At 45.9% G+C, this 70481-nt stretch overlaps 3 protein-coding genes across 8 annotated transcripts; all 3 read right to left on the bottom strand.

Moving 5' to 3' along the window:
* Positions 1 to 6509: 6509 nt before the first annotated feature.
* On the bottom strand, positions 6510 to 25821 carry LOC112545270 (C->U-editing enzyme APOBEC-1-like). Of its 5 annotated transcripts, XM_025183025.2 has the most exons (5): positions 25666 to 25818; positions 24384 to 24411; positions 20407 to 20807; positions 18523 to 18638; positions 7425 to 8056 (listed from the first exon to the last, which is right to left on the bottom strand). In XM_025183025.2, exons 1-5 carry the CDS (start codon positions 25685 to 25687, stop codon positions 7958 to 7960), a joined length of 666 nt encoding a protein of 221 aa, XP_025038810.2. In that variant the 5' UTR covers positions 25688 to 25818; the 3' UTR covers positions 7425 to 7957. The 5 variants fall into 5 exon arrangements, with proteins under 5 accessions (XP_075758052.1, XP_075758066.1, XP_025038810.2 ...); XM_075901937.1 differs by lacking the exons at positions 24384 to 24411; positions 25666 to 25818 and adding an exon at positions 22750 to 24376 and having other exon boundaries at positions 6510 to 8056; XM_075901966.1 differs by lacking the exons at positions 24384 to 24411; positions 25666 to 25818 and adding an exon at positions 21932 to 22887 and having other exon boundaries at positions 7427 to 8056.
* Positions 25822 to 40966: 15145 nt separating this feature from the next.
* LOC102452472 (C->U-editing enzyme APOBEC-1-like) lies at positions 40967 to 50870 on the bottom strand. The gene is made up of 4 exons (XM_075901924.1): positions 49822 to 50870; positions 45703 to 46122; positions 43997 to 44112; positions 40967 to 43287 (listed from the first exon to the last, which is right to left on the bottom strand). The coding sequence occupies exons 1-4, from the start codon at positions 49841 to 49843 to the stop codon at positions 42874 to 42876; spliced, it is 972 nt and encodes a 323-aa protein (XP_075758039.1). The 5' UTR covers positions 49844 to 50870; the 3' UTR covers positions 40967 to 42873.
* Positions 50871 to 52625: 1755 nt separating this feature from the next.
* Positions 52626 to 69679, bottom strand: LOC102450155 (C->U-editing enzyme APOBEC-1-like). 2 transcript variants are annotated; one of them, XM_006119932.4, is made up of 5 exons: positions 69622 to 69679; positions 64360 to 64387; positions 63674 to 64074; positions 62571 to 62689; positions 52626 to 53233 (listed from the first exon to the last, which is right to left on the bottom strand). In XM_006119932.4, exons 1-5 carry the CDS (start codon positions 69662 to 69664, stop codon positions 53123 to 53125), a joined length of 702 nt encoding a protein of 233 aa, XP_006119994.2. In that variant the 5' UTR covers positions 69665 to 69679; the 3' UTR covers positions 52626 to 53122. The 2 variants fall into 2 exon arrangements, with proteins under 2 accessions (XP_006119994.2, XP_014427439.2); XM_014571953.3 differs by lacking the exon at positions 69622 to 69679 and adding an exon at positions 67527 to 67615 and having other exon boundaries at positions 52627 to 53233.
* Between the last annotated feature and the right edge of the window lie 802 nt (positions 69680 to 70481).

Genomic DNA, 70481 nt, shown 5'->3' with positions numbered 1-70481 from the left:
ACTTCCAAATAATGGGTTCACTATTAAAATAATGGGTCCACTATTCCAACGTCGCTGTAACCCTCATCCCTTGTTTCAGAATAGCGGTTTATTTCAAAATTAATTTCAAAATAAGAAACTGTGTATCTTACCCCGAGCTAAGGGTGCTGTGTAGATACACCCTAGGGGTGCACTTCCCAGAACCAGCAGTGGGGTAGGTGGCTCAGCTGGGGGAGCTCTTTTCTCTCTGAGAAAGTACTGGGCCTAGTGTAGCACTGGAGAGCACTGTGCTTCAGGGGTAGGGTAGTTGGCTCAGGACAGGATGCTCTCGCCTCTTAGTCACCACTGACCCCAGTGTTGTACCAGATAGGTCTTTAGATGAGTTGCAACACCATGGATGGGGTGGTTAACCCCCCTGGACACTCTGTAGGAGGGTTGTCCCTGGTGTTTTGGGTAAATCCCCTTTTGTGTGGTCATGATTTTTCTCTCAATAATTCTCTCTCTAGTTTCAGCTGGCTACCAAATTTTTCTTCTCTAGGGCTGTGTCCAGACTCAGGGGTTTTTTCGGGAAAAGTAGCCTTTTTCCGAAAAAACTTCACCTGCGTCTAGACTGCAGCTGCGTTCTTTCGAAATTAAATCGAAAGAACGCGGCTTTTCTTTCGACGGCGTTCTTGAATGTAAATAGGGCTTCTTCGAAAGAGAGCATCCAGACTCACTGGGTGCTTTCTTTCGAAAAAGCGGCTTGCTCTTTCGAAAGTTCCACGTGCAGTCTAGACGCTGTCTTTCGAAAGAGGCTCTTTCGAAAGAGGCTTGCAGTCTAGACATAGCCTAGCAGTCAGCTGTGTAGGGTTACTGTGCCCTGCTAAACAGTTGTCAGGCTCCACCCCAGAGGTTTTCCTCTGACATTACACACCAGTGCAATTCCATTTGTGTCAGTGGAGTCACTCATTTATACTGCAATAAGAGAATAAGGCCCTATGCATCAGCAAAACATTTTGAAAGGGGTCAGCTTGGGAGATGCAATGGAAATGTTTGTTCTTTGTGATGGCTGATCCTGTCAGACTGCCCCGTGTTACTGACAGGGCTTCACCTTCCTGAGCTTGCAGTCTCTCCCCGATGTCCGTGATTTTTCTTTGGGGCCCCTTCTCCAGAGCATCTCATGCATCCCCGAGCTCCCAGGATGGAACTGCCACCCTGATCTGGTGTAACTAGTATGGTTCATAGGAACCTTGCAGGAGGTAACTGAAAGAATGAAAATATAGACCTAGTGACCTTGGTTCCCAGGCCTGGGACAAAAAATCCTGGTACCTCTGCAGGGGATTAGAAAAAGTTCAAAGGGAATTTAGGAAACCTCTTGGTGTGTCAGATTTGACCTGTTTCGTCCCTGCCTGACAGGGGGATATTTAATAGCAGTGCTTCCAATAATGTGGGTTCATACTGCTAGGAGCTATGTTCACTCTCTTACAGAAATACAAACATTTGCTAGAATTTCATTTATTTTGACACTGGCTGCCACATAGCCATGAAATAGTTGTAACCAACCCAGAGCTGCTTCAGAAGCCGTGCCCTAGGGATGAAAGGCCACATATCCCAGCCCCCGAGCCCCAGGCGAGCCAATCTTCCTGACCTGGTGTTGGCTCAGGGCCAGTGCTCCAGAAGGACCTCCTATCCCATTCCTTGACCTTTGTAGGCCACCTGGTAACTCTGCCACTCCCTGCTATCTTCTGGGGCTGGCTTCCATTTCACCCCCAAGAGATGATCTCAGCTCTATTTCAATCGTCAGCGCCCCTGAGTCAGCCATGCTGCCACCTTCCCTAGAGACTTGTGTTTTAAATAATTTGCATTCTTTGGACCACACATTTTATACCTAGGCATGCAAGCATAGATACATGTGTGCCTGCACCCAGAAACACATACACAGAGACACGCATATGCATTATACAGAGAACCCCACCTCCACTCCTACACATCCCTGCACGATCACAGGTGTTCACGAACATATGCAAACATACAACATGCACACACATACACAATCACTCAGATAAAACAGTCACACAACACAGGTATACATAGATAGACTCTCTTTCTCTCTCTCTCTCTCTCTCTCTCTCTCTCTCTCACACACACACACACACACACACACACACACACAGCTACACACATACCTGTCTCTGGGGAAGCAGTCATGGCTTCCTTTCCCTTCTAGCTTCATCTGTGGGATGCTCAGGTTCTCTCTTAACAGAGACAATTTAGGTGTTTCAGTTTCTGTTCATGAGAGCTGGCATTACCCAGAACAAAGGGCTGGGATGGTACAAAGTAACCTCCCAGCTCCCTGAAGATTGGACTGCAGGAACAATCTTGCCCTAGCAGCAGAGGAGCTGGGGGCTAGTGGGAGAAGCATGGGTGTGGGGAAAGGGAACAGATTGGTGACCTGAGAAGTTGTCTCAATTTCTGTCCTCTTTGGCTGTCCTGCAGGGAGGGGAGTTTTCCCAAAAGCTGAATGGCAGGGAAGGGTCTTGGAAGCCTTTATTTACACAGACAGAGAGCTATACAGCCTTCTCTCTTTCTTTGCCTCCTTTTCAGTGAGGGCATCCAGGAACCAGATCCGTTCGCAAGCTCCCACCTTCCCTCCTGTGCACAGAGCACAGCTACTTGCCTTCCAGACTTGGTGCCTTCATGACTTGTGCATTGGGGAGCAATCCTCCAGAAACCCTGTAGGGAGGCTTAATTCCCTGAGAGAGGAGAGCAGTGATTTATTTCACTAGGAGGGGAGTCTTGCCCACCTATTCTACATCAGTCGTTAGCTGGCTCTAGATAGTCCAGAGGCCTGGGTGCTGTTTGCCCTCCCTTCCTGCCTGGGGGTTTGCTGGTGTTCAGGGTCATTTGGTCAAAGTTTGTTATGTTATCAACCTTGGTCTACAGTATGGAAACCTTATTACACGCACAAATTCTCTGTCACTCCCCCACACTCCTTACTTTCTATTTATTAACAATGACCAGGCAAGCAGAATACACATGCTAAGCACACAGTGCCATGCTCAACAATCATGAGCAAGGCAGGTGAATTTCCCTTGCTGGCTAGGCAAGGTCAATCTCATCTGGGTTCTGGTTGCTACACATCATGGGCCAGCAGTGAATTCTTGGCAGCTCTGATCTTAGGCTGTGTCTTGGAGGTGAGTTAGAATCATAGAATCATAGAACCATAGAGCTGGAAGAGACCTCAGGAAGTCATCAAGTCCAGCCCCCTGCTCTAGGCAGGACCAATCCCAACTAAATCAACTCGGCCATGGCTTTGTCAAGCCGAGACTCTAGGGATGGAGACTCCACTACTTCCCTAGGTAACCCATTCCAGTGCTTCACCCCTCTCCTAGTAAAATAGTTTTTCCTAATATCCAACCTAGACCTTCCCCACTGCAACTTGAGACCATTGCTCCTTGTTCTGCCATCGGCCACCACTGAGAACAGCTTCTGTCCATCCTCTTTAGAATCCCCCCCCCCCCCACCCCCTTCAGGGAGTTAAAGGCTGCTATCAAACTCCCCTCGCTCTTCTCTTCTGCAGACTAAATAAGCCCAAATCCCTCAGCTTCTCCTCGTAGGTCATGTGCTCCAGCCCCCTAAACATTTTGGTTGCCCTCTGCTGGCCCCTCTCCAATGTGTCCATATCCTTTCTATAGTGGGGGGCCCAGAACTGGATGCCATACTCCAGATGTGGCCTCACCAGAGCCAAATAAGGGGGAATAATCACTTCTCTGGATCTGCTGGCAATACTCTTCCTAATGCACTCTAAGATGCCATTAGCCTTCTTGGCTACAAGGACACACTGTTGACTCATATTCAGCTTCTCACGCACTGTAATCCGCAGGTCCTTTTCTGCAGAACTGCTGCTTAGTCAGTAGGTCCCCAGCCTGTAACAATGCTTGGAACACTGCACTTGTCCTTGTTGAACCTCATCAGATTTCTTGTGGTCCAGTCCTCCAATTTGTCTAAGTCACTCTGGACCCTATCTCTGCCCTCAAGCGTATCTACCTCTCCCCCTTGCTTAGTGTCATCCGCAAACTTGCTGAGGGTGCAATCCATCCCCTCATCCAGATCATTAATAAAGATAATGAACAAAACCTGTTCTAGAACCGAACCTTGGGGCACTCAGCTAGAAACCAACCACCATCCTGACATCGATCCATTGATCACTACCCGCTGGGACCGGCCTTCTAGCCAGCTTTCTATCCGTCTTCCTGTCCATTTATCCAATCCACATTCCCTTAACTTGCTGGCAAGAATATTGTGGGAGACCGTATCAAAAGCCTTGCTAAAGTCAAGGTATATCACATCCACTGACTTTCCCACGTCCACAGAGCCAGTTACCTCATCATAGAAGCTAATCAGATTGGTCAGGCACGATTTTCCTTTTGTGAATCCATGCTGACTATTCCTAATCACTTTCCTGTCTTCCAAGTGCCTCAAAATGGATTCCTTAAGGATCCCTTCCATGATTTTTCCAGGAACTGAGGTAAGATTGACCGGCCTATAGTTCCCTGAATTGTCCTTCTTCCCTTTTTTGAAGATGGGCACTACATTTGCCTTTTTCCAGTCATCCGGGATTTCTCCCGATCTCCACGACTTTTCAAAGATAATGGCCAAAGGCTCCTCAATGACATTTGCCAACTCCCTCAGTACCCTCGGATGCATTAAGTCCAGACCCATGGATTTGTGTACGTTTAGCTTTTCTAAATAGTTCCTAACCTGTTCTTTACCCACCAAGGGCTGTCCATCTTCATCCCCCCACTTAGCGCATTAGTCCAGGAGCCCACCTTGTCCGTGAATACAGAGGCAAAGGAAGCATTGAATACTTCAGCTTTCCCCACATCATCTGTCACTAGGTTACCTCCTTCATCCACTAGGGGCCGCATACCCTCTCTGATCACCTTCTTCTTGTTAACATGCCTGTAGAAACCTTTCTTGTTATCCTTCACATCCTTAGCCAGTCGCAATTCCATTTGCACTTTCACCTTCCTGATAACCCCCTAGCATTCTTGGTCTATACATTTAAACCTCTCCCTGGTCATTTGTCCAAGTTTCCACTTTTTGTAAGCTTCCTTTTTGTGCTTAAATTCACCAAGGATTTCCCCCATAAGCCAATCCAGTCTCCTACCATGTTTGCCTCTCTTCTTTATTCTTTCCTTCTTATTCTTTCTGTTCCTTCTTTCTCCTTTCTTCCTTTCCTGCTGGTCTCCTTCTTGGACCCCAGTTTATATAGTGAAACTTGAGTTCTGCTTAGCTATACCTTAACCAATTATTTTAGTGTAATTTTACTAACTAATCATAACATACTGTCACAGAATTACCTAACCAATCATACCCCACCACCTTAGTTGACTTTCAGCTACCAAAATTACAGCAGACAGAAACGGTTAGAAACCAGACAGAGATATCACAGACAAAAAGGAAAGCAAGGACCATAATCATAGGCTGAGGATTCCACAACCCCAACTATTGGTAAGGAGTTTCTTGCCAGAAGAGATGCTTTCAAAGTAAGTTTTCTTTTCCTATCTTGAGATCTGTTCATGTATCTGGTGACAGTAGGTGCCATTAGGACAGAGTCTTCTGAACAGCCTGGTGTGACACTATTGTAATGCAATTTAGATGGAATGTGAGTATGTGACTTCCTGCTTTACAGGTAATGGCTGCTGCTCTTTCAATCTTCCAATAGGGCTGCCTATAGTAGGCCTTCCAATATGGCTTCAGAAAAAGGCTGTATTCTTAAACCTTAGGGTTGCTTCCTACCCTACACAGCCCAAGGGATGCCACAACTATAAGTCACTGGGGAAGAAGAAGAGAAAGGGGAATAGCCACTGGCAACCCGCACTCATTTTTCAATCAAAGTTTGGTATTTTCCTGCTTCTTCTTGTACACCCAGTAATTTTTCTATATTACACAATGGGCAATGCCAGACAGTATCCCCTGCCCAGAATGGCTGGGAATCATGTAGAGCATCCATCACCTCTAGTCAGTAGTCTTTCCCCATTGCCAACAGCAAGAAGCTGGAAGCTCTCACAACAGCCAGCACTCCTGTACTTTCCCTTCCTGTTGCGAGTGGCTGGAAGGAGGTGGCTAGGAACTTGGCTTCCCTTCTGGCACCATTCCTTTCTGTGCCACCAGCTGGAAAAGCGAGACTGACATAACCCTGACGGAACTACAATTCTTACATTGTTTGCTGGGAGCCTTCTGCAGGGGCAAACCAGGCCTATGTTGGACAAGCTTTCATTGGGATGGAGGCAAGTGACTAGGGTTGTCAGATATCTGGTATTGACCCAGACAGTCTGGTATTTTTACCTCCTGTCCAGTAAAAATGTCCTAAACACCTAAAATGTCCGGTATTTTCTGATTTTTTCCAGGCGAAGAGGCGAAAATACCAGACACCTGGCAACCCTACCACACTCAGCAACCAGGCCCAGCCCCTAGACTCCCCCCTACCCAGCCCCTGGGACATTCCTGGACCCCCCCTCTCAACCCTCCTGAGCCCTCCCTCCTCCCCACTTACCTGGTTCCACAGGGGAGCTCTCTTCCGGCATAGAGTAAGAAAACAAAATGACCGCTGGCAAAAAAAACGCCCCAAAAGCCTTAAAGGGGCTCTTTTTTTGTATTTTTGGGGTTTTTTGGTCTCCCCTCTTTTTTTCTCAATAGTGTTGTTGGTTTTTTGGGGTGTGTGTTCAGTATTTTTGGTTAAACCATCTGGCAACCCTATAAGTGACACACTATTGTTGCCTCAGTAAAACCTAAACACTAAAAGCGGTGCTTCCTGTGAAGGAACATTTTCTGTTTCATTCTGTTGTCTTTTAATGGTCAGAACTAATACAGAAAATAAAGCCAAGAAATACAGTGATAGAAAAATAAGCTCAAGTACTAAAATAGCAGGAAAAATTCTCTCCAAAATACAAATCCATATAAAAATTATCTGTTTGTCTAATCCTGATGCAAACAGTTTGTTGCTTTGAGTTTGTAACTGTAATTTCTCAAGGTGCAATAAATATGATTGAGACATGATGGGTGAGGTAGAATCATTTATTGAACGAATTTCTGTGGGGGAGAGAGACAAGCTTCTAAGCGACAGAGACCTCTACTTCAGGTCACAGAGTTCTTTGTAGCCTGAAAGCTTGTCCCTTTCTACCAACGGAAGTTGGTCCAACAAAAGACCTTGCCCACCTTATCTCAATCATATCCTGGGACCAACATGGCTGCAATAACACTACAAAGATAAATACTGTAGGAATGTCCAGTTCACTAAGGCTTTGTATACACTATGGCTTTTGTCGGAAAAAGAAATGCAAATGAAGCACTGATTAGCATATTGTCACTCTTCATTTGCATAATCCAAGCCATTTTTGTGTAAGTGTTTATGGCACAAAAACAAGCAGTGTGGATGTTCCCTTTTTGTGCAAGATCCTTATCCCTATCTGGAAGAGGGCTAAGGATCTTGCACAAAAAGGAAACATCCACACTGCTTGATTTTGTGCAAAAACCCCTTGCGCAAAAACGGCTCGGAATAGATTACGCAAATAAAGTGTGACAATATGCTAATCAGCGCTTCACTTGCATTGTCTTTTCTGGCAAAAACTGAGAGTGTAGACATAGCCTAACGGGGAAGGCACAGAGACGTCTCCAATTGCACACACAAAGGGACCTCCTCCTCTAGCTCCTGCTCAAAGGGCATGCCAGGCTGGTGAGAAGAACTGATTTCCCAACTCCCCTCCCCTCCACATACACACACACTTCTCCCCCTGCCCATGTATTGCATATGGAGACTCAAGGGCCTGTTAATAATAATATTTCAGAACTTCTTGCTGGCTGTTTCTGAGTGGCTCCTGTTGCAGCCCTGTTGGTCTGGCAGTGGTGACTGGCTGGTGCTTCAGGTGAGGAGGTCGATAGATGTCGGTGTGGGGCTGGAGATTCTAACGTAAAGGCTGTGTCACTAGCTGCTGCATCATACTCTTGTAATAGCATTTGGCACTAGTTGTCTCACAGGACGAGACTGGCGGTGCTGATGATGCTCACTGATGTCTTGCTGACAACAAAGGGAGTCCTTGGGGAGAAAGAAGAAAGCTGGGGGTTAAAAACTAAAGGCCGAAAGCCCCTGTGTTTTCCTTTTAGCATTGCTCGGAGGTTTACAATAAAGTACCTTTCATGAGAAATCACTTTTAACCCAGTCCAGCAGGAAGAGACCTCAGCTGAGTGAGAGTATAAGGGAGATCAGAGGTTAGGCTTACTGTGCATTATAACTCAGCTATGGAAACAGACTGGCCACGGGGTGGTTTCAAGGCAAGCAAAACTCTCAGTTTTCTCCAAGGCCGAGGTATAGCTACAGGTGGGCTTGAGTAGTCCTTGGCCCACCTACTTTGCAGCCAGGCCTACCCCTATGGGGCTTACCCCACTTTACTCCAGTGCTCCAGCCAGGGAGTGGAGCCAGAGTTCCTCCCCCTCCCCATGAAACCTCCTATCCTCTTCCTTCCCTCGCCCCATTCTTGCCCTCCCACCCAAAGTTGGGGGCCTGGGTGGGGCCCTTCTAGCTATGCCACTGCTCCAAAGAAAGCAGGATATCACCTCATATTTTGCACATTTACCTAGGACCCAGCAAAGCATCTAAGCATGTGCTTAACCTTAAGCATGTCAGTAGCTCCATTGAAGGCAAAACTTCATGGTCCCAATTTACACTCCATGGAGGACAATAGGGTTGTATGGGGAGGAGGAGACTATATGAACATTTATTATTCACACTTGCTTGTTAGCTGTACACTTGGGGCAAAGCCTGAAGTTCTTACTTAGTCCTTAGAGTCCTTAGAGTTGTCTAGAGAATGTGTGTGTGTGTGTGTGTGTGTGTGTGTGTGTGTGTGTGTGTGTGTGTGTGTGTTTGTGTGTGTTCCACTCCAGCTCATTTGAAGAAGTGGATTTTGCCCATGATAGCTCATAATCCTATATATATTTTTGTTAGTCTCATAAGAGTGCATCTACACAGAGATGCTAGTTTGAAATAAGCTACACAATTTGAGCTATGCAAATTGCATAGCTTATTTCAAGATAGTCTATTTCAGAATTTGGCACTGTCTATCCAGCACCAAATTTCAAACTAGAGCACTATTCCGACAAGTCCCTTAATCCTCATGGAACGAGGTTTACCGAGATGATGCAATAGCAAGCCCATTATTTCAATTGCATTTGAAATAACTTGAGTGCTGTTTAGATGTGAAAAAATGCTATTTTGGGATACCAGGATGTATCCCAAAATAGTGTCGCTGTCTAGACGTTTCCTAAGGTGCCACACTCTCTCTCTCTACACAAACATGTTTACATATGTGTATGTGCGTGCATATGTGCATAATAAGCTTTTTTAAAACTGTCCAATGACTTTCACTCTATATATTCTAATTTTATACCAGGCACGAGCAAGTCTCAGGCAAAAGCAAGGTGAGACTGTTGAACCACCATGATATGTTAAATTAACTGGTCGGTTTAGAGAACAGACACTGCGTTTCTCTCCGTGGAATTCACTTTCAGGCAGAATTAGCAAATCTGGGTTTGTGAGCCCTAACATCCTCTGTTCAAGAGCCACCACGAACCTATCATACAAGCTAAATAAACATAGAGGTAGCTGGGAGTGAAATGGAAGGTCCTGTTCTTTGATCAGAAATTAAACAAGTCAATTACAAAGTCCCCTGTACTTACTCTTAGTCTAATCTTCTATGGCTACTTCTAGCCTCTTTTGAAAAAGCCTCTTTCAAAAAAGAGCATCTAGACTACAACCAGTACTTTCGAAAAAACAAGCCACTTTTTCGAAAGAGAGTACACAGGCAATCTGAATACTCTCTTTCGAAAAAACACAGTTTGCATTACATAGTGCCTTTTTTCAAAAGAGCACTTTCAAAAAAAGGCATTCTTCCTCATAAAACTAGGTTTTCCACTGTCAAAAAAACTGCTGCATGTTTTCAATTTACTTTCGAAATAACACAGCAGCAGTCTAGACTCAGGGGAAGTTTTTTCAAAAAAAGGTCACTTTTTTTGGAAAAACAAACAAACACCCTCTAGTCTAGACACACCCTATATGTTGTTTTTATTTGTCTAGGTGCATAACCTCTCCCCCATTAAAAACTATTCCTAGAGCATCAAAGTCATTAATGAGGTTTTACTCCTGGAACACTCCTGGATGCGAGGGAGCAGGGCCAGACTAAGGGGTGGGCTAGCTAGGTAGCTGCCCAGGGCACCATCCGCAGGGCCCTGCATGGCCAGGTGCAGCCCACCCTGGGTGGCCCAGGGCTGCGCACCATCAGCAGTGGCTGGGTCGACTGGGTAGCACATGCGCCGTGAGTCCACCTACGCACCCTGGGGGCGGGTCTGTGCATGCGTCATGCACCCGGAGGCATGCGCTGTGCGCCCAGAGGTGGGGCTGTGTGCCCTGGGGGCGGCGTCGTGCGCCTGGGGGCCAGGGTGCCAAAATGGCTTGGGCCGGCCCTGCGAGGGAGCACTAGCCCCATTTTACAGAGCTGTGTCACACAAAGGATGAGGAGACTTGTCCAAAGTTACCTACAAGTCTGGCTATGCTAGGAACCAAACCCTGGTCTCCTAGGGTATCCCAAAATAGCTACCCCATGTCCAAGGAACATGCCCATTATTTCAAAATATTTTTTAAAATATGGACGTGCTATTTTGCCATCCCTGTAAACCTCGTTGCATGAGGATTAAGGGGTGGCTTGAAATAGTGCTCTATTTTGAAATTTGGCACTGTGTAGATGCTCCAAAATTTGAAATAGCCTATTTCAAAATAAAAGTTTGGGTGTAGTGTACCCTTACTGAAGGCAAACAGAGCAAGAATAACAGAGCACCAAGAGAGTCATTGTTATTTGACCATCTTGCAGGAAACAGTTATTAGGGCAGGTAAGTTTTGAGTCTCCTGTCCTTAGGTCCTAAACCTGCAAATGGATCTGTCCTAGTGAATTTAGGCTAATGCTCAGAGACCTACGGACATCCATGGCCCTGTTATGAAGGGCAGTAATTGTGTTTTTCAGCCATGCTAGCTTGATGGAGTTACCTTAAAATGACTAGAAAGCCCCAGCAAGGTGAAGATGTATTCCCCAGGCTACCCCAGAGCCAATTAATATAGCATTAGATGTGTTAGCCTGCAGTTGTCAGTCGTGCTTGTCAATCATGCTAAGCTAATATGACTGAACTAACCCAATTGCAAAACACCCTTTACAGACTGCCAAGAGAGGGCACAGAGGGACCCCTGCAGGGACACTGAATTAGTTGCAGGATCTGAACCTTAAAGGAAAAGGGACTAAGAGCAGTTTACACAGCAGACAGGTTAATGGAAGAGGTGCTGTTTGTCTCCACACACAAAGCTTGATTAACTCAGTTCATGTTCCTAGCCTGTACATCCCCGCAATGCAGACCCCAAAGAGCAAAGAAATAAGCAGGTAAGTCATTTGATAGCTCAAATCCACTCAGTTACCTGTATCAAACTCCACTTCTGAAGAGCCTGAATGCTGAGCATTTCCAGTAAACAAACTTGGGAGGGACACAGTTCTATTATTCTGATCAGGGCTAGAAAAAAGCTCTTATAGGCTGTGTCCAGACTCAGGGGTTTTTTCGGGAAAAGTAGCCTTTTCCCGAAAAAACTTCCCCTGCGTCCAGACTCAAGCCGTGTTCTTTCGAAATTATTTCGAAAGAACGCGGCTTTTCTTTCGATGGCGGTAAACCTCAATTTACGAGGAAGAACGCCTTCTTTCGAAAGTTTCTCTTTCGAAAGAAGGCATTCTTCAATGTAAATAGGGCTTCCTCGAAAGAGAGCATCCAGACTCGCTGGGTGCTCTCTTTCGAAAAAGCGGATTGCTCTTTCGAAAGATCCGCCTGCAGTCTAGACATAGCCATAGATAAGATAAGATAAGAACTGCACTGGTGAGATCAAGTGTCTTCCAACAATACTCAATGCCAGGTGCCCCAAAAGGAGTGAACAGAACAGGCAATCATCAAGTTATCCCTCCCCTGTCATGCATTCCCAGCTTCTGACAAACAGAGACTAGGGACATGATCCCTACACCTTCTGGCTAATAGCCATTGATGGACCTAACCTCCATGAATTTATCCAGCCCTTTTTTGAAATCTGTTACTGTCTTGGCCTTCACAACATCCTCTGACAAAGAGCTCCATAGGTTGACCATGTATTGTGTGAAGAAACACTTCCTTTTGTTTAAATCTGCTGCCCATTTCATGACCCCCAATTTGTCGTGTAATGAGGAATAAAAAACACATCTTAATATTTACTTTCTCCACACACATCATGGCTGTGTCTAGACTGCATCCCTTTTCCGTAAAAGGGATGCAAATTAGACACATCGCAATTGCAAATGAAGCGGGGATTTAAATCCCCCCCACTTCATTTGCATAAACATGGCTGCCGCTTTTTCCGGCTCGGGGCTTTGCCGGAGAAAAGCGCCAGCCTAGACGGGGATCTTTCGGAAAATAAAGCCTTTTCCGAAAGATCCCTTATTCCTTTTTTTAAGACGAATAAGGGATCTTTCGGAAAAGGCTTTATTTTCCAAAAGATCCCCATCTAGACTGGTGCTTTTTTCTGGCAAAGCTCCGAGCCGGAAAAAAGCGGCAGCCATGTTTATGCAAATGAAGCGGGGGGGATTTAAATCCCCGCTTCATTTGCAATTCCGACTTGCCTCATCTGCATCCCTTTTACGGAAAAGGGATGAAGTCTAGACACAGCCACACAGAGGACAGCCATTTCTAGTGCCACATTCATAAGTGACCATACAGACTGTAATAAATCATTGGAAGAGAAGACTGAGGGAGGGGGACTTCCCTTGGAAACATTTGGGATTTCTCATAAATATGTGTCTTGAATTATATGAAGATGCTACAATGATGCTATCTTAGATGCTGAGCCTTCTTCCATACTGCCTGAAACACCCTTCCTGAGCTGTTCCACACAATGTCACTGTCTTCTTTGCATACTGAGGGCTCCTGAGCACCCTCAATTCCTCATTGAACTTTGATGCACCCCAAAACACAAAGAAACCAAAGTGCAGGACACACTCCAACCAAAATCAATCGTGCTACATAGTTCTGACTTTTCTTTCTGTAATAACCATGACGTGGCTAAACCAGCAGAGCATAACAACAGTCCAAATGGCTGAGTAACTACACACACCCAACACTATGCACACATGCTTGCAAACACACAAGAACTGGAACAAAGAGCTCAGGGAACAGGCACCAGGAAACAAATAGGAATGGAGAGCAGAAAGGCATCTCTCTCTCTTTCTCTCTCTCTCAGGCTGTGTCCAGACTCAGGGGTTTTTTCGAAAAAAGTAGCCTTTTTTCGAAAAAACCTCACCTGCGTCTAGACTGCAGCCGCGTTCTTTCGAAATTAAATCGAAAGAACGCGGCTTTTCTTTCGATGGCGGTAAACCTCAATTTATGAGGAAGAACGCCTTCTTTCGAAAGTTCCTCTTTCGAAAGAAGGCGTTCTTGAATGTAAATAGGGCTTCTTCGAAAGAGAGCATCCAGACTCACTGGATGCTTTCTTTCGAAAAAGCAAGCCGCTTTTTCGAAAGTTCAACGTGCAGTCTAGACGCTCTCTTTCGAAAGAGGCTCTTCCGAAAGTATCTTTCGAAAGAGCCTCTTTTGAAAGAGGCTTGCAGTCTAGACATAGCCTCAGGGTGTGTCTACACTACAAAGTTAATTCAAAATAACAGCAGTTATTACGAATTAACTTTAATAGCATCTACACAGGCAAACCGCTATTTCAAAATAAATTTGAAATAGTGGAGCCCTTATTTCGAATTTGGTAAACCTCATACTACGAGGAGTAACACCAAATTTGAAATAACTATTTTGAATTAAGTGCTGTGTAGACACTTAATTCGAAATAGGAGGTCTCCAGCTCTTCCCAGGGAGCCCTGGTGGCCACTCTGGGCACAACAAGGAAAACTTACTCTCCTCTCCCCCAGCCCTGGAGCCATTAAAGGGGTAGACCCTGGCCACAGTGCCTGTGCCAGCTCCAAACCTGCCAGCCCAGAGCCAGCAGGGGCCACTGGGGCCCTTGACCCAGTGGCCCCAAAACATGAGCCAACAAGCCACTGGCACCCAGCCCTCCACCGCTCCCCAGGAGCAGTCTGCCAGCTCCCAGGAGCCTGACAGGGGCTAGAGAAGGTGGGTGCCTTCGTGGTCCAGGGTGGAGATCATGGACCTTATTCAGGTTTGGGGGGGATGCCCCAAAGTCCATGATCTCCTCACTAGACAGAGGAATGCAGCCACCTATGGCAGGATAGCTGCCAGCCTGGCCACCAAAGGCCACATGCGAACCCAGGAGCAGATTAGCATGAAAGTCAAGTTGGTCTGATGAGACCCCCAATCCTGAGCCCTGAGCTTCCCCTCCCGCTTCTTCCCCTTGCTTCCCCTTCCAGCTCCCTCCTCCCAGGTTTCCCCCTCCCCTCTCCCATCCTCTCTCTTCCCCTCTCCCACCTCCTTTTCCTAGTCTCCCCCGAGGTTCATCCGCCCCCCCCCCAGTTTTGTTCAATAAACCCAGTTTCTATTTTTGAACATATATGTCTTTTCTTTCATCAGGAAGGGAGGCTAGGGAGCGGTAAGTGGAAGGATGAGGGGGTATGTCTACACTGCAAAGTTAATTCGAACTAACAGCTGTTAGTTCGAATTAACTTTAATAGGCACTACATTAGCAAACCGCTAGTTCGAACTTAATTCAAACTAGCGGAGCGCTTAATTCGAACTAGATAAACCTCATTCTACGAGGACTAATGCCTAGTTCGAATTAAGTAGTTCGAATTAAGGGCTGTGTAGCCACTTAATTTGAACCAGTGGGAGGCTAGCCCTCCCCAGCTTTCCCTGGTGGCCACTCTGAGCACAAGCAGGGAAACTCTTCTGCCTCCCTCCCAGCCCCGGAGCCCTTAAAGGGGCACGGGCTGGCTACGGTGCCCGTGCCAGGTGCAAGCCTGACAGCACCCAGCCAGCAGACCCTGCACCTGGCACGGCATGAGCCAGCCACCCGCTGTCACCCAGCCCTCCGCCTCTTCCCGAGACCAGGCTGGCAGCTTCCAGGAGCCTGCCTGGGGCCGCAAGAGGCGGGCGCCCGCTTGGTCTAGTGCAGACATCGTGGACCTCATCAAGGTTTGGGGGGAAGCCTCTAACGCCCATGACCTCTGCACTAGGCACAGGAAAGTGGCCATCTATGGCAGGATAGCTGCCAGCCTGGCCACCCAGGAGCTGGTTTGCATGAAAATCAAGGTGGTCCAGTGAGACCCCCGACCCTGAGCTTAGAACATAAAAACATAAGAATGGCCGTACTGGGTCAGACCAAAGGTCCATCTAGCCCAGTAGCCTGTCTGCCGACAGCGGCCAACACTAGGGACCCTGGAGGGGATGGACTGAAGACAATGACCAAACCATTTGTCTCGTGCCATCCATCTCCAGCCTTCCACAAACCATTCCTACCCCCTGGAGATCACTCCACGGACCCAACCTCCATGACTTTATCTAAGTTCTCTTTAAACTCTGTTCTAGTTCTAGCCTTCACAGCCTCCTGCAGCAAGGAGTTCCACAGGTTGATTATTTCCTTTGTGAAAAATAACTTTTTGTTATTAGTTTGAAGCCTGCTACCCATTCATTTCATTTGGTGTCCTCTAGTCCTTCTATTATGGGAACTAATGAAGAACTTTTCTTTATTCACCCTCTCCACACCACTCATGATTTTATAGACCTCTATCATATCCCCCCTCAGTGTCCTCTTTTCTAGGCTTAAAAGTCCCAGTCTCTTTAGCCTCTCTTCATATGGGACCTGTTCCAAACCCCTGATCCTTTTAGTTGCCCTTTTCTGAACCCTTTCCAAGGCCAAAATATCTTTTCTGGGGTGAGGAGATCACGTCTGTACACAGTACTGAAGATATGGCGTATCATAGTTTGATACTTCCCCTCCTCCTTCTTCCCCTGGCTTCCCCCTTCCAGCTCCCTCCTCCCAGGTTTCCCCCTCCCCTCTCCCATCCTCTCTCTTCCCCTCTCCCACCTCCTTTTCCCAATCTCCCCAGAGGTTAATCCCCCTCCCCCTCCAGTTTTGTTCAATAAAGAGAGTTTCTATTTTTGAACACACGTGTCCTTTATTTTTTACATCAGGAAGGGGGGCTAGGGAGGGGTAAGTGGAAGGAGGTGAGGGAGGAATGGGGCACGAGCCCCCGATGGGAAGTACTGGGGTGGCTCTGTGGGCTCCTCGGTGTGGAAGCTCTCCTGCAGCCCTCCGAATTACCTCCCGCCCCCCCGGGATGGCAGCCTGCGGCAAGTGCAGCCAGGCTAATGGCCGAGTGCTGTGATGTGCCGAGTGTGGGCATTCAGGGCACTCCAAGCCAGCACTGTTTTGCTGTCCCTCATCGAGTTAGACAAGCGAGCGGGGAACCCCTGAGAACTGTCTGTCTGGGGTGGGGGTCGGGTCCCTTTAAGCACAGCCCTCGGCTAGCCTGAGACAGCAGCTCCACGCTCTAAGTCCTAACCTGATGCCCTGCCCCAGCCTTAACTTCGGTTCAGGGTCCACTCAATGTGGACAAGCTAGTTCGAATTAGCAAAATACTAATTTGAACTAGTTTTTATGTCTAGATGTACTAGTTTGAATTAGCTTATTTCGAATTAACTAATTCGAATTAAGTTAGTTCGAATTAGTGCTGTAGTGTAGACATACCCTGAGGGAGGAATGGGGCATGAGCCCCAAGTGGGGAAGACCGGGGAGGCTCTGAGGGCTCCTCGGGGTGGATGCTCTGCCTCAGGGCCTCCTGGATCCTGACAGCCTCCCGATGGACTCCCCGGATGGCAGCCTGCGGCAAGTGCAGCTGGGCTGATGGCAACGACCCCACGAGATGCACCGGTGTGCCCAGGGGCAGCTCTGGCTCCATGTGGCTGAGTGGTGTGGTGTCCCGAGTGCAGGCACTCAGGGCACTCCAAGACAGGACTGCTTTGCTGTCCCTCATCGAGTTAGACAAGTGAGCGGGGAACTCCTGAGAACTATCTGTCTGGGGTGGGGGTAGGGTCCCTTTAAGCACGGAGCTCAGGTAGCCTCAGGCAGCAGCCCCACACACTAAGTCCTAACCTGATGCCCTGCCGGCACTGGTTCTGGCCAGCCTTAACTTCGGTTCAGGGTCAACTCAGTGTGGACTGCTATTTCGAAATAGCAAAATGCTATTTCGAAATGGTTTTTGTGTGTAGATGTGCTATTTTGAATTAGCTTAATTCGAATTAACTATTTTGAATTAAGTTTGTTCAAAATAGCACTGTAGTGTAGACATACCCTCAAACACACGCATATTATTACATGCCTACAAGAAAGTACCTGAGTGGAATTCAATATGGGCCAGATTCTATTGCTGTAAATCAGTGTAGTAGTTCACCTGAAGTCAGTAGAGTAATGCAGGTGTAAATCAAGATTATATTACTTGTATTGCTCAAAGGAAACTCTAAAATACTACCCACAGTTGAGTTCTCAACTACTGTATTCCTTGGACATGATCAATCAGCACTTTGACCTCTTTTACACTGTACTTCCCTTTCCTACCTTACACTGGCTTGCTTGTCTTGTCTTGTGCATGTCTGTGGGATAAGACCCCTATCTTATTACATTTTGTGCAGTGCCTGCAACCTTGGGGATGCCACCAGGAGCAAATAAGTGAACAAAATAATAAGAGAACAAACTTACTTGCAATGCTGTAGGGGGGACTTTAACTGAAGTGATGGGGTGCGGTTTCCTGAGACTATGGAATGATCAGGGACTGCTAATCTCTTTGGTGATGTACAGACCTTGTGCCACAGCCACAGAGGCTGTAAATTGGTGTAGACTGTTACAGTCCATGCTCCCCTGTGCAAGCTATGTCTTCAGCTATACGACATAAGCTCCCTCCTGATACTTCTTGCTGCCAGCAAGTGAGTGGAGAGAGAGCAGGGGCAAGGTGTGAGAGCCAAGGTGACTGGACAGGGTAGCAGGCTGGGCACGTGGGGCAAGAAGTTGTTCCATGAAAAGGGTGATATTATTTACCGCTCCCTAGAGCACGGTGCGAGCCCAATTCATTCTCTGGGCTGCCCCTGCACGCTGTGACATTCCAGTCCCGCTGGACTGCACTTCCTGAACTGACTTCAAACACTGGAGGCCCTGATCCTGCCTGGAGCCCTGCCTGGTACTACTGCTGCTAACAGGCTATGTGCACACTACAGCTGCACCAGGATTCTTGATGTCTCCCAGGGGCGTGACTAGGCCACCTCCTCAGGGCCGGTGTGGCCAGCGCTGTTAGCAGGCGAACTTTTCCCATTGCCACAGCTACAGGAGAGCTCTCTCCCCTGGACTTAGAGCACCCACCCGAGCAGTGCTACAGTGGCACAACATAAGCTCTGAGCATAGCCACCGCCTCAGTGGAGATGCCACAGCTGGGCCATTAGAAACCTAACTCTCCTATGATGTAAGATTGTTCTTGGATCCAACATTCTCGCCAAATATCTACTCACCCAACGGTCACGCTGGTGAGCTAGACCATAGAACACGATCTGGCGAAACCAGGGCCAGAAGTTACCTTCCTTCCTATTTTGATGTGCAACAAATGTTCTCCAGCAGTATCTGTAATCTGAAAAAATGCATATTCTGTCAGTCCTGGTGAGCGACATGTTCAAGGTCCCTTCCTGCTCAGTAAGGGGTCAGTGAAGATTGAGGTAAAATCTGAACTCAGTGTTGACCAGAAGGCCTAGGCCACTGTCTATTTTCTTCATTGTAATCTTCTGCGCTCATATCTCCTGAAAGGCCCCCCAGCATGCATCTGCAGGGGGATCAACACACGAGGGCTCTGCATTCAGGCTGATGGAAAGGATGGTTTCAGCAAAGAACTATGCAAGCCCCTCATTCATCATCAGCCTGAGACAATACCAGTTACGTCCCGGGAAAGGCCCGCTCTGGGTTGCTCCACTCACAGCTCCATCATTCTGCCACGTATCAAATGGGGAGGAAATGGGGAGGGGCCGGAAGTGCTTGGGATTGTTTGCTGGAGCCAAAGAGGATGTAGAAGGAAGGGGCCCGGCTTTAGAAAGAGGTTGCTCCTCTGTGCACATGTGGCCCCGCTGCCCTGTGGAGCTGATAGAGGGAGCTGGGGTGATAGCTGCTCTTGGGGCTTGGTTCAGGGAGGAAAGGAATGCAGGCAGAGGGAAGCACCTCTCAATATCTCCCCACTCCTGGCTATCAGTTTGGCCAAGAAGCCCTCCTGCTGCAGGAAGGGGGTTGTTTGGGGGCTTATACTGCAGTGTTCCCTGTAAGCTGAGCACTTGGATAGCCACCCATGAGAGATTCAAATGCCATCCAGCCAATCAGCAGAGCATCCACAGCTGGCAACATGTGTTTCTATTGGTGGTGCACATCCACACATGCACCTAACAACATTTCCATCTGCACATGGATGGAAAAAAATTAGAGGGACCATTATTTGCCATTTCCCACTCTGACATTGCACACCTCACCCTGCCATAGGAAAGACGCAGACCATGTATCAAGAACACTGGCCTTGGTCACTTTTCTTGCAGCCCCCTCCTGTGCCACAGTTTGAAGCAGCCTGGGAACATGGCAAAGAGGTGCAGGGGTGCGAGGATGCTGTCAGCGTGGCACTGAACACTACACGTGGCATTTGGGGCACAGATGAAGAGACTCTCTGCACTCCTGCCAAGCTTTGGCCTCTTCACAGGGATTGCCAGCAAGGGGCTGGGTGTGACACTGGGTGCTTGGACTGTCCATACCCAACCAACAACTCATTTCCCACAAAGTGGCTATAGCTGCTAATGTGGGGAGCTCATCAGCGGTTGTGACTGGTTGGTTTTCAGGCCTGTTAACAAGTGGCAGCTTCTGACTGGCTTTGCTGACCTGAACTTTTGGACACTACAGCTCAGGAATTGAACAGGCCTATAAACTGACTGTTCCATGTTTCCATTCCCCAGTTCCTGCAACCAGCCAGCTTGCCTGGCCTGGAACTGGATTGGAAATGGCACCCTCTAAATTAGAGGATGCACATGATAGTCTCTGACATCCCTTGCCATCCAGTCCCCAGCTGTAACAAAGGCCTTGTCTAGACTGGGATAAAAGTTGTGACGATGGAATGGCGTAGCTAACATGTGCTTAGTGACTTGGTCTAAATATCTAGTGTGGCCAAACAATTTAGACTTTAACACGTGGAAAACTGTTCAAGCTAACACCTCCGTTCCCCCCTAAACTTCAGCTGGACCAGATTAGTGCATGCTAAAGGCTTGTCTTACCTGCACTAGGCTTTTCAAATGCATTAGCAGCCATCAGCTAACATGCTCTAGCATCATGCCTTTGGTCCTAGCCTAGACAGGGCCAAAGAGTGGGTAGGATACCTTTCAGTTTCATGATGTCTATGTCTACTCCGTTCTTCATCAAGTTCCTGATGCCTTGTTGGTTGCATTCGTCCTCACGTCTAAAGACCCTTGCAAATCTAATTTTCAGAGTCACACTGGGGTGGGCCTTCAGGAACTCCACAATACAGTGGCAGCATTCCCCACAGGGACTCCAGGACAGGAACCAGGTGATGGAGCAGCGCACTGATGGCCTGAACTCTGCCGTCTTGAAATCACGTTCCAGGCATACAACTTCAGCATGTTGGGCTGTGTTGCTTTTACACCACTGCCTCCAGAACTTTTTACTTCTGCCCCACTTCATTTCATACAGCAGGTATGTCACTTTTGGAGTTGTACCTGGGTTGTAATTTTCCTTAAAATCATTTGATTGTATCTTCCACCTGAAACACAAATGTTACGATGGATGCCGACACCTTTAACTGCCCCCTTTTCATTCTGTCTATCATGTGCAAAGCCTTCACAATTTGGAAGTGCCGCCATCCCAGCAATCCCAACGCACTCTACAGGCTGCCTATAAAGGTCTCACTCTCTGAAAGAAAATAACAGGTACAAAATCCAAGTGGAACTGCAGAAAGAATTTTATGAACTAGAATACACTAAAGGCTACGTCTACACTGGCCCCTCTTCCGTAAGGGGCATGTAAATTTCAAGAGTCGTCGTAGGGAAATCCGCGGGGGATTTAAATATCCCCCGCGGCATTTAAATAAAAATGGCCGCCGCTCTAGGAAGCCTAGTTCGAACTACCTAGTTCGTGCCCCGTGTAGCCGCGTTGCACGGGGTTCGAACCAGCGGGGTTTTAAAAATGGCAGCTCCCCGCTTATGCAAATGAAGCCTGGGAAATTCAAATCCCGGGCTTCATTTGCAAGTGCGGTATGCCTACATTACCCTCCTAGTTCGAACTAGGAGGGTAGTGTAGACATACCCTTATTCTGTGCCTTTTAAGCAAGCCCATTATTTCTAAATATGACAGGCTTGCTAGTCCAACACCCCTGTAAACCTCATTCCACACTATGTAGACAGTGCCAAATTTCAAAATGAGCTATTTCAAAATTAACTTGAAATAAGCTTCAGAATTTGCATAGCTCAAATTGCATAGCTTATTTCAAGCTAAGGGTGCAGTGTAGATGCAGCCATATGAGGAGAAGAGGAAGAGGAAGCCGAAGAGGAAGAGGAAGGAGAGCGACCTGAGACAGAAAGACACAGGGAGCTGAAATCAGAGTTCAGCAAAAATAGCAGATGGAGCCACACACACTGCCAGCCAGCACCAGTCAGGACAATGCTTGGTATACAGGAGAAGATGCAGGAACTGCAATAACTTTCATCACTTTGCAAAAGTTTGCAAGCAGAATGGAGCAGAATGGGCATAGCGTCAACAAAAAGAATGATCACAGACCCACTAGTGCTGCTGAATTCTTCATAGAAACAATGAGCAACATTGCAGTAGAAGATGTTTGGCTTGCCAGCCTTAAGGCAAATGGCATGTATTCATTGCTAAAAGATTTACCTGGAGTTGCTCAGGTCCTTGACTCAATTCATTTTTGGTTTTTGGAAAATAAAATGAAAAGGCTCCTGCTTCATTTCAATCATTGCTCTGGGGTGGAGCTGGAGCTCAGTTCAGTACGCAGGCTTCAACTCAGGGTTCAGTACACAGGCTGCCCTGGTGGGGGAGTGGAAAACCCTAGCCCTCTTTCACCGCAGCAGCTTGAGGCCAGGTGAGAAGCACCTCTCCATGGCCGCTGCCACTCCAGACAGTTACCCTTGCCTTAAGGAAGAAGCTAAAAGAGGATCTGAATAGATATATTCCTGGGAATTATAGAGTGAGACAACAGATAGGGACTATCACTAGTTACTGTACATAAAAAGGATGGAACCCTTCACTTCTGTATGGACCCCAAAGAGTTAAATCAATATGTAAAAGGGAAACATTTCCAACAGCTTCAAAAGAGAAGAAATTTGGGGGAGGATAGTGGGGATAAGGATTATTTTTCTACGTTCAATTTGCCAGCAGGGTTCTGGCAAGTGCCCTTAGAAAAAGCAGAGCACATGTGCCTAATAGAGCTGCCCAAACCAGCTACCCAAGCATGCTACTGTGTAATGATGTCCAATGAACACAAGATGTCTCACCTCATAAAGAGTTTGAGAAACTGGAGGAGTGAATTGAAGAGACCTCAGTCGTGAAAGGAAGAGCAAAACTAAGTTGTGCTTGGAAGGCCTCCAAGAGGGGCATTTGTTTTACAGCACCATGGCCAAGTTTATGCATCACAGGCACTTGCAAAATCAGCTCCAAGTAAAATGGAAGTTGGGGCAAGAGGAGAGTTTTACCTTAGGGAGGAGATTTCCCAAGTGATCTCTTTCCTGGTTTTCTTGGACTTACTCGGGTGGTGGATGCAGATTTCCCAAAATCCAAGTATTAGGATTTTTGGAGGAAGTTTTTTCTTACCAGAGCCTGTAGAAGCAAGATTTTGGAATGCTCTTGCGAGCCCCCACTTCTGCATTCATCATGCCAGAGTGGGGAAAACCCTTGACAACTTGACACATATCTAAGAATACAGACCAAGTCAAGCAAAAGAGCCCATGAAGGTGGCACAGAATAAATTGTCCCCCTGGAGCAATGTTTACGTTGTCTGGAAAAAACCTGTATACTCTCACTTCCCCAAGGTAGCTAGAAGATCCTATAGCTAAACAGATGATTATGCAAATCAAATCTATTTTTGCTAGCCACGGTATATCTGCCATAGCAATGTCTGACAATGGGCCGTAGTTTCTTAAGCATGACTTTATGCAGTCTGCAGTGAGATTTGGGTTGAGACATGTAAGCACCAGCTCCGTGGGTGGATGGGAAAAGGTGTTAAAATTATGACGTGGCCAATGGAAAAGCCTGCAGAGTCAAACTCTGAGTCACAGTTCACACCATTCATCACGGAAAGCTGCCACTGAAACACATAACCATCTATAGACATTTTGTGTAACAGAAAGCTGAGAACTGGAAAGCCTGGAGTGATAGAAGTAACGTCAGAAAAACTGAGGATTTCCAAATGTTCAAGAGACAGATAAAGATAAACAAAAATCAATTTGGTTTGGTGTCCCAGAAGCTGCGACCATTTCATGAACATGGTGCAGTGATGTCACAAGGGTTTGCCCCACACTCCTATGAGGCTGTCAACCCAGACAGACACATGCTGAGGAGGAATAGGCAACACCTTCTCCAACTTGCAGAAGGAGGGGAGATATGGAGTCCTGAGTTTGCTCTTTTGCCTCTGAAGGCCTCAGGTAGGTAACAACCAGATGAGGTTAAGACAACTGAACCCCAGACAGAGGATGGCCAGAATAAACGGCCTCCCTGCTTCCTGACTGCAGAAGCAGTGATATTTGACAGGAGACCTCTAAGTCCAAGCATTGGTGCAGGGCAGCTCAGAGGTTAATTGAATATTGTGAAGTTCAGTTAGGAAGTTTCATTGTGGCTTGTTAAGTGTTATTATTGTTATTAAATGTGGCTGGGAAAGGAAGAGGTGCATTGGGAACTGTAGCCATAAGTGTTGCAGCTTCCCAGACAGGCAGTCTGGAGGAAGGGTGCTGCAGAAGCTCATGGACCTGTTATGCAGAGGAATCTGGACCATGTCACGGAATAAGAGGATCTTCTTAAGCACTACCCATCCCTGTAGCACAACACTTCCTGGCACCATGTTGTGGCATCAAGGGTAAGCACTAACTCAGAAGAGAAAGCCCTTCCCACTAGGGCCCCCCACTCTACTCTGCAGCACAGTGCCCCCTAGCACCGCAGTATTGCATCCAGCACTGATGAAAGCAGTGAAACTGGGGAACAGAGACAGGGAAAGCATCAGGTCTGGGATAGAAATGCTGAGAGGGAAAGGAGCTTCAGAACTTTCCAGATCCGGCTCTCTCTGGAAGTCACTGGCAGGTCAGCCAGTGCTGGGTTATGGAACTGTCCTTCTCACCCTGGGTTGGTGCCTCTGGCTGAGCCATCTGTTGGAAAAGGATGAGATAATCACCTGTCGTCTGGTGGTGCCAGAAATTTTGAACAAGACAGGAACCCACCTACTGTCTTTAACCTTTAGATCAGGAGCACATCACACCTAATCTACTTATCATCCGCATGGTCCTAACAGATGATCCTTGCTTAGGCTTGGAAAGAATGGGGCTTCCAGATCCCTGTTAATACCCAGAGTTCCTGGCTTAAATTTGATGGTCAGTTCAGCTATGTGTCAATTTAATCTCAGATAGTTATATGCATGCATATGACTTTGATCTCAAAGCAGTTTTGCATCTATGGAGCTTCCTGAACTTCAGGGGCATTACTACTGATTTACACCAGCATACTGGAAAGCAGAATCTGGTCTTCCACCCCTGTTTACAGTATGTACAAGAGACAATTGGTAGTCAGAGATTGGTCTCTCTCTCCCTTGGTCACAATAATAAGGAGACAGAAAGAAATATAATCAAACTTTTTCTCTTCTCCTTGATGTTTGTTTGTTTTTCATCTGTATTTGACCATTCACAACTTTTTAAAAATTGTTGGTTTCAATTTAGTGCTGATGAAAGCTCTGGACTTACTTCCTGTTAATGACTGACAAGAACACATTGGGTAGAGCCCCCACATTTCTCCACCTAAACCTGACCAGGCCGGCAAACCTTTACGCTTCAGACAGGAACTGTCTCATGTTCCCCAATTCACTTCACAGAGGAAAATTCTATTTATTTATTTAGGATTAAAATTAGAAAATTGCCTGCCCAAGTCCCTAGGCACCCTATTATAATGAATTACACCGTAAATATAAGTAAAACAAATTTCAGCAGTAGCAAAATCATCTGTTTCACCAGATGCCCGCCAGCCGGTCACCTACTCCTTCATCCTCTCAAATTTATGAATTAAATAAAACACATTTGGATTTCTTGGTGGACCAAAAATAAATCAAATCATTGTTCTGTTTTTATATAAATCTCTGAGAAGATCTTAGGATGTTGAATGTGTCCTGAATATTTCTAAATAATGTTTAACAAAATGAGACTCCTTTCCCCACCCAAAACCCATTACCTACCTTTTTTAAATTTAATATCATAAGTTTAAAAACATATGAGAAACATATAGACAGATAACATCGCACATAGAAAATCACACACATATGTGTGCTTGAAGACACATGTATATACCCACAGCACTACACATCCACCAGTTTACATATGAGCCTAAAAATGAACACACAAATACTATTCATTTACCTTTTTCTGTGCCAGCAGTCATGGATTTTTCTTGTACTTTCCGCGTCTGGGTAGTCTTCTTTTATTACAAGTTTATCTCTCTTTCAGTTTCTATTCCTTTGAGCACTGAGAATTTTGGTCTACGCCTACTCATGGTGCTACATGCAACTACAAGTAAAAAGCCACGCCCCAACATCCCTTCATTATACCCTCAAAAGTGCCAGAGTGGACAGTGCTATGTAGGTGGGAGAGGAAGAGAAATTCCATGAATGGTAAAGGGGGGGAGGGACATGAGTGGAAAAGCTAGTGCACCACTGAATTAGTCCCATTGACTCAGGGCAAGTCTACACTTAAAGACCAGCTGTAGAGCTTTAGTGAAGAGACTCCAAGGCTTTGTGTACGTGAGCAAGCTCACAGCAGCACAGCCACACAGTCTCTCATGTGGCAGCTCTGAGCCAGTGGGAGAGAGCTCTCCCGCCAACATAATAAAACCACCTCAGCAGCTTTGTCAACAGGAGAAGCTCTCCCATCCATAGAGCACTGTCCACACTGCCACTTTTGTTGGTGAACTTATGTCACTCAGATGGGTGTTTTTTCACACCCTTGAATGATTTAAGTTTTGTCAATGGAAGTGGTGGTGTTGGCATGGTCTAAGCCATGGGTAGGGAACCTAAGGCTTGACTAGATCTGGCCCCTGAGGATCGGGGCTCCCCCTCAGAATTGAGAAGCCAGCGCTAGTACTCTGGAGCCTCCCCTGCTTTACTGCTCCCTTTGTGCACACAAAATCTACTAGCCCAACTGATTTTTCTGTGGGTCAGCAGCCCCTGACTCAAAAAAGTTTCCCCACCCCTGGCCTAAGCAAACTAGTGAAAGCTCTCCCATCAGCATAGTTAACCCTGCTCCCCTATTTACACCGGGAACTTATATTGGCATCGCTATGTCTTTCAGGGGTGTGAAAAATCTACAGCCCCTGAATTCTTCCGAGCTACCACCTCTCAGAAAGCTGGAATAATTACGATGAGGGGAGAACTCCTGTCAGTTTAGGTAGTTTCTACACTGAAGTGCGACAGGCATGCAGCTGTGCCACGGAAGTGGTATAAGCGTAGACATACACTTAGGTGAGATCACTCAGTCCTGTTTTTTGTTTCAGCTACCCGAGCACAGTACTACTATCTGTACTTATTGCAAAGAAGGTGGCAGAATTAGGCCCTCAGAGTAGAGTAACCTATTTCTGGCTCTGTGCTGTTGAAGAGGGTGAAAGGCTCAGGAAAGGGGAACATTCAGCTGGAGCAGAGGGAAATGATCCCATAGTTGGGACCTTCCTTCCAGAGGATGTTGTGGTATCCTCTCGCACTGAGGGATACCTCTCCGGGAGAGGGAACGCCAGACATTAGGAAAAGGCAGGTATTAGTAATGGCGGATTTGATTATTAGAAATATAGACAGCTGGGTTTGCAATGACCAGGAGAACTGTATGGTGACTTGCCTGCCTGGTGCAAAGGTTGAGGATCTCTCAAGACATCTAGATAGACTTATGTGTAGTGCTGGGGAGGAACCAGTGGTTGCGATACATGTAGGTACTAATGACATAGGGAAGGGTAGGAGAGATGTCCCAGAGGCCAAATTTAGGCTGCTAGGAAAAAGATTGAAATCCAGGACCTCTATGGTAGCATTCTCTGAAATACTTCCAGATCCATACGCAGGGCCAGGTAGGTAGACAGAATTGCAGAGTCTCAATGTGTGGATGAGACAATGGTATAGGGAGGAGGGGTTTAGATTTATTAGGAACTAGGGAAACTTTTGGGAAAGGGGGAGCTTATATAGGAAGCATGGGCTCCACCTGAACCAAAATGGAACCAGACTGCTGGCACTTAACATTTAAAAGGTCATAGAGCAGTTTTTAAACTAAGGGCTGGAGGAAAGCCAATGGGTGCGGAGGGGGAAATGGATCAGACAGAGACATCTCTTAGGGACGAATCTATTAATAGAGATTCTCTATGTTTTAGTCAGAAGAGGATGGAAGATGATAAAATATGGGTCAGATAAGAAGAGAAACAGTCAAATGAAAAAGAATCTAACACATCAGGAAATGGCAGACAGCCAAATACTGACAAATGCTAGAAGCCTAAATAATAAGATGGGTGAACTAGAGTTCCTCATTTTAAAGGAGGATATTGATATAACAGGCATCACAGAAACTTGGTGCAATGAGGACAATCAATGGGACACAGTCATACCTAGGTTCAAAATATATTGGAAGGATAGAATAGGTCATGCTGCTGGGGCAGTAGCACTATACGTGAAAGAAAATGTAGAATCAAATGAAGTAAATGAACCAAAATGTTCCATATTATCTCTATGGATAGTAATTCCATGCTCTAACAATAGGAATATAGCCTTAGGGATATATTATCAACCACCTGACAAGGATAGTGATAGTGACTATGAAAAACTCAAGGAGATTAGCAAGGCTATAAAACTAAAAAACTCAGCGGGGGATTTCTACTAATCCCATATGGACTGGATACACCTCACCTCAGAACAGGATGCAGGGATAAAGTTTCTTGACACCTCAAATGACTGCTTCTTGGAACAGATGGTTTTGGAACCCAAAAGGGGAGAGGCAATTCTTGATTTAGTCCTAAGTGGAGTGCAGGATCTGGTTCAAGAGGTCCATAACTCGACTGCTTGGAAATAGTGACCATAATGTAATAAAATTTAAAATCCATGTGGTGGGAAAAACACCTCAGCACCCCAACACTATGGCATTGAATTTCAGAAAGGGGAACTACAAAAAAATGAGGAGGTTAGCTAATCAGAAATTAAAAGGTACAGTGACTAAAGTAAAATCCGTGCAAGCTGCAAAGAGACTTTTCAAATACACCATATTAAAGGCCCAACTTAACTGTATATCCCAAATTAAAAAACACAGTAAGAAAACCAAAAAAGTGCTACCATGGCTTAACAACCAAGTAAAAGAAGCAGTGAGAGATAAAAAGGCATCTTTTAAAAAGTGGAAGTTAAATCCTAGTGAGGAAAATAGAAAGGGACATAAATTCTGTCCAATTAAGTGTAAAAATATAAGAAGAAAAGCCAAAAAGGAGTTTGAAGAACAGCTAGCTAAAAACTCAAAAAGCAATAGCAAATTGTTTTTTAAGTACATCAGAAGCATGAAGCTGGCTAAACAACAGTGGGGCACTTGGACGATAGAGATGCGAAATGAGCACTCAAAGGGTACGTCTGGACTACAGGCTTTTGTCGACAGAAGTTTTGTTGACAGATACTGTCGACAAAGAGCGTCTAGACTACAGCCAGTTTTGTGGACAAAGCAAGCCGCTTTGTCGATATGACAGTGTAGACGCAAAGGACAGTGTGGATGCAATAACTCCTTCTGTCAACAGAATTCTGTCAACAAAAGGTGTTATTCCTCGTAGAATGAGGTGTACAGCTGTCGACAAAACTGCTGAGTTCTGTCGACGTTATGTCGACAGAACTCAGCGGCAGTATGGGTGCAGGTGTAGTTTTGTCGACAAAAGTCCACTTTTGTCGACAAAACCCTGTAGTGTAGACACACCCAAACACAATAAGGTAATTTTGGAGAAAATAAATAAATTCTTTGCTTTGTTCTTCACAGCTAACTCAGGTTAGCTAACTTGGGTCAAAATAGCATTCATGAGCCAGCAACTCTAGCTTTAACTGGCATTAGCAGCTCTAATCAACCCCAAGCTCCCTTGTAGGTTTTCACATGACCTGCTAAACTGAGCTAAAACTCAGGTTGCTGCATCCTCACTGCTATTTTAAGCTAAGTTAGCTAACCCAAGGTAGGAACACACTCAGCCACAGGGAGGACCTCTGCAGAGGAACCATGCCAAGCACTTGTGCAAACAGTGCCATGCACAGGGCCCTGCACTGACAATCTTGGTACACAAACACAGCCTAAGCAATATGTAACCTGGGGGTTAATCCTCCAGTGGCCTCCACAGAGATTTCACTAGTTTCCCTCTCAATCAGGTTCAAGCCTCCTTGTGTGTGGAGGGGGGAGGTGACTGTGGGAGAAGGAATGGAACAGAAGGGGTACGTCTACACTACAACGTTAATTGGAACTAACTTAGTTCGAATTAGTTAATTCGAACTAAGCTAATTCGAACTAACGGATCTAGACTAAAAAACTAGTTCGAATTAGCGTTTTGCTAATTCGAACTAGCATGTCCACACAGAGTGGACCCTGAACCGGGGTTAAGGATGGCCGGAAGCAGTGCCGGCAGGGCATCAGAGGAGGACTTAGAGCATGGAGATGCTGTCTCAGGCTAGCCGAGGGCTTCGCTTAAAGGGTCCCGACCCCCACCCCGGACAGACAGTTCTCAGGGGTGCCCCGCTTGCAAAGCAGTCCTGGCTTGGAGTGCCCTGAGTGCCCACACTGGGCACATCACACCACTCGGCCATCAGCCCGGCTGCACTTGCCGCAGGCTGCCATCCGGGGAGAGGGAGCAATTGGGGGGCTGCAGGAGAGGTTCCACCCCCAGAAGCCCGCAGAGCCAGCCCAGTCCTCCCCATAGGGGGCTCGTACCCCATTCCTCCCTCACCTCCTTCCACTTACCCTTCCCTAGCCCCCCTTCCTGATGTACAAAATAAAGGACAATTGTGTTCAAAAATAGAATCTGTCTTTATTGAACAAAACTGGGGGAGACTGGGAAAAGGAGGTGGGAGAGGGGAAGAGACTCATAGACTCATAGACTTTAAGGTCAGAAGGGACCATTATGATCATCTAGTCTGACCCCCTGCACAGTGCAGGCCACAGAATCTCGCCCACCCCTCTTAGAATAATCCTCTCACCTATGTCTCAGATATTGAAGCCTTCAAATACTTTGAAGGCCCCAACATGCAGAGAGTCCTTCAGCTGTGATCTGTGCCCAATGCTACAGAGGAAGGCGAAAAACCTCCAGGGCCTCTGCCAATCTGCCCTGGAGGAAAATTCCTTCCTGACCCCAAATATGGCGATCAGCTAAACCCTGAGCATGTGGGTAAGACTCACCAGCCAGACACCCAGAAAGTTCCCTATAATTAATGGTAAATTAGTTACCAAGATCATGTTATTTCATCCAACCATCCCCTTATCCTAGAATCATAGAACTGGAAGAGACCTCAGAAGGTCGTCAAGTCCAGCCCTCCGCTCTAGGCAGGACCAATCCCATCTAAATCAACCCGGCCAGGGCTTTGTCAAGCCGAGACTTAAACACCTCTAGGGATGGAGACTCCACTACTTCCCTAGGTAACCCATTCCAATGCTTCACTACCCTCCTAGTAAAATAGTTTTTCCTAATATCCAATCTGGACCTCTCCCAACACAACTTGAGACCATTGCTCCTTGTTCTGCCATCTGTCACTACTGAGAACAGCCTCTCTCCATCCTCTTTGGAACCTCCCTTCAGGAAGTTGAAGGCTGCTATCAAGTCCCCCCTCACTCTTCGCTTCTGCAGACTAAACAGACCCAAGTCCCTCAGCCTCTCCTCGTAGGTCATATGCTCCAGACCCCTAATCATTTTGGTTGCCCTCCGCTGGACCCTCTCCAATGCGTCCTCATCCTTTTTGTAGTGGGGGGCCCAGAACTGAGAGGCTGGGAGAGGGGAGGGCAACTACAATGATCAGGGGTTGGGAACAGGTCCCATATGAAGAGAGGCTAAAGAGACTGGGACTGTTCAGCTTAGAAAAGAGGAAACGGAGGGGGGACAGGATAGAGGTCTCTAAAAGCAGGAATTGGGTGGAGAGGGTGCATACAGAAAAGTTCTTCATTAGTTCCCATAAAGAAGGACTAGAGGACACCAAAGGAAAGGAATGGGTAGCAGGCTTCAAACTAATAACAGAAAGTTGTTCTTCACAAAGCAAAGAGTCAACCTGTGGAACTCCTTGCTGCAGGAGGCTGTGAAGGTTACAACTAGAACAGAGTTTAAAGAGAAGTGAGATCAAGTCATGGAGGTTGGATCCATGGAGTGGTATTAGCCAGGGGGTAGGAGTGGTGTCCCTGCCCAAGGTTTGTGGAAGGCTGGAGAGGGATGTCACGAGACAAATGGCTTGGTCACTGTCTTCGGTCCATCCCCTCCAGGGTCCCTAGGGTTGGCCGCTGTTGGCAGACAGGCTACTGGGCTAGATGGACCTTTGGTCTGACCCAGGACGGCCATTGTAAGCTCAGGGCTCAGGGTCGGGGGTCTCATTGGATCCCCTTGATTTTCATGCACACCTGCTCCTGGGTGGCCAGGCTGGCAGCTCTCCTGCCCTAGCCGGCCACCTTCCTGTGCCTAGTACGGAGGTCGTGGATGAGGTCCACGATGTCTGCACTAGCCCAGGCGGATGCCCACCTCTTGCGGTCCTGGGCAAGCTCCCGGGAGCCGCCAGCCTGGTCTCGGGAAGAGGGGGAGGGCTGGAGGGCATCGGGTGGGTGGCTCGAGCCGTGCCAGGTGCAGGGTCTGCTAGCTAGGTGCTGGCAGGCTTGCACCTGGCACGGGCATTGTAGCCAGCCCGTGCCCCTTTAAGAGGTCCGGGGCCGGGAGGGGGGCAGACGAGTTTCCCTGGTGGTGCCCAGAGTGGCCACCAGGGAAACCTGGGGAGGGCTAGCCTCCCACTAGTTCGAATTAAGGGGCTACACACCCCTTAATTCGAACTAGCAAGTTCGAACTAGGCTTAATCCTCGTGGACTGAGGATTACCTAGTTCGAACTAAGCGCTCCGTTAGTTCGATTTAAATTCGAACTAGGAGCGCTAGTGTAGCGCCTATGAAAGTTAGTTCGAACTAACGTCCGTTAGTTCGAACTAACTTTGTAGTGTAGACATACCCAAGGTGAGCAGAGTTTGCCCTTGGTATGTACTGGGTGCCTCCTGAAAGGTTCAGTAGGAGCATCCTTAGTGCTACTGAAATCAACGCAGTTGAGGGCTCTCAGTACTGCATTGGGATCAGCCCTAATTTATGTAGGAAGGAAACTGAAAGGCGGGGAGAAAGTGATAATAGGGCCTGTTCCTACTCCCCTTGAGATCTATCAGGCCTGTGTCTGAGCTGTGTTTTCTCCTTGCTACACCCTCTCCATGGCTAAAATTAGAAGGGATGACATGGCATGTAGTATTTAGCATTTAAAGAGAAAGACACACAATTACAGGTAATTATCATATTAGCTGGAAGCTTTTTCCCTGATCAAAACACTACTTAACAGCATGGAAGGCAAGCAGATTATGAAATGATTCATGGGTGGTTTAACAGAGATGAATTTCATAGAATTGAGAATCACAGAGCTGAAAGAGACCTCAGGAGGTCATTGAGTCCAGCCCACTGCCCAAGGCAGGACCAACTCCAACTAAATCCAACTGTCTAATTGCAGAATAGACAGACCCTGGGAAACAGCCTACAAAATCTTGCTCTCAAATACAGAAGGATAGAGTGAATTCCTCTGATATTTTTCAATACCACGAGTCCAGGTTGGTCTTGATGTGAGTGCATGGAACTCCTACTCCAACTCCAGCCAGGGCTTTGTCTAGCTGGGACTTAAAAACCTCTAGAGATGGAGATTCCAGCCCCTCCCTAGGGAACCTATTCCAGTGCTTCACCACCCTCTTAGGGAAATAGTGTTTGCTAATATCCAACCCAGACCTCCCCCGCTGCAACTTGAGCCCATTGCTCCTTATTCTGTCATCTGTCACCACTGAGAACAGCCTCTCTCCATCCTCTTTGGAACCTCCCTTCAGGAAGTTGAAGGCTGCTATCAAATCCCCCCTCACTCTTCTCTTCTGCAGACTAAATAAGCCCAAATCCCTCAGTCTCTCCTCATAGGGCATGTGCTCCAGCCCCCAAATCATTTTTGTTGCCCTCCACTGGACCCTCTCCACATCCCTTCTGTAGTGGAGGGCCTAGAACTAGATGCAATACTCTAGATGTGGCCTCACCAGTTTTGAATAAAGGGGAATAATCACTTCTCTAGATCTGCTGGTAATGTTCCTCCTACTCCACCCCAATACACCATTAGTCTTCTTGGCTACAAGGACACACTGTTGACTCATATCCAGCTTCTCATCCACTGTAATCTCCAGGTCTTTTTCTGCTGAATTTGCTGATCTCTTGTCTATGGTTCACAAAGTGGGAGCTTTAGGTGGTCTCCCCTTTCATTAAACCATTGTATATCATGACATGTTATGAATGAATGAAAAATGGTTCCTGTTCAGCCCTGGCATAAATACATACTCCTTTTGAGCTCAGTAGGAGTTCCATGCACTCACATCAAGACCAACCTGGACTCGTGGTATTGAAAAATATCAGAGGAATTCACTCTATCCTTCTGTATTTGAGAGCAAGATTTTGTAGGCTGTTTCCCAGGGTCTGTCTATTCTGCAATTAGGCACCGACAGCTGGCCCATGCCAGCTGACTCTGACTTGTGTGGTTTGGGGAATTTGGGATGTGCCCGGCTGCAGCAGCCAGTGAAAGAGGAGACTTTCCTTCAAGTTGCAGAGCTGCATCTGCTGGGGAGAGACAGGCCTTCTTCCCAGCCTCAGCTCTGTGGCTGCTGTGGTGGGGAGAGACCCCTCCTGATATTAAAATATGAGTTGGGTGCTTTCATTTGTAGAAACCAAAAAAGTTAAGTATTATCTATATTCTTTAAAATATAGTGCCTTTTATCCAAAGCACTTTACAATAGTTAGCTAATGGGAGAGCTCTTCCCAGCAATTCTAGTGCTCCACACAGTCCCCCACAGGGGCGGATGGGCCCCATAGGGGACTTCACTTGATGGTTGCAAGGCCATAGGCAGAGGTGACAGTAAGTGGGTGCGCCATGCTGTGTAGCTCCAGCAAGAGCTGGCTGAGCTGTGGCAAAAGCCAGCAAGGAGATACTTAAAGAACTGGCAGGGAGCTGGGTTGCGATAGGATAATCTCTGGAAGACATTTTAAGTTACTTTCACTGCTGGCCACGGGGGCAAGAACTATGGGGCCAGGACCAGGGCAGCAGGGCAGGGGTCAGTCTCACCCCTGCTCTAACCAGAGATGGGGCAGAAAGCAGAATGATCTGACTCCAGCCCGCTCCACTCCCCTGATTCCCAGCTGCATCGCTCAGGGGAGGTAGTTCCGAGGGAAGAGGTGAAGTTGCACCCTGGCCTGCCTGGTGGTGGGAAGTGGAGAGATCATTAAATGGTCTACTGAGACCATCATCTGTTTTCAAGTGGGCCATGAAAAAAAGGTTGAGAACTGCCATAGACGGTATCTAATCAGGAAGCTCATCAGAATAGGGACTTTGTGCCAAATCCTTATTTTGATTTCCCTGGTTTAAATCCACAGATTTCAATTGTTTGACATTGGTGTAGCAGCCAGCTTCCACTGAGGTCAGTGAGCTTTGGGTCAGATGCAGAGAGAAGGAATTGGCCCAGTAGCTCCACACATGCATGCACCTTGCACAATGTTAGTGCTATACAAATAATAACTACAAACTGTCGAAGCAAAAATACGCTCCTCTCTGTTTAGGCAGGTAACAACTGATTGCTTTATTGATCAGTAAAGCAAAGTGAGCCAAACGTGGTCCCAGCAAAGTCTGGCCCAGTAAAGCTGCTTAATACAATCAATCCTAGTATCTTTATACTCTTAACCAAACAGTCTGACGTCAGGGCATCCAATTACAGAAATCCTCAATTAAATTTGGAAAAACAAAGCCTTAGCAACAAGATGGCGGACAGGTACGAGGGAGTACATCTCCTGTCCCAACCAGCCCAATTAACACATACCAATAGCCCATCCTGTAGGCCTCTTCTCACGGGGTGACAGAAAGTTCACTCTGGTCTACGTGCTTGAGAGAAAAGCTGAAATGGTTTCTGATATACAAGATGGCTTCTAGCTAACCATAAAATAGCTTTTACAACTCCCCCCTTTTAGCCTTTTAAAGGCTAACCTTGAAACCATTTTATACTTTATAAATTAAAGTATTTATGTACATTTCTTGTTCCTTTCTCTGCTCGTCCTATTTTAACATCATGAGTTCCACATTCCCTTTGGTAAGGGTCTGTCTTGTGTTTTCCAGAATACAAGAAATACAGCATTTGATTAGCAAGAAACAAAAATAGGCACAAAAGAATATAGCTAATACTAAAACTATACCTTGCAAAATCCAAGTTCCCACATGTCCAAACCAGCCTCCCAACCAATTCCAGAGGGTCCAGTCTTCCCCCTGCCTTAGGCATTCCACAGTTCTTTCAATCTCTGAGACATCTTCCTTTACTTCTTTGCTGGTGTCAGAAATATACACACAGCATTCTCTTCCCACTAAGGCACAAACCTCGCCCTTACTAGCTAGGACATAGTCTAGGGCCATTCAGTTTTGGCTTTTTCTCACCCTGGCTCCTGAACCATTACATGTCCAGCAGTACTTTCCAATTGGGGTCAAGGCTAGGCGGATATACCCTGGGTTAGTAAACCCTTTATCCTGCCAAGTATCATTTGGCTTAGTTCACTAAACAGTGTGCCATTCATTTGAGTGTTGTTTAGTGGGACTGGAATCATTGGGATGCCTCCTTCTGAATGTACAGGACTGTGAGCACATATCCAGCAACCTGTGGAATTAAATTCTTGGGAAACTCGGTTCATTAAAAGCATAAACACATTTGAACTATATAGGTTATAACTGCTAGGTATTAAAAACAAGATTTAGCATAAACTTAACATGAATTGTTTGTCCAGCCTCATGCTGGCTGTTCTTCAGGACTTCGTAGATTGCTTCACCTATCGCTGGCAGGTCCTTCTGGGCCGCAATTGGTACCTTGGCCTCGGTCTTTCAGGATCGTCTGCTTCAGGGCTTGGATTGCCGGCCCCAAGCCTGTGCTGATCCTTGTCTACTTCTGGACCTGGGTTTCTGGTACCAGGTCTGCGGTGATCCCCGTCTGCTTCTGGACGTGGGTCTCCAGTACCAGGTCTGCGGTGCTCCTTGTTGGGGCCAAATTCTGTAGGGGCCGGAACGGGTTTGCAGTGGGATGCGTGAATCCAGGTGGGCAATCCTTCACACTTTACAGCAGTATGGGTGGTTAGAAGGACTTGGTAGGGACCCTTCCACCTGGGTTCCAGGGCAGTCTTTCGCTTGTGAACTTTCACGCAAACCCAGTCTCCTGGTTGTAGTTTATGGCACGGCTCAGTCGGGACTCCTGGAAGGCGTCCTTAACCTGTGAATGACAGGACTGTACACACCTCATAAGTTCCTGACAATACTTGACTATGCTTCCTTTAACGAGTGTGGCATCAGCCAGGTTAATGTCTGGGCTGCTTAACAGTCTCAGAGGTCGGCCACATGCAATCTCATGTGGACTGAGTCCAATTTTCTGATTAGGAGTGGCTCTCATGCTCATTAGGGCAATCGGGAGTGCTACTATCTATGTTAAGCCAGAGTTCTCACATATTTTAGCAAGTTTGTTCTTTAAAATCCTGTTTCATCTTTCTACTGCTTCTGCACTCTCCAGGTGTCGTGCACAGTGCAGTGCTTGTCTGGTAGAGTAGTACTTTTCCAGTTTTTTTTTAACAATTTGCCCAATAAAGTGGGTACCTTTATCACTGGAGATCACAAGGTGTATTCCCCATGATGGGATGTAATGATTTAGAAGTTTCTTTGCCACTGTGATGGCATCAGCTTTCCTGCAGGAATAAGCTTCTACTCATCTCAAAAACAAGCAAACAATAACCAGCACATTATTCAAAAGATTGACATTTAAGCAATTGAATAAAGTCCATTTGTAAATTCAGAAATGGTCCCAAAGGCGGAGGTCTGGTTGCCAGAACTGTCTTTACAGGTTTACCCGCGTTGTGGGCTTGGCAGACAGGGCAAGCCAGACAGTAATCTTTGGCTGCTTGGGAGAATTTGGGAGCAAACCAATTTTGTTTTAAGGATTGCTACCATCCCCCCCTTTGCCAACGTGCGACAATCCATGGAGCACGAGGCAAGGTGAGGTAGCAAGACCACTGGGGCAACAATGTGGCCATCAGAGCTGCACCACAAGTGGTCTGGGCGCAAGGTGCACCCTGCCAGTCTCCACTCCTGCTTTTCCAATTCTGGGGCTTGGTCTTGCAGGAGGGCCAGTTCTGACAGAGACGGCAAAGGAGCTGGTGATGGTAGGAGAGAAGGGAAAAACAGCAGGTAGAGGAGCAGATTTCACTACATTCTAGACAGTACAAACTGCATAGCCTGCTACTAAATCTCTACTAGAATTATAAAAGCAAAAAAGCCATCTGTGTAAAGCACGAAGTTAAGATTATTCAAGGGACTTAAATTATTCTTTCATTCAAACAACAATATTGTACACACAACAATGTTAAAAATACATATATCAAAATTAAGACACACACAAGACAAATCTGGACAGAACACAGAACACAAACTTATTATGTCATGACACAGAACCATGGGTTTTTTTTCTTCAGTTAATTTTCAGATGATATTAGTGCTTCTTGATGATCTGAAAGACAAAGAAAACATTTCTACCTACATTGGGGTGGTGCATTATATTTTAGAACACTTTTTCTTTACAGATTTTTGCTACTTTTTGATCAGCCTGCTGTTACCCAATTGTATGCTTTTATTTTGAACACTAGCTTCAGAGGGTTTGAGTAAATTACTTCATTGTTTAATTATTAAGTTAAAGGTGGCATGCCTCAAGTTTCCCTCTTGTACTGCAGACCAGGCTTTTTTTTTTACTGCTACATAAACTTCCTTAGAACAAGGTGCTTGCTAGTTACTATTCCAGCAAGCAAAAAGGTTTTCCTTTCCTGAAAAGAATCACATGCAATGTTACAGACTTACTTATGGGGGACAGTGCTCCCCCGCTTCCAGAACAGACAGGCAGTTTGCAGACACACACAACCTTGGATCTGAAAGCAAGCCAAAAGTGCTATCAGCTCAGCCTTGAACAGAAACACTGTGAAGTTTCTGGGATTGGATTTTTTTAAACAATAATTAGGTTCCTTGGAAGACACATTTAACCCTTAGGGTTCAGGTTTTACAAATTTACAATGTATAGATTCTATTCTTTTATGCGGTTAACCAATTAAGTTTCAGTAGAATTCCTTATTTTCTCTTTAATAGATTTAACAAAGTGTCTGTAGCCAAATGTTTAACTTGACTGTTTCATTGCTAAGATGATTAAAAGAGGCTGCAAGAAACAAGGAGTCATTTCTTAAAGCAGGGTTGTTGTTTTTTTCCCTCCCCCTTAGGATTTGGAGGAACACTTTCCTTAAACTGTTAAACTTATTTTAAACTTTGTGTTTTTCTTTGGATCGGGCAAGTTTGTTACAGGAGCCCGTGTTTTCAAAGGGAAGAGCTAATTCCTTTTAGTTATTTTTCATGTTTCCTCTCTACCTGTGTATGCATTATAAAGAGGGATAGAGGGGTGATGTTGTGCCAAATTTTCCCCCCAAGCTTGGTTGATATGGGTGTGCCAACTGAGAAATCTTTTTTCTTTTTTTTTCCACTTCTTATGTGTTATTTTGGCACAGAGGTGCTGCAGCAACTTTTAAGTTACCTATCTTACTGCAGGGCGGATTTTTGCTTTTCTGAGCTTTACTTTCATCCCTCAGGGCTTTAATTTTTCCTCTTTTTCAATTTGTTAAATGCTTACAGGTCCTTGGACCATTATGCACATACATGTAATACACAGGGGTGCCTTTTGGCAGAGTGGGGGGTGTTTAGACTAACCCCCACTTAAACTAACTTTACACACTCCAAAGAAAGAGTCTGCCGGGTCTAGAGTGTCAGACCTTAGCAGCTCATGAAATAAGGGGAGTCGTCACTCCCTCACATATCCGCTGAGTCTTGAGGTTCAGCTGACCCCGCCCCCCCTTGCGTTCAGAGCTCCCTCATGGGAGAGCCCTGGTGCAGCTGGGATCAGCTCAAGTCTCAGACCTATGCAGAGGCATTCATTCTTCAGTCATTACATTCATACTCATTTTTCTCACACATTTTTTTTTCACAATTTTTTTCTCCTTTTTCACATTTTTCCGACAGTTTCCACATTTAGATGCAGCTTTCTTTATTGTCCAATTCTCATGGGTGTTTCTATTAAGTGGCGCTGCCCTAAGACATCCGGCACTTAATATCAGACTTCATTAGGATCCTATACCAGAAGGCTCTTATCATAAAGTCACTGGAATTCCTGTAGACTGACCTACCCCCATTTTCTGCGCGCGCTTAAACAGATTCTGTAAGGCACTGAACTAAAAGTCCACCTGCTTACACCTTCTGTGAGTCACCGAATTAAGAGATATCCACCTGCTCGCACTGGTCCCCCCCTTTTGTTGCGAGGCACTGGACTCAAGGTCCACCTGGTTCACAGGGGATTCCGGCACCCGTCCCAGCCCGGCAGAACATCACGTCCTGGCGCCTGGAGACAGCCTGGTGGAATGGGGTACTATGGCCTGGGGTTAGCCTCAGAGGTCAGTACTACGCCCACAAATAACAGAGAGAGACAACAAAGCTTCCCCACAGTTCCGTGTGCCGAGAGAGAGTAATGGCACCACACCAGCTTTTAGCGTCTGAACACAGAGGGTCCAGCACATGGCTGCCTCACTAGAGACACCGGTGTGCACTTTTGAAACTGTGACACATAAGACAGGCCTAATAGACAAAGACAGACACAGACAAACAAAATGTTAGCCGCTCCACAAAATTGAATTCCGTAGCGCCCCTTACCCCAATGGCCGTCCGTCACTCCAAATCCCAAGCCCTCACAAGGGGTATGTCTACACTACCCTCCTAGTTCGAATTAGCGGGGTAATGTAGGCATACCGCACTTGCAAATGAAGCCCGGGATTTGAATTTCCCGGGCTTCATTTGCATAAATTGGGCGCCGCCATTTTTAAATCCCTGCTCGTTCGAACCCCGTGCCGCGTGGCTACACGTGGCACGAACTAGGTAGTTCGGACTAGGATTCCTAGTCCGAACTACCGTTACTCCTCATTCCACGAGGAGTAACGGTAGTTCAGACTAGGAAGCCTAGTCTGAACTACCTAGTTCGTGCCGCGTGTAGCCGCGCAGCACGGGGTTCGAACGAGCAGGGATTTAAAAATGGCGGCGCCCAGTTTATGCAAATGAAACCCGGGAAATTCAAATCCCGGGCTTCATTTGCAAGTACGGTATGCCTACATTACCCTCCTAGTTCGAACTAGGAGGGTAGTGTAGACATACCCCAGGAGATTTCATAACAGGTATCCCCTTTACCTTCTATTGAGCGCTCTGAGAGGTTTGGAAGTGGAGTGCCGGTCCATCCATACAGGCAAGTGGTGCGTTAGGAATCTCGGTGGAACCTCCAAATTGTCGAAGCAAAGACACGCTCCTCTCTGTTTAGGTGGCTAACAACTGATTGCTTTATTGATCAGTAAAGCAAAGTGAGCCAAACGTGGTCCCAGCAAAGTCGGGCCCAGTAAAGCTGCTTAATACAATCAATCCTAGTATCTTTATACCCTTAACCAAACAGTCTGACGTCAGGGCATCCAATTACAGAAATCCTCAATTAAATTTGGAAAAACAAAGCCTTAGCAACAAGATGGCAGACAGGTTCGAGGGAGTACATCTCCTGTCCCAACCAGCCCAATTAACACATACCAATAGCCCATCCTGTAGGCCTCTTCTCACGGGGTGACAGAAAGTTCACTCTGGTCTACGTGCTTGAGAGAAAAGCTGAAATGGTTTCTGATATACAAGATGGCTTCTAGATAACCATAAAATGGCTTCTACAAAACCATTTAAACTATTATAAAAGGAGAGGCATCCGTCACGCCGTCTGTCACAGGGAACATTTGAGACTGCTCTGGAAGACTCAAGAAGTTTCTAGAAAATGCCAGAATGAGTGAGAAAACCATTGGGCTGAAGCCGTGTTTGCTGCCATGGGCTCAGCTCCATTTCTGGGTGGCCCCGCCCCACAGAGCTCTACCCAGTTCCCAGGCAGCCCTCCTGGAGGGCTCAAGCCCCACGGTGGCAAAAGGGCTTCAGCCCATGGCAGAGGCCACCCAGGAATGGGGCTGGGCCCCACGGGGGGAGGTGTGGGTGCCAGGGAATGGAGCTGAACCCCACGGCGGTGAAAGGGCTTCATCTCCGCAGAGGGGCTGCCCGGGAACAGGGCTTCAACCCCACAGAAGCAAAAGGGCTTGAGCCCTTCAGCAGGTGCAGCCTGAGACAGGGCTGAGCGTCACCATGAGGGCTGCCTGAGAATGGAACTGCAGCCAACGGTGAGGGTGCAAGAGAAAGGGGCACCAGTGAAGGAGCCCAGCAGCAACTCCAAACCAGATCAACTCCAAACTTGAGTGTACGTTTACAGTCACAATGGGACGGGTAATGCTAGTAATAATAATTAATCAGTGCATTTTTTTTTAAAAAAAATCCAGGTGCTGGGCCTCTATTTATTGGATAGTTTCAATATTGCTGAGGTGACACTTTTGTCTCACAGTAGGTCATTAGTGGTTTAGTGCTGCCACAGTCATTATGATGGCTAAGAAAAATGCACACTCTTTAAAAAAGCAGCAAAATTAAACAATAAGAGCGGCAGCTCACTAAAGTAAATGTTTGATTTATTTTATTGATAAGGTAATTTTGCAAATACAATGGAAAACAAAATCTAAAAACCTCCTCCCCAACAGAAAAATCATACTAAATAATAAGCTTGGAAGAGTAAAGAGTCTTCCAGGTCTTGGAGTATCAATATTTATCACAAATTATTTTCCCACAAAACTGTTCATAGGAGCAAATGTTTAGATTATTCATAATAAATGTGTTGGCTAAAGAATGTTAAAAAGTGTTTTCCCTAGTTTACATCCTCACCCTCTTAAGAACATAAGAACATAAGAATGGGCCATACTGGGTCAGACCAAAGGTCCATCCAGCCCAGTATCCTGTCTACCGATAATGGCCAATGCCAGATGCCCCAGGGGGAGTGAATCAAACAGGCAATGATCAAGCAATCTCGCTCCTGCCATCCATCTCCACCCACTGACAAACAGAGACTGGGGACACCATTCCTTACCCATCCTGGCTAATAGCCATTTATGGACTTAACCTCCATGAATTTATTTAGTTCTCTTTTAAACCATGTTATAGTCCTATAGTCTTGTGTAATTCAAAGTGGGTGCACGGGTTTGTGACTCCCAGAGATTTATTTTTCTATGAATATCCAAAGGGTTCCATTCTAGAGCCTGTTATTTTGTTGTTGCTGTTGATTGGGTAATGGTCTAGGCTTGAATCCTGTTACTGTCGCTGATTGGCTGGTAGTGCTGGCCTAAAGACAGGTCTGGTCAATGGTCCTGGCCCAATCATTAGTGGCTGCTGGTGACTGATTGCTGGTCCAGGAATAAACATTCGCTGTTGCAGGTGACTGACAATGGGTCCAGGCCCACACATTAGTGGCTGATAATGACTAACTGGTAGTCTAGACCTAAATGCTGGCTGTTGTAGGTGACTGACAGATAGTCCAGGCCCAAATGCTAGTGAGTGCTGATGCTTGGCTGCTGATTCATGCCAGTAGTGTGGTGATGTCACATGAATGGCTTCTGTGTTAACCCTTTGCCGAGGCATTAGGTGACAATATTCTGGTTGAATAAGACTACAACTCGGAATCTGGTTGCTTCTTGCTGGGCAGATCTGTAAGCTGTCTCGAAATCCCTGGTGGGAAAGGTGGGAAAGATGAAATATTAATTTAAAAAACACTTGGAGGTTAACAACTAAACATAATGACTTTAGAATCATTCACGTATGGGTAAGATCTGCAAACACCTGCAACACTTTCATAAATGTGTGTCCGGCTCATGAGCATTTCAAATGTAATGCAGATGCAGCCTGCCCAAAAGAACAATAAACTTCTCAGGCCCTGCCCACGAGCTACAGCACTGCCATGGAACCATGTCACTCAGATCCAAGGAGAATACAGGAGAGGTCCATGGAAAGTTAATAGCCTTATCAGGTCCGGACACAGGGGAGGTGTGAAGGGTACCAAAGCACCCCGTCCCCATGGTTCTCCAAGTGAGCATGCTCTGGCCAGCCAGGGGAAGGCAGGAGCAGTGCACGGTCTGTGCTTCCCTTCCCCTTGCTTTGGCCAGCCAGGGAAAGGCTAGAGCTGATTTCCATGCTTACTTGGGGGATATCGGGGGTGCATTCACACCCTTGGATCACAGAAATTCCTGCATACAGGCCTGACCTTATGAATTCTTCAGTCACTGGCTGCTGTAGCTCAGCCATGAAAATGGCCATTCAGAATTAGGAAAGATTTCAAGGGCTTCAGCAGAGATGCATGAACTAGCATGATGGTGTCCTCTGGATACCTCATCTGTACATGACTTTGGATTGAGTCTTTTCCTTCCAAAGATCTACTAACCTGAAGGATCAACTGGAGTTCAAAAGAAAAGAACATTATCCATGGGGTGAGGTGCCACGGCCAGTAATCATCTCCCTGTTGATGGCTGACAAATGTTCTCCAACAATAGTTGTAAGCTGAGGAAACAGAATTATCCAGTCACACAAATTAAAAGACAGGTCAAGAGGCCACGCAATTCACTGCTCTGTGAGAGGTCAATATGGTTCGAGAAAGATTAAATTGCTATGTAACTGCCATGAAAACAGAGCATTCTTTTTTCCTTTTTATTTACTGAGGAAGTTTTAATAGGCTCACAAATCCTTGCCATGTAAATATCAGAGACAAAATAATATACATTGCAACAGTGAACTTTTGTTTACAACAGGGGGTTTCAAAGTACAGTCGCAACCCAGTACTGGGTTGTGGAATGCCAGGCACCGGGTTGCTTTGCTGTAGGGTGACCAGGTAACTAGTGGGGCTTGCTCAGGCAGGCTTCCTCCCTGTCCTGGAACCACGGACCTCACTACCCCAGAAGTGGCCAGAAGCAGGTTCAGTTCCTAAGTGGGGGCCACAGAGCTTCACACACTGCCCTCCCCCTGAGCACTGGCTCAGTATTCCCATTGACTGATTCCCGGCCAATGGGAGCCTGGGTGGAGGTACCTGTGTGTGAGAGCAGTGCACAGAGCTGCTTGCACCTCTCTGCCTAGGACTCAGACCTGCTATTGGCTGCTTCCAAGGCACAGCGTGGTCTGAGGTGCCAGCACAGGTAGGAAGCCAGTCTTAGAATCCCTGCTGCTCTGCTAACTGTGAGTCGCTGTAGGTAAGCCCATGCTCAGCCCAGTGCCCCAAACCTCTATCCTAGCCCTGAGCCCCTCCTGCACCCAAACTCCCTCATTCCTGGCCCCAGCCCTGAGCCCCTCCTGCACCCAAACCCCCTCATTCCTAGCCCCAGCCTGGAGCCCACACTCTAGTCAAAAGATATAATTATCTTGGGTCACGGACATCAACAATTTTCTTCAGTTGGACCATGAGAAAAAAAGTTTGAAAATCATTGGTTTAGAAAAACATGATACGGTATTAGAAACATCACATCTCTTTATGGAACAGAATGCTACCATAGTACATAGCATGTGGCTAACAAACCAGGTACTTGTATTCAATTTTCATATTCTAAAATACTGGACAGGTGCACTGGGGGGTTATGCAGGTGAATGTACTTTGTCAGACTATTGAAAAAAAAAGATGTTTTTTGTTCTCTCTATTTTGCTGAGTTTATTGAACTGGTGTGTTAAGAGAGAGAATCTTTTATCAAAGAAAAGCTCCAGTTTGGCACTGAATTAAAGATTGATATTAATGAAAGTCTCTTGATGGCACTAGAAAATGAAATTTGCAATTTATTTTTGGAAGAGGATGGGCCCTGGTGAGTGTGTAGCTGTGCCTCTCATGCCCTCCTCGCCAGTGTGATTTAATCTTTCCCTATGAGACCACAAATAACAGGGAACAATGGTCTATTTGCATGTTGCAGCCAGTCCTTGGCCTCGCAGCTCTGACTAACAAAGGGGACAATTAGTGTTCAATGCAGGGTCTGTAATGAAAATGACTTTTCTCCATTATACACCAAAGTCCTACTAAAATCAAGAACATAGAAATGAAATGTCCCACAGCCCTGTCCTTCAAACCTGTTTATTCTTCCAGCTCTCTTTCCACCCAAAGGAATGGTTGGTTACCTGAGAGGTTCATGACTCTTATGGTGACTCCGTTCATCACCAGGTCACGAAGGCCTTGACGGTTGCATTCTTCTTCATGCCGAAAGAGCCGCGCTACATATATTTCTAGGTTCACTTTGGGATATGCCTTCCGAAACTCTACCACAGATTGGGAGCATTTCCAACAAGGACTCCAGGACAGGAACCAGGTGACAGAGCAGTGAGTCAAAGGATTCAGAGATCTTTCCTTGAAGGCATTTTCCAGGAAGTTGACTTCAGCATGCTGGGTGTAGGTGTTTCGGTACCAGTTTCTCCATATCTTGGTGCTCTTCACCCATCTGATTTCATAGAGCAGATAAGTAACCTTAGGAAGTGCACTCGGATCATAAACATCCTTAAACTCCTTTGGCTGTATCTTCCACCTTAAATATGAGTCAGTCACTGTAAAAACATAATGTCCATTAATGGCACTTTCAGTGGCCCTGTTCTACACAGCCAATTCCAGATGCCAAAACGAGAGACTCAGGCCCACAGACACATAAATAGAGGGACACCAAGAAAAAAAGAGAGAGAGAGAGAGAGAGAGAGAAGATTTAGAATACAAGTGAATGAGAGAGACTATCTGGAATCTTCCATCCCTCTTTCCAGAACCCTCTATGGAACAGTTCAGGTTTGGGGATATAGAAGTGTCAAGTGACCTATTAGAAAATATATTTGGAAAATTTTCTCTCTCACAGAAACGCAGAAGAAGACAGGAAGAAGATCCTGGAACTCTGCCTTTTTGCGGTCACAGAAATCAATTGCATGAGTCTCCTAACCTGGTCCTAACAGATGACCCATGTTCAATGCTACTGAACAGAATGTAATTCTGACATGACATCTCTTATATTCCTTAGGGAAGAAGAAATCTTTCTGAATCTTGTTTGCAGTGATCTCATTAACCCTGCATGTTAAACATCAACAATTTTCTAAATCCTCTTTATAATCCAAGATGTAATTAGGCTCAGATCTTCAAAGGTGTTCAAGCATCTAACACCGATGGAAATCAGTGGATGTCAGGTGCTTACGTACCTTTGAGAATTTTGGCTTTGGTGTCCAAGGAGGTGCCTGTTGTTATCTTTACTTTAATCTCCAGAGAACAGAGTCTTTCTAAGACACATCTGAAAATTATGTAATTAATGATAAGCTCTGACTGCCATGGACTGTGATCCTCATCTAAGTGGGTAGCAGAGTTCTAGCTATGGTTACACTGATGAAGCACAATTGAAAGAGAGGCCAGTTCTGGGGCCCTTGGTCTGACAGAAGAACTCCTATGACTGGGCATTTGGGCTGCCTGACATTATATGCTTTATTTAATGTTGCTATTTTGCATTTTCAGGAGATATATTTAAGCTATTAGAAAATAACTATTTCTTGTTACTTGTACTGAGAAACAAAAAACAAAACTGAAGAAACACAGCACAGGAGCACTGAGAACAAACATTTGAAAATGGAGGGCACTTTTTAAATGTTAATTTACCCCTAAGTATCAGGAGTTAATATTTAATAAAAAAAACCTCAGGTCTTTAAAATTCCTTCAATAGCACTTTTCTGTCCACTGTTTTCATGTCTCTTTCATGACTCTTTACATGCTCAGCCATATACAAGCATCTACTTGGCTAGGCCCTGATCCAAAGCCCATTGTGTTGCCTGCTTTTCAGAGATTAATATTATTATAAAGGCTCGCCAATCACTTTGTCCAAAAGATAATGAGTCTTGTTCTGGAATCAAATGACACAGAATTAAATATAGAGACTTCAGTGCCTTGTAAGGACCCTTAGGACATACGGCAAGAACGCTCAGGCTCCGGACAAAACATATCCAGAGAAACTTTTATTAAAATAAGTGAATAAGCTCCAAGCCAGAACCAAAAAGGACTAGTGCTCTATAGGGGGTTCCTTTAGGAAACTCTGAGATTAGCATACTTACACACCTCCTTTGGGGACCTGATGGTAAGAGGCAAAGGACCAGCCTTGCTTCTGGCTTGCCAAATGAATCCAATGGTCCAGGTCCCTCAGTGCCAAGACTGCTAGTGAATAATAAAGCTGATGGGTCAAACGCTGAGTAGCCAAGTTAACCATAGATGGCTAAGAGACTCCAAAGGCAAGATGAAGAAAAGGCTCCCTCCACATGCTTGTTTGCCCTCTCATAGGCCCTGAGCACTGTTCTGATAGTCATGCTAACATCCAGCCTTCCATTTCCAAATCTAATTTCCTCACCTATTATCGGAGTGCACTTGTTCTATTGACTAGCATATCAATGCCAATTAGCTCATTTTCAGACCTTCCACTTCTTGTCCAAACTGGTTTAAAGTTTTTACTTCCATGTTCTTGTAGTGTTCCCTGATCACCTTCAAGTTCTGACTTGCATAGGTAAACACGTCAAATTCCCCCAAAATCTGAAAGGGTGACTGTTAGGCCATGTATCTATGCTGAACATAGCTTACTTAACAATGCTTATGCCAACTTGCTTAAGCTAACTGTGACAGCCATGTCAGGAGCCCCCAACCCTGCACCCCCATCCGCAGCCAGATGTGACTCTCACCCAGCCAGTAGAGTAGAAAGTTTTATTGGTCCTCCGGGACACAGCAAAGCCCAGGAGCGATAGCATAGACAGAGAGCAGAAAGCCTTATTCCTCTTGGGGGGAAGGGCTCACGGACCCTGAACCCCCCTTTCCTGCTCTCAGTCTGCTCTTATCTTCCCCCAGTTGCAGGGCTGGCCTTACCATGAGGCGAATTGAGGCGGCCGCCTCAGGTGCCAGAATGTGGGGTGTGTCACTAGGATCCAGAGTGTAGAAAATTGTGTCTCCTGCAGGTGCGTATGTAGGTAGCAGAGCAGTCTCATGAGAGGAGTAGAACAGGAAAAAGGCAGAATTGAGACCTTTCAAAGTTTTGGCCCAAGCAAGGGGCCATAAGGGCGTTATTTGAGCTCCCCACTTCAAGTGCCAAAATGTTGTGGGCCGGCCCTGCCCAGGCGAGACTAACTCAGACTCCCAGCAACTGGTCACTCAGCCCCCAGACAGCCCCACCTCTTGCTTTGTTCAGATTCCTCCAGATTCCTCAAGCCATTGCTTATGTACTTCCCCTTAGGGACCCATCCCCCATTGGCCACTGCACACACAGGCACACACAAAGCCTATGCAGACCAGCACAGGGCAGTAGGGGTGACAGCACACAGCACAACAAAGCAACCAGTGAATGCAAAACCAGGGTAGATCCAGGGCCACAAGAGTGGACAGAATCCCTACTATGTTACACTAACCATACAGGATTCAAACCTGTAGTTTCCTTGCATTACAGTTAAACATAATAAAGCAATCTAATACAAAATACAAGCCAAATATAATAACCCAAACAAGCATACCAACAAATAAAGACAGAATAAGCCAAAAATAAAGGCAGAATAAAGCAAGTCAGCAGGCTGGCCCTATAGGCTACAATTGAAATCAGCAAAAAGACTTCCCTTGACTTCAATGGACTTTGGGTCAGGCCCATAAGATACGCCCATGAAATGACATAGGAGTGGAGATTTTATACCAATATAGATATTTAGTTACACTGGTGCAAGTTTTCTAAGCCCATACAGATGGACATGAACACATATGCACAGACACACAAAAGAATCGGAACTGTCTGAGGAAAGATGGGCACAATGGGATGTGCTAATTTTTTTTTAAAAAATTGTTGCTTTAACTTTTCATAAAACCAGTATTTATATATACTATACCTTTTAACTAAGACTTCTTCAGCTCTGCTGTATTTTCTTACCCTTTGTCTTTGTAAGAAGTACTTATTTATTACTGATGTAAGAAAATCATTGTCAGTAATTTCATTTTTTTTTTACTGAAAAGATAGTATCTAAAAATACCATATATGTATAAACATGTGCAGAGTGATAAACAGTCTGGATTTATCTACCAACTATACATATCTCATATACATAAATCCACCACATTCAGACAGATGCACATACATATGTGCACACATAAATGTATGTAGCCATGAAGACACACAAATGCACATGTATACCGTATTGATATAGCCACACATATAGGCATATATTGCAAACAGGTACACACATAAACTAATGTTGCACCCTTACCTCTCTCACAGCCAGAAACCATGGTTCTCCCTAACTAAAGCCATAAATCTGTCTTCTTTTACTAGTATGCTTTTTTCCCTTTCAGTTTCTATTCCTGATGACAGAAACTTAGGAGATTAAGAAGCCTGTAGTACCCAAATAGTGACTAATGATTCAGCTCTGGGAAGTTAGGTTCTAAATGATGTGGGGGCATAGACCTCAGAACTGATGTAAAATCGTTCTTAAAAAAAACTATTGTTGTGTATACAGACAGTTACACAAAATAACTAGATAAATTAATGGAGGATAGGTCCATCAATGACTGTTAGCCAGAATGGGCAGGGATGGTGTCTTGAGCCACTGTTTGCCAGAAGTTGGGAATGGGTGACAGGAGATGGAGCCCTTGATTACCTGTTCATTCCCTCTGGGGCACCCAGCATTGGCCACTATCAGAAGATCCAGATTGAGCTGGGGATGGGTAGATAATATACTGGGTAGCGCTTACTGAAATAAACAGCAGCCTACTGTAGGAAAAAGGGAAGGAGGAAATGACCCAGGGAGGCTGACTTGAGGCACTCCAGAATGGTCAGCCCTTGCATGGCCCTGGCTCAGAAGCTGATTGAGCAAGTGGGATCCTCTATCCCTTACACTGTGACCGATAGGTGGAGTGGCAACCAGAGACTGCCACCACAAGATAGACCCCTGACCTGGCCAGAGTGCCCTCTGAATATTAATTTATATTTACTAATACATTTCTTGCTAGAAACTTGATCGGTAAAACACACTGCAAATAATTTTTTAATATGTATTCACAGAAAAGGTTTTATTAACTCCCAAGGGCATGTTTCACATGCCCCACATATATTTTCTTCTTACTTACCTGTTTTACACCAGTGTATATCTGTGGACTTCAGTGGAGTTATTCCTCATTTACTTTGGTATCAGTGAGAGAAGAATGATACCAATGATACCTAGTGCATTTGCAGAAAGCACAAATATAACTACATGCCCACCCAACCATATGTATATATACTCTGTGGGTACGTCTAAACTACATGGTTCCATCGACGGAGCCATGTAGATTTGTTTGTTTGGCAAAGTCAAATGAAGCCGCGATTTAAATGATCGTGGCTTCATTTAAATTTACATGGCTGCCGCGCTGAGCCGACAAACAGCTGATCAGCTGTTTGTCCGCTCAGCTCGCTAGTCTGGACGCTCCCCTGCCGACATCAAAGCCCTTTGTCGGCAGCCCCGGTAAACCTCATCCCACGAGGAATAACAGGGCTGCTGACAAAGGGCTTTGATGTCGTCAGGGGAGCGTCCAGACTAGCGCGCTGAGCAGACAAACAGCTGATCAGCTGTTTGTCGGCTCAGCACGGCAGCCATGTAAATTTAAAGGAAGCCGCGATCATTTAAATCGCAGCTTCATTTGACTTTGCCTATGTGTCTAATCTACATGCCTCTGACGACAGAGGCACGTAGTCTAGACACAGCCTGGGTGATGCTGCACCCCATATACTTCAAAATTATATGATGAGGACATAATTATGCTGCATCTTGTATAAGATATGTCTTGCAAGATGTCTATAGAAAAGTTGTGATTTGTTGGCCATGATTATCCTATTTGTGTGCCTGTATCATGTTTGTACCTGAAGTGATTGATATTGTCTATGAATCTGTATTTTAAATGTGCTTTCTCTGGGTGACATGACAACTAGCCTTTTATTATGACAATGAAGAAGCTAGACAGTGCTGATGGCCCGTCAGCAATGACAGTGGAACATGGAAGAGCTTAGCCAGCTCATGAGTAATGGCCACTGTGACGCAGCAAGGACATGTGACCAGGCAATGGGACACTGAACTCTATTTTGCTCCCTGTATTTTTCCACAGTTTGCACTGGGAACAAAGGGTTCCTACCATATGAAAGAGTTATAGAAGGTAGGGAGTGACATCATCTGAGCAGCTCTTTCCCCGCATGGTAAACTCATGGAAACTCCTGAAGGACAAGGACTAAATGGGTGTGGGAAGGCAGTGCTGGTCGCTAGCCTGTGTATGGAAACTTGGTAGGCTGCTTGGCTCATCAGTCAACAGTATTAAAAAGGGTGCAGAAGTTTTGAAGGTGTTTGTGTGCATGTGAGCGACAAAGTGACAGAGATAGACATTGTTGGGATTAATGAGATGAGGAGAGGTGTGCACACACATAGAGAAAGGAAAAGTTTCACTTGGAACTTGTACTTTGTTTTCCAGTTTGTGTTCCTTGGAAAATCACTTCAATGACCTCTCGGTCCCTTCCAGTTCTAGGAGAGAGGCAATCTCCATTCATGTAAAATGCTGGGCCCTATAGCACTCCAGCTGCAAGTGCTGAAAATGGAGTTGCTCTTTTCTCCACTCATCTTCTGCTGGATGAGGGCAGGAGTGGAATAATAGGGAGCTCCCTAACCTCAGCATCTGTCTGTTGGGAGAGTCTAGGGCTATAACAGCTGGGAAGATGCTGTGCAAGGATTGGCTCTTCTTGCCCAGCACTGTATTTTCTCGGTATAAATGCACGTTCAAGTCTACATATATCTGAGGTGTGTGGGATGAGACCCACTTCTAAGCTCTCACAGAGAAAGGCATGAGAATGAGGCCAAGTGAGGCCCTACAGAAACATGGGCTCAAAAAAGCTAATGTTTGGAATGTTTTTTCCTCTCCCCCACTCCATGAATTCTTACAACTGTTTGTAATGGCTTACATTGAATCATTCCTATGTTAGCACTGACTAGGGTATATTCAGCAGTACCACATGAATTGCATATTGAAAATGGACAAACACATAAAGACAGGGCTTCCTTACATTATAGATATTTTATTAAAATGTTATGTTCATAAGTGACATAGAAAGTAAAACTTGGAAATCTACCAAGAGAGAAATAGTTCAGAGAAACAATCCCAGAGAATAAATCTTCTCAACAGTCACTATATATGTAAATGAATTTGTTCCTTAAAAAACTGAATGCACAAAGCAAACTGTATAGGACTAGGTCAATTTGGTGAATCAGCACTGGCTGCAGAATCAGTAAAATATTCATGTGTGATGTGTGAGGGAATAAACTGGTACACTGGGTCACAGGGGTTAACATGACCAGTCACTGAACAAAATTACACATTTAAACATGATTCACTTTCAAAAGGCTACCACCTGAAGCAATGGGAAGGAAATGGCTATGAGTAACTAAATCAAAGCAGTGTTCTATCAACATCCCTCCCCCATGACCATCTGGTCCAATACACTCCTGGCTTCTGGATGCTGGTTGGCTGTGTGGATCAGGATGCTGGTGGCTATCAGGGATAGGCTGCTGTGAGTGCTCTTTTCTGTTGATCGTCTTCTACACATAGGCTGAAAATTGGAGTCTGGTTCTCACCATGTGAAATCTCTAAGCAAGAGGGCATGTTCTGGTGAGAAAAGCAAGAGCTGATGTTAATTTCTTTTCTGGTTGTTGGCAGCTGAACATTTGCACTCTAGACTCACTCTGGGATTTAATGGACATGGCAAGAACTCACTGAAACTGCAACCATCTATTAATAATTTCAAATCTCATTCAGAATCAAGGCAAATTACAAAGAGGTACCCAGGCATATTTAATGGACACAGGGATTCATCATTAGATCTGGTTGGGAATAATCCAACTCAATGCTTTTTCATAAAAAAATGCTGATTTCACAAATCCAAAATGTTTTGTGAAAACATGTCAGTTGTAAAGAAGGTTTTGTTGGGAAAAATCTCTGATTTCTGCCTTTTGGGGAAAAAAAAGAGAGGGAGAGGGAAAGAGAGAGACCCTACCCTCCAATAGTCTGGATGGGACATTCCCCTGAAATATAAAAGACTCAAGTTCAAGTCCCTGCTATGTCACATTCACATCAGGGACTTGCACCTAGGGCCTAGACCAGGAATGGGCAATAATTTTTAATTGGGGAGGGGACACTCCAAGATTTTGGAAAGTGGCCATGAGCCACACTTCTATGGCGGGGGCGTGGAGTCGATGACAATGGGTTGGGTGCAGAAGGGAGCTTGGGACAGAGGACTGGGCTGCAGGAGGGAATGAGGGGTTTGAGAGGTAGTTTGGGTGAAGGGGGGTTATAATCTGGGGCAGGGGTTTGGGCTGCAGGGTCCAGGAGGAGTTATGGGTGCAGGAGAGGATTCTGGCCTTGGGGAGGGGGACAGGAGAGGGTGCAGGGTCTGGGAGAGAGTTGTGACCTCGAGGAGATGGGGAGAGGGGGATACAGAGGGTTTGGGTGGTGACCTAAGGCAGGAGGGTCTGGTGACCTGGGGCAGGTAGTTCGGGGTGGAGGGAGGAAATGGGGGGTGTCAGAGGCAGGCTGTGGCTGGGAGACTCTTACCTAGTCGGCTCCCAGCCAGCAGCCCAGCAGGAACCTAAGACAAGCTCCATGCCTGTCTGCTGGGTGGACTGCTCCATGTGGCTATGCACCAGCACTGGGATGGGGGAAGAAAGAGGCTTCACTCTGATCCTGCCACCAGCAAAATTTCTCAGCTCCTATTGGCTGGAAATTGGCTGCTGGGGGCAGGGATAGTGCACAAATTCTCCCATCTCTCCTCAGCATGCAGAGCAATCAGAAGTGAGCTGTTTAAAACAGAGTGAGCTGCCCTGTAGTGAGGGTGCTGGCGAGGTGGCTGTGGGTCAGATCCAGTGACTTGGAGAACTGGAATCATCCCGCTACCTGCCTCTTGCCCACCCCTGGCCTAGACTATACTTAAAACTATAATACCATGCATGACATACTTAGGGCAACCTCTCACTGTAGATGCACTATGGTGGACTGAACAATTCTCCTGTTGACATAACCTCTCTCATAGACACTAACTCTTGAGGGCACTGTAGTGCCTACACTACAATGCTACGGCAACATATCTGCAGTGCTGCCTCTGTGCCACTGCATCTCTTGCAGTGCAGACACAGCCTGTGTTGTCCAGAGGAATGTGAGAGTACCCTATGCTACTCTTGGGGGGGTGCTTGTGCTCCCTTTCTTCTACCTCCTGATGATTTTCACACAATAACTGAAAAGGTCTCGGGTTTGTTTCAGTGCAGCATGAAAACACATCTTGGAATTTCTCATGGGACTGAAATATCTGTATTGGCTGGATCTCCCTTTCATGCCCTGAACTGCAATACTGGTGATTTGGAAAGGGGGCAGATTTCAGGGGAGTTCAATGAAACATTCAGTGGTCCCAATATTGGGAGGTTACATAACCCCCATCTAGCTGCTAGCAAAGAAAGGGATTAACCCCAATCTGGTTGGGAGATAGGAGGCCTAGCAACCGTTTTCCTAGTGGAGATGGGCTCTGAGAGAAGGATGAGCTGCATGGATTGGCAGCTGTGTCTGTAAGGGAGAGCCAGGGAGACAGGTTTCTAGATGGAGGACAGGATCTAAGGGAAGAGAAGAACAATGGTGTTTCCCTCTGTGTAACTTGTCTAGCCATGCTCTAGGCCCTGTTTTGTTCTTCGGCCGAGGAAAACCTCTGTTACCCTGTTCCTTTAAGGGAGACAAAGTACTTCTGACAAACAACGAGATGTCCTGTGGCACCTTATAGACTAAGATTTATTGGAGCATAAGCTTTCATGGGCAAAGACCCACTTCGTCAGATGCAAGACAAACTGCGTCTTTTCCCACAAAATGTGTGCAAGGTATGGAATGTGGCAAGGTGATAGGGAACAGCCAGCATGGATTTGTAAAGAACAAATTATGTCAAACTAATCTGATAGCTTTCTTTAATAGGATAACAAGTCTTGTGGATAAGGGAGAAGCGGTGGATGTGGTATACCTAGACTTTAGTAAGGCGTTTGATATGGTTTCGCATGATATTCTTATCAATAAACTAGGCAAATACAACTTAGATGGGGCTACTATAAGGTGGGTGCATAACTGGCTGGATAATCATATTCAGAGAGTAGTTATTAATGGTTCACAATCCTGCAGGAAATGCATAACAAGTGGAGTTCCGCAGGGGTCTGTTTTGGGACCGGCTCTCTTCAATATCTTCATCAACGATTTAGATATTGGTATAGAAAGTACGCTTGTTCATCTTGGCCTCTGAGGATAGAACAAGAAGCAATGGGCTTAAACTGCAGCAAGGGAGGTTTAGGTTGGAAATTAGGAAAAAGTTCCTAACTGTCAGGGTGGTCAAACACTGGAATAGATTGCCCAGGGAGGTTGTGGAATCCCCATCTCTGGAGATATATAAGAGTAGGTTAGATAAATGTCTATCAGGGATGGTCTAGACAGTGTTTGGTCCTGCCATGATGGGGGTTGCGGCCCCCTTCTCCTGGCCCGTGTCTCGGCCCCTCTCTCAGGACATATACAGTACTAGAGGCCTAGCCGCTTGGAGAAGCCTCTCCAGGCCCAGGGTTTGATTATCCCAGGCAGGGGGAATGGGTGGTGGGGGGACCAGGGCCCTCCCTCTCCACCAGGTCCCAGCCCAGGGCCCTTTAGGCAGGGCCTATGGCTCCTGCCGGCTTGGCGGGGAATCCAGCCAATACAGGCCGAGCCAAACTTTGTATCTTTTGCCCTGGGCTGCTTCCTACCGCGCCCCGGTTCCCCTGGGGCCCATTCGCCTCTGAGGCCGTACCTGCCGGGGTTGTGGGCGCGCTCCTGCTGCCCTGGGTCAGTGGCTGCTTTCTCTGTGCCAGGGTCAGCGACTCCGGTCTCAGCAGCTGCAGAAACACCATCCCAGCCTGGTCCACCCCCTCACCCTGCAGTCTCTCTGACTGCAGAGCTCCCTCTGTTTTTATACCCGGCCTCTGCTGGGAGCATGCCCAGCAGGGTCGGAGGGGCGGGGCCTTCTCAGTCAGCTGGGCCTGGGCTACCCCGTGTCCGTCAGTGCCGGGCCTGTCCACCCCGTCACAGGCTGCCAAGCAACTTCAGGAGATTCTCAAGCCCTTGTTAGCAAATAGATAACTACAGGCTCTCTGGCTGGAATCGCAGGCAACCCAAGGATGTTTTATAATGCATGAGAGGGGGCCATCCAGAAAAAAAATAACAAACAGTTAAAACCTTTCCCTCACACGCCGTTATAATTGGCTTGAGGGAGTGGGAGGAGGCAACCTAAAAGCCACCCTAAAAGTCAACTGGTAGAAATTGAATTTGAAGATGTAATCACTAGAAGCTAAATCTGCCCTAACAAGGAGACACATTTTGCAACATAAATCTCCTTACAGAACATGGTCGAGTGATCCACCCCAGAGTCAGCAGCATAGATCAACTGCTGCAGCATGGATGTTATGGAAACCCTATACTGAGAAGTTTAAAATTAGTAATAGCTGTCTGCAATACACATTTGGATTTACCTATTGAAAAGAATTAGGAGGTGTGGGGGCTAATGGAAAAGCTCACTCTCCTTACCAAATTAATACTGGATAAACTTGTGTCATTGGGAAAAGCCATTTAGCAGGAATCAGGATGGACCATAAGAAGGAAAAAGCATGTAAAAGGGGAAGGCAAAAGGTTTGGAGCCCTATAGGCATAGTGGAAGGAATTAAGCGATTGTTGTAATATGTGAAGGGAAACCTGTTTTAAAAACGACACCTCGTTTCTTTGCAGTCTCTTTCTTAAGCAGTGTGCAAACCATCTAGGCAAAGAAATAATCAAATTTAACTATTTGGCTACAGACACTTAAGTGGTTAACTGTATAAAAGAATAAATCTATACATTGTAAATTTGTAAAATCTGCACCCTTAAAGGTTAAATTTGCTCTCTAAGAAAACAAGTTATTGTTTTAAGAATTCAAACTCTGAAACTTCACTGTGTCTCTGTTCAAGGTTGAGTTGATAACACTTTTGGCTTGCTCTCAGATCCAAGGTTGTGAGTGGGTTCAGACTGTCTGTCTGTTCTGAAGAGGTGTGAAACCAACTGTCCCTCATAAGTAAGCCTGTAACATTGTACATATGATTCTTTTCAGGAAAAGAAAAGCTTTTGGCTTGCTGGAACAGTAACTGGCCAACCAATACCTTGTGCTAAGGAAAAGCATTATAGCTTCACACATTAAGCCTGATCTGTGGTACAAGAGGGAAACTGAGGCATGCCACTGTTGGGGAGGGCTAGCAACTCTGAGGTAATTCAAGGGAGTGGAAGGTCACGAGTACCGATGAAGCACCCTTGTTCTCGGAAAGTTGCAGCTCACTCGCCCATGGAAGTGGTTAGGAACTAGCTGTAACCGGTTCCCCTAACAGATCGTAGGCAGTATTTTAAGTTATAATGGGCCACCCCGACGGGGGTAGAAATGTTTTCTTGTCTTTCAGATCATCAGAAAGCGCTGGTGCCAGCTGAAGAAAAACAACAAACAACAACAACAACAACAAAAAAACATGGTTCTGTGTCATGACATAAGTTTGTGTTCTGTCCAAGTTTGTCTTGTGTGTCTTAATAGTAATACGTATTGCAAATATTGTTGTGTGTGGGATATTGTTTTAATGAAAGGATAATTTGAGTAAAGCAGAAGCATTAATTCAAACCAATAAAATTAATAATTGGGCCCAATGAATTGGCAACTCTAAACTTAGTCAATTGGCAACTTTAAAATTCAGTGAAAGGATAATAGTTTGGTAATTGTTTAGGCTAGGAGAATGTCAACAATGTCTCCAAAGGTGAACAAAAAAGGAACTGGAAGGAAGCAAGAAGTGCATCACGTGAACAGAAGGACTGGGAGTGGGGTACCACCTTCTCCCCCACCGGATTGGTTTTGCTTTAATGGCTACACAAATGAAATATTTAGCTTCTGCAAATTTGCACACCAACCATAAAAGTGGTTTGGCCAGAGATAATAAGAAATCTATAAGAAACAACACGGGCAAGTGGGACATCAGCATATTTAAGTAAAGATGCCCACAACAATGAGGAAACTAGTAACCTCACCATTGCAATAACAGCTACTTGCCCTGCTACTCATTGGTGCCTGATGCCTTAAAAGGCCTCAAGAATTATGGAATTGCATGGGTTATCAATTAAACATCTGTGAACCATGCTTGGTCCTATAAGAGAAACAGTGACTCTAGTCAATGTAACCTCCTTCAAGTCACATACATAGAACAAATACACACTAATAGCAATGGGGAATACACAGCCTTGGGCCGCCCCTCATTCACACATAATTATTTTATTTATTGTAACAACATGAACACTACGAGGACAAAGAATACACAGTCCTCTGAGTTAAAGTTTGTATGGAATATTGTGGGAAAGAAGCTAAACACTAACATCAGGCCACTGAAGTTGGCCCTACTGACTCCCACTGGGGCTTACCACTTAAAGCCCAGTCAAAGGTAACCTCTGAATCATGGTTGTCATTTGTTAAACTTGCCCTCATTTGGATATCATCAACAAGGACCTTAAGGACAAAATAGAGCCTCCCAATTGTGAATCATGCCCTGAACAGATCCCTGTCCCAGAACCAGGACAACTGTCACTGGTCCTTACCTTGGTGATGTTCCACACTGGTATAGATCAGCTGTGTGCTAGACTGGCTAATCAAATTGGCAAGTGCCTGATTAGGCAACGATGGTGCTTAGCAGATACCATCGCAGATTGGTTTGGGCCTGGAAACTCTGTCAGCAACACTTATGTCATAGCTCAGAAATTGTATAGAATCCAGGCTGGTAGATGCAGTAATATCCAGTGCCCGTGGAGGCCTAGACACCAGCCAAGCTAACCGATTGATCCTGAATAGTATGAAGGATCTGTCCACTTCACTAGACCTAACCAGATATTTGGACCAGAGACTAATTGGATTGTTAATTAATGGAACTAAATTAAAGAAATTAGAAGCCCAGTATTGAAGAATAGGATAGCTTTGACCACCCAGCCCTTATGGTGGTGAATCTCCATCTCCTCCATGCCTACCCATGGGAGTGGGGAAGTAGAAAATCCATGAGGACCCAAAGGCCCACCTGGACAGGCCATAGTATAACCATTTTCTTTTTGGCCCCTCTGGGGATTCCTCACTCAGATCAGATCAGAATGGTAACCTCCCTGCCTGTACCAAAGCAGGAGCATATAGATAGAGTTGAGGGCATTGCTTATTCTGAAGGTGTGGGAGCCTCCCTATACCCAGGGATTGTTGCACCCACTTTGATAAGGAAATTTTATGTACCTGCCTATTTAATATCATGACAAATCTGCCTAGGTTTGATGTGGTTGTCTCAGAGAAACAAAAACATCGAGCTGGTCCAAATGAATGGTACCTACTAGTGTTGGACTACCCAGACAGATCACTCCATCCTGCCCCTCTACATATCCGTCTGTGTGCATAACAGCCCCTCGCCAGCTGATCCTGACCGTCTATTGCACTTCGGCAGTGGAGATAACCTCACATGAGATGCTGAGTGGCACGGCGGAAGTAAGTACCTAGAGGAGGGTTTACTGGCCCTGCAGGCAAACATCGAGGAGTTGGTGGCCAATGCCCAAAGATATATCGGGGCTGGCCATCTGAGGTACACACAGATAGGGAAACACTGTGGATCATGCCAAACACCTACCTCTGCAGCACTCAACCAGGCAATAGAGGTCAAACCTATAATCATGGGCAGTGCCAGTAAGGCAACAAAATATCTTGGGGATGGATTTGAATAGTGTTTGCCAAATTATGTGGGGAGTTTCGATTATAACATTTATAATAATGCTGGTGCTGGACTGGCACTTCCAGAGTAAATTAAAACCCCTTAAATTATTGTATTTAACCTGGTGGGTTAAGGAGAACCCCAAAGTCAAGAGAAAGGAACTATAGGAGTAAACTGAGGCAGGCCATGGTATCTTGCTGAGAACTGACAAACTCAAATCATTAGGTCAGCCTGAGAAGCATACGCTACAGCAGGTACTGTGACCCTGGCTCCCCTGGCAACCACATTCCAAAGGGTCTCACTTTGATAAGGCCGGTATCAAACAACCAAGCAACCTAGGAAATAACCTTGGTTCCAAAGGAGCTAGCTGGCTTTTAGCTCAGAGGATAGAGACTCTTATGTCCATCAGCGAAAGACCGCTCTAGAAAGACCTTTACCAAGTTTTGCTAACCACCAACACCGCTGTGATGTGCCAAGAACTGACTGTTGGCCAATGCTTCTCACTGCAAAAAGATCCCTCCATCTTGAAATGATCCTACCCCGACTGCTGATAAGCCTCTCTCTTCTGGTCCTGCTTTCCCACCTGCTGGACACCAGAAGAACCAAAATATTACAGGGTGATGTGCTGGTAACCTCTCCCCTGCATGATGCTGAACCACGACTGTTTCAAGAAAAAAAAAGAGGAAAAGTCTGCTCCTCTGACACCGCCAAAGCCCAAAGATTTCTGACTACAAAAGGACATTAAGAACTGACCTTGGTGAAAGAAGCGAAGTATTGTATATTGCCAAGGAGAAACTTGTGGGAGTGGTTTGGGTTTCTCCCTTTGATCTGGACTCTGTGCTTATGGACGGGTACCATCAGCATGTACCGGCCCTCCCTAATTTGGTTACTAATTATGATATGTTGTGTTATGTTACTAAAATTATAGAACAGCCCCATCATAGAATTATATTGGGGATATTAATGATTATATTGCTTTTGCTTATTAAAGGTTTCATATTTATTGTTGTTGTAAAAGATGTAGTAATAAAAATAGCTTTTATGTTTGTACTAATTATGTAATGTTTAATGAAAATAAAGGTTTAGAAAGGTAGTTGTGCTGTAAGCACAAAAGGGGGGAGTGTGGAGGCAGGAAAAGGGAACAAGGGAATTTGTGTGCAGCCATCTTGGTCTTGTTAACAAGAGAGCAAGAGTCAGGCTAAGTCTGTGGTCTGACAACGCGAGATCTGTAATTAGACGCTGGCTTTGCCTCTCGCTTCTATACGGAGATAAGGATAGAATGCCGACTCTGGTAGGGACCTTGAGATAAGGAGCATCTGGGTGGAACTAAATAACTGTTAGCCATTGGTGCTTATAATGGGAAGGAGACTAATTGTTATTGTTATTATATCTAATAGACAGTATATAAACTGCTTCATAATTGCTTGTATTCGAAGATCTGCCTTGGAAGGGGGGGAACTGTCTGAACCAGTTTTTCCCTTGCTGCAGCTCATAATAAAACTGCGTCTGGCTACTTGTTGCTTACAAATTCAGAGTGAGGACAATGTTTTCTTCCACACCTCTGATACTTCTGACACGTGATGCGAAGAACCTTTGCTTCCCCCAAGCAGCCAACCCATTCACCCCCGTAGACACTGAGAACGGGCGGCCAATTTACGGCGCTCCCGGGGCCGGCACTCACTGTGAGCCATGCGCCCGGGCCGGCTCTGGCACCATGCATGCAGCCCCGAGCACTTGGCGGGTGCACATGAATGCCCCCGTGGGCACCGTGTTGGGGACCACTGGCCTAGGTTGTGGTGAGAACCCTCCGGGGAGCCTGGGAAGCTGTGGAGAGTACTGGTGGTGGGTCACAGTGAACAAAAACAGCCCCCAGCCAGTGTCCCTGCCCACACAGGATACAACACCCAGGGCAAGGGGAGGTCTGGGGCTCCCTAGAGCAGTTTGGGCTCCATGGGCAGGTCAGACCAAGGCCCAGTTTCTGGCCAGGTCAGAGGGGAAGGAGTTCAGGGAAGGGGAGGAGCAGGGAACTGGGGCCCTGAGGCAAAGGTGGGGCCCACATCGTCTTTGTGCCCAAGGCCCCAGTAAATCTTAATCTGACTCCAGTTCTGCATGTGACTGTGGATCATTTCTTCATGCAAATGTCCCCTCCCGGAAGTTCTACTGACCTGAAGGATGGACTGGAGCTCGAGGGAATACAGCATAATCCAGGGAGCAAAGTGCCTGGGCCAATAATCTTCATCCTTGTCCTCATCACAGACAAAGGTTCTCCAGCAGTAGCTATAAACTGGGGAAATGGAACCATTCAGACACGTGCGGAGGGAAACGTCAGTGCACTCAGTGTCCTCGCGGCTCAGTCAGTCTCAGGGGAGCAAGACCAATGTGAGCCACGCGCAACGATTCCTCTGGGTCTCCCTTGGGCAGGGCCAGCTCAGGACACGACAGGTTTGGGCCTCATGATCTCTTGGCCTGTTCCTCCTTTCTGTCCAGGGAAGGCCTCATTACACCAGCCCTGCAAAATCTCATTTAGCTGGGATAAGCCCACTCTGTTTGCAGCAGAGACTAAAATATCGTCTGTTTCTTCAGGATGGGCAGAAGCAGCACTGGCTGAGCTGATTTACTCTCGGGTCAGATCAACCAAAACTGCAAAGGCTGCCCCGACCTTTAACTACAAGGCTTTGTTCTCCAATGGAGCTGCAAGATGGCAGGTGGGCTGCGCCGGAAGCCGCTGCTCTTCCCTGCTTACGCCCTGAATGGGCCAATAGAGACAGTGGCAGAGCCGGGCCAGCCCTACCCACGCACATGGCTCGTCAGTGGCCCACTCTGATTTCCACCGCCTCTGGCAGTCAAAGGGGCTTGTCTCTTCCTGGCACGTTTGCACCCCAGCCTCTCTGCTGAGACAAGGAATCAGCAAGTGCCATCAGGGATGCAGAGTTTAGTGATTTTAACTGTACTGCTAGCAACTGGACCGCAAACCCCAGCATATTTCACATAGGCCAAAAACTGGCTGTCAGCCACTGGCTTTGGGCCCCTAACACTCTGGGGATACCTGAGAGCTAAGGGGATAAGCCCAGAGTCCCACTGTAATATTGGCCAAAACTTGGGACCTGATTGGAACTACAGACCTAGAAGAGAAAAGACTCCATAACTATCTACAGGCTCAGTGGAGCCATCTGTGACCAGGGCTGAATTGGAAGCAGAGACCTAGAGGAAAAATGCCCCATGTTCCATCTCTATCCCATCCTGTCCCCCAAACTCCATGAGTCATTACCTGGGAGGTCCATGATTCGGATGGTCACTCCAATGTTCACCAGGCTCCGTAGACCCTGGCGATTGTTTTCTTCTTCATGGCAGTAGATCCGTGCTACATAAATGACCAGATTGACATTAGGCTGTTCCTTCAGGAAATTCCTGATTGCCTTGCAGCATTCCCCACAGGGACTCCAGGTCATGTACCAGGTGAGAGAGCAGTGGTCAGATGGATCATTTCTTTGCCTATTAAAGACATCTTTCAGGAAGTAGATTTCAGCATGCTCGATGTGGGTGTTATGGCAACATCTCTGATAGGATCTTTTGCTGCTGCTCCACTTGATTTCGTAGAACAAGTAAGTTTCGCTGTGAAGAAGACTTGGGTCACAATTCTCCATAAATGTCTTCTGATCTATCTTCCCTCTGAAACATGAAAGAGTAGTCACTGACCAAAGCTTTATCTTAGAGAGCTCGCCAGTCACGGCCAGTTCTCAATGAGAGCTATGAAGAGGAATGACAGGTAGATGGAAAGGGGAACACAGGAGATTAAGGGGAAATAATGGGGTGAGGGGGGGAGAAAGAGAGAGAGGCAGGGAAGAGGGAGCGCTGTATCCCAGTAATGAGCAGGGAACAAGTTCTGAATCTTCCCAGCTCCCACTTAGTCTGTAAATCTTGTAGTGCATGTGGATACGGTGCTTCCATTCTCACCCCTGTGTGATGCCTCTGGACACATGATCTGTGGGAAAAAGAACAGCGTCACCTACTACACAGAGGAAGACAGACAAATTGAGGTCCCCCAAGGTCTCCTCTCCAAGACCACACAGCTGACTATTGTGCATTCTCAATGGTTAAGTCCTGTTCAATACTGCTCATGAAAGAAACTCCAACCCCAGCACATGGGGGTGAGAAATGTTCATCCTGGCTCCAAAAAAGGCCATTAATTTAACCCTGTGGCTGTGTCTAGACTGGCCAGTTTTTCCGGAAAATCAGTCGCTTTTCCAAAAAACTTGCCAGCTGTCTACACTGGCCGCTTGAATTTCCGCAAAGGCACTGACTTCCTACTGTAAGAAATCAGTGCTTTTTGCGGAAATACTATGCTGCTCCCATTCGGGCAAAAGTCCTTTTTGCACAAAACTTTTGAGCAAAAGGGCCAGTGTAGACAGCAGAGATTTGAAAATGGCGATCGGGGCTTTTTTGCGGAAAAGCGCATCTAGATTGGCACGGATGCTTTTCCGCAAAAGTGCATCGTTATAACGCGAACTCCACGCCAATCTAGACGCTCTTTTCCAAAAATGCTTTTAACGGAAAACTTTTCCGTTAAAAGCATTTGCGGAAAATCATGCAAGTCTTGACATAGCCTGTGTGGAGAATGGCCATTACTTGTTCTTGAACAGCCCAATAAATAAAAAATAATATCTAGTATGCATGCATGGCTCATTAAAATCACTCAGACTCCAGGGCTGTCTCTAGACTGGCATGATTTTCCGGAAATTCTTTTAACAGAAAAGTTTTCCGTTAAAAGCATTTTTGGAAAAGAGCGTCTAGATTGGCACGGACACTTTTCTGCAAAAGCACTTTTTGCGGAAAAGAGTCTATGGCCAATCTAGACGCGCTTTTCCGCAAAAAAGCCCCGATCGCCATTTTCGCGATCAGGGCTTTTTTGCGGAAAACAAATCTCAGCTGTCTACTCTTGCCCTTTTGCGCAAAAGTTTTGCGCAAAAAGGACTTTTGCCCAAATGGGAGCAGCATAGTATTTCCGCAAAAAGCACTGATTTCTTACAGTAGGAAGTCAGTGCTTTCGTGGAAATTCAAGCGGCCAGTGTAGACAGCTGGCAAGTTTTTCCAGAAAAGCAGCTGATTTTGTGGGAAAACTGGCCAGTCTAGACACAGCCCAGCTGTCTAGTCCCATATACAAGGGTAAGATCCTCCACATACAGACTGTACCTCTCTGAACCAGGACACTCTGGTACGGCAACTTCCACGGTCTGATAGGACAGACCATGATTGTTTCTAGACCAGAGAGCCCAGGAGCAACGAGGTCTTGCAGCGGCACCAGGAACCCTGGGAAATGGGGAGGCCAGCAGTATGGGGAGTCCTACAGCAGGGGGCAGTATGGTGGCATGGCTGTGAGCAGTGTAGCGGGGAGTTCAATGGTGTGGCTAGGACCCCATGGCAGTGGGGGTCCAGCACAGAGGGAGTCCCACCTCAGGGTAGGGCCTGGCCGTGCTGTCAGGAGCCTTGTGGTAGGAGGTCCAGCCAGGGTTGACAGCACAACCGGCTGGAGGCTGGGGAGTCAGCCAATGGCAGGCTGGGGGTCCGGTGGCAGGGGACCTCCTCTGATCCCACAAATCCCTCCTTTGGAACCAGTCAGGTCCCAAGGGTACCGGACCAGGTAAGTCCAAGCTGTATCTAATGAACAGGTATTTCCTTTCTTTTTACTTTAAATATATGTATTTTCCTATGGAATTAATAATCATTATGCATTTAATTTTTTAAAATTGAGATTTTTTTCAGGATATATATTTAATTTGCTTCTATTCAGGAAGACAATAAGAGTCCCTCGTTATGTGCACTGACAGTCTGGAAAGCAAAACAAGGCACAGTAACATTGAAAACAAACATTTAAAAATGTAGGGCACATTTAAAATGTTCATTTCCTCTTAATTATCAGGAGTTAAGATTTAAGAAAAAACCCTGATGTCACTAAAATTCCTGGATCAGGAAAGATGTCTTTGTGCACTGTTGTCATGACACTTTACATTTTCAACTCAAATCTGAGAGCCCACACCAAGGCATGCAGAAATTTCAAAACCTGTACAGCCATGCACAAAAACATGCTCAGCTAGGGCCTGATCTGAAGTCCATTAAAACTGTGAAAAGATTCCTTTTGACTTCAGTGGACTTTGGATCGTGCCCATAAGGTACACAAAGGAACAGATACAAGAGTGGATTTTTGCACCAATATAACTTATAGTGCTGCACATATTTTAAATATAGGCATCCCCATACAGACAGACACAAAAATACATACCAAAACACACACAAAAATCAAAACTATATTAGAAGATATGAGCACAGTGGAATGTACTAATTAGAAAGAAAAACCATTATTTAACTTTGATAAAACCAGTCTCTATATCTACTATGATATGTAACCTACACTGCCTCCACTCTGATATATTCTCTTACTTTTCGTTTTTGTAAGAAATACGTGTTCAGTACTGATTGAAGAAAAACATTTTACTGTCAGTGATAAGCTACGTCTACACTGGCATGATTTTCCGGAAATGCTTTTAACGGAAAAGTTTTCCATTAAAAGCATTTTCGGAAAAGCGCGTCTAGATTGGCAGGACGCTTTTCCGCAAAAGCACTTTTTTTTGTGATCAGGGCTTTTTTGCAGAAAACAAATCTCTGCCGTCTACACTGGCTTTTTTGCGCAAAAGTTTTTCGGAAAAAGACTTTTGCCCGAACAGGAGCAGCATAGTATTTCCGCAAAAACACTGACAATCTTACATGAGATCGTCAGTGCTTTTGCAGAAATTCAAGCGGCCAGTGTAGGCAGCTGGCAAGTTTTTCGGAAAAAGTGGCCAGTCTAGACACAGCCATAGTGTCTATCTTTACTGACAGGTTATTAATTTAAAAAAAAACTATATGTTTATATATACTCTCAGGCAGTTAAACAAACCAGTCAAATATACATATCTTATATACAAGATGTGCAACAGTCATACAGATGCACATATGCCACTAAATTCATGAGCACGAACACACATTAATGCACATATATACTGTATAGACATAGAAACACAAATGCAGAGATATATGCAAATACTTGCAAAAGTACACGAGCATGTGCACTATTGCTGTATCTTTACCCCCATTCCAGCCGGCAGCCATGGCTTTCCCTCCCTAGAGCTTGTGTTACTGTTGCACTTTTAAGTTTCTATTCTTGAGAAAAGAAACCAGAGAGATTAGAGAAACCGACTTTTCCTTGTCAGTGATTGGTGATTCATCTCTGCAAGGTTACGCTCTGAGTGAGCTGGAGTTCAGCAATGATCCAAAATTGTATTTAATAAAACTATTTAATGTATTCTTGTTTTAGGTTGTTACAAACTTGGCTCCATGTTTTCTAAATTTGAAGAAGCCCTTATAATTATTTATATTACATGGGACTTGGAGAAAATAGTTTCTCTATTCATATTTCAGTTGCTTGCTTTACTAAATGAAGTGTCCAGGCTAATTAAAGAAATTCCTAAGAAATTTCTGCTTTCTCCCAGGATGACATGGGAATGAAAAGCTGGAAGGGGACGTCTCCCCCTGCTTAAGGAATGTTAAGACATTCTTTTTCTGGGCTAAGACAGGAGCTTCTTCTTTTAACCTTTCTTTCTAGAGCAAAACATGTTTTAAGCTCATACAAGTGATTCCAGGAGTATTCTTATCAAACACTGATACCATGGACAAACTCTCTGAAATCTTCATGTTATTAAAAATCCATGTGTCTAAAACAGAGGGAGTCATGTCCAGTTACTAAGACGTGTTCCCTCCATGTCTTGTTTCTCTGGACTATACGGGCACGTCTACACAGCAGGGCTAAACTCAAAATAAGTTACGCAACTTCAGCTACACTAATTGCGTAGGTTAAGTCGAAATAGCTTATTTTGACTTTTGACGCTGTTTACACAGCAGTTATTTTGAGTTAGAGCACTCTACCCCCGGCTTCCCTTACTCCTCGTACATGAGGGTTACAGGAGTCGGAGTAAGCAGTCCTCCAGCTTGACATTATTTCAACATTATGTCAAAATAACTGCTTGTGTGTAGATGTGTACTATATTACTTTGGAATAATGTCAGTTATTCCGAAATAATGCTGTTGTGTAGAAATAGCCTAAGGGTGCATCTACCCTGTGGCACTAGCTCAAAATAAGCTATGCGATTTGAGCTATGCAAATTGTGTACCTTATTTTGAGTTCATTTCAAAATTGTCTATTTCAAAATTTGGTGCTGTTTACACAGCGTTATTTCTAAATAGAGCACTATTCCAATAAGTCCCTTAATCCTCATGGAATGAGGTTTAGCAGGATGTTGGAATAACATGCTCATTATTTCAATTACATTTCAAAATAACGGGAATGCTGTCAAGATGCAGAAAACACTATTTTTGGGATACCAAAAGTATCCCAAAATAGCATCGCAGTGTACTCGTACCCTTAGACTGTATATTGGAAATACATTTACTTGTTGCTGTCTGACTTGAAGTAGCCCTTTGGCTAGCTTAGTCATGTCTCTCTATAACAGTGGTCCTCAACCTTTTGGGGCTGCCAGGTGCCCAGGGATGGGGCTGTGCATGCGCCGCACGCCCGGCGGCAGGGATGCCCATGCACTGCGCACCCGGGGGTGGGGCCGCTCATATGACATGCACCCAGGGCCAGCACCATGCATGTGCCACGCACCCTGGGCAGGGGCCGCGCATGTACCACGCACCCGGGGGCGGGGCCTCCCATGCGCCACACGCCTGGGGGTGGCACCATGCATGTGCCACAGGCCCGGGGCAGGGCCAGCCCTGATCACTCAGCAAGAATACATAAATGCCCCAGCGGGAGCCATGGCGCCCGCGGGCACCGCGTTGGGGACCACAGCTCTATAACATCCTGGTTTTGGGAATCACAGACCAAAGTGTCTGTCTCTCTCTTTCTTTGGATAGGGAGCCTATGCCTAACCCAGGCTTTGTGAATCATAATGTGTTCCTGTGATTTTCCAGGCATCTAAAAGTTAAGTGTTGTGATACTCAGAGTACGGTAGTGAATCTAGGCTGACACAGGAGACCCTTAATGCCCAGTGCAGTGCTTGTTTCTGTATCTCTGTAATGACTTTTGCTCGTTATAACCAATATTCAGACATGGAAGGCTCCATAGTACAGCCCCCCAAACTGCTTCATTCTTCCAGTCTCCTTGGAAATAAAATGAACATTTACCTGAGAAAACCATGACTCTAAGGGTGATTCCATTCATCACCATGTCACAAAGGCATGATGAGCGCTTCCGTCTTCATGCCTACAGAGCTACGTGACACACATGTCTAGGTTCACTGTATGTCTTCAGGAACTCTCCCACAAACCCGGAGCATTCTGAGCCAAGGCTCCAGGAGAGGAACCAGTTGATGGGGCAGTGAGGCAAGGATTGAGAGATCTTTCTTGGGAGGCTCCTTTCCAGGATGTTGATTTCAGCATGTGGGTGCTGGTGTTTGAGCACCAGTTTCTTCATATCTTGGTGCCATTGCCACACTGGATTTCATGGAACAGATAAGTCACACTTGGGTCATAAACCTCCTTGGTACACCTTTGGTTGTATCTTCTCCTTGAAACGTGAAAAATAGAACAGAGTTAAATCTGTTAAATAGTTAAATCTGGGGCAGGTGGGGGATGGGGAGAGAGAGGGTTTGAAATCAAAGTGGATGAGGAAGCAAATTCTCTAGCCCCCTTTCTTTTGGAAACCCTCAATAAGACTAGTCAGGTTTGGGAACATAGAATTGTCATTCTCACCTCTACATGGTGCCTTCAGCCAAGTGACCTGTTAGAAAAGATCATTAGAAAGTGGTCCATTGTTTGGTGGCAGAAACAGAGAGAGGAAGAACCAAGGTCCCACAACTTTGCTTTTTTGTGATCAAATAAATCAGTTGCGTGATCCTAACATCTGGATACCAACATCAACTTCACTAGACTTCCTGCCACATGGCTGAATCCAGGGTCCAAAGAAAGAGATGCAGATCCATGGAGACAAAGATAGGGGAAGACACAGGGGATGTGGAGCATGGGGTGAGCAAGAGAGAGTTCTC

Source organism: Pelodiscus sinensis, chromosome 1 (genome assembly GCF_049634645.1).
Source record: "Pelodiscus sinensis isolate JC-2024 chromosome 1, ASM4963464v1, whole genome shotgun sequence".
NCBI lineage: Eukaryota > Metazoa > Chordata > Testudines > Trionychidae > Pelodiscus > Pelodiscus sinensis.
The sequence above is the reverse complement of the archived record's forward strand: the minus strand, read 5'-3'. Positions and strand labels throughout refer to the sequence as shown.

Bases quoted from the DNA above. Each gene is read 5' to 3' on its own strand.
- LOC112545270 (XM_075901937.1), bottom strand. From the start codon at position 22,922: ATGCAGAAGTGGGGGCTCGCAAGAGCATTCCAAAATCTTGCTTCTACA. The intron at 20,808-22,749 runs GTAAAACTCTCC...TTTGTGTTTCAG, and splicing joins TGGGAAATCTCCTCCCTAAG to GTGGAAGATACAATCAAATG. The intron at 8,057-18,522 runs GTGAGTAGATAT...TTTCTCCCCAAG, and splicing joins CTCACCAGCGTGACCGTTGG to GACTCCCTTTGTTGTCAGCA.
- LOC102452472 (XM_075901924.1), bottom strand. From the start codon at position 49,843: ATGGTTTCTGGCTGTGAGAGAG. The intron at 44,113-45,702 runs GTAACCAACCAT...CTGTTTCCTCAG, and splicing joins AAGAGTCATGAACCTCTCAG to CTTACAACTATTGTTGGAGA. The intron at 43,288-43,996 runs GTTAGTAGATCT...CTTTCCCACCAG, and splicing joins AACTCCAGTTGATCCTTCAG to GGATTTCGAGACAGCTTACA.
- LOC102450155 (XM_006119932.4), bottom strand. From the start codon at position 69,664: ATGGTGATGAATGGAATCACCCTTAGAGTCATGGTTTTCTCAG. The intron at 62,690-63,673 runs GTAATGACTCAT...CCATTTCCCCAG, and splicing joins CCGAATCATGGACCTCCCAG to TTTATAGCTACTGCTGGAGA. The intron at 53,234-62,570 runs GTCAGTAGAACT...TTTTCTCACCAG, and splicing joins AGCTCCAGTCCATCCTTCAG to AACATGCCCTCTTGCTTAGA.